The sequence below is a fragment of the Motacilla alba genome, chromosome 14 (assembly GCF_015832195.1).
Source record: "Motacilla alba alba isolate MOTALB_02 chromosome 14, Motacilla_alba_V1.0_pri, whole genome shotgun sequence".
In the NCBI taxonomy this organism is placed as follows: Eukaryota; Metazoa; Chordata; class Aves; order Passeriformes; family Motacillidae; genus Motacilla; species Motacilla alba.
In genome coordinates this window covers 1,139,182-1,200,129 of record NC_052029.1, presented here as the reverse complement: position 1 = coordinate 1,200,129, position 60,948 = coordinate 1,139,182, and the positions used below count along the sequence as shown (strand labels likewise).

Genomic DNA, 60,948 nt, shown 5'->3' with positions numbered 1-60,948 from the left:
TCCTCTTTTTCTGAGTCCTTCCAGGGTTCTTCCAATGACTTCTAAATATTTTCTGGTATTCTAAATATTCTGGTAGCTTCTTCTCCTTGCAAATAGTCTCCTGTGCTATAGGGTGTTAACAAGAATGGCAGTCCAAACATCATTTCATAGGGTGAAATCCCTATGTCAGACCGGGGTCTTGTTCTGATGCGCAAAAGCGCTAGGGGCAAACACTTTAGCCAATTCATTTTTGTTTCTTCGATCCATTTAGTCAATACATTTTTGGGAGTTTTGTTCATCCGCTCCACCCTCCCAGAACTCTGGGGGTGCCACGGAGTATGTAATCTCAATTTGATTCCTAAAGCTTTGATTATATTTTGCAATGTTCGGGCCACAAAATGTGGCTCTCAGTCTGAGTCTATGGTGTTCACCATTCCGTATCTGGGGATAATGTTCTCCAAGATCACTCCTGCCACGACCTGGGCTGTTTCCCTTTCAGTTGGGAAGGCTTCCACCCAATGGGTGAGATGATCTACTATAATCAGTAGATATTTGTATCCCTGCACTGGGGGCATCACAGTGAAATCTATCTGTATGCCCTGGAAAGGTCTTAGAGCTAATTCCCTCCCTCCGGGTGTTACCTTTCTCATAACCTTCTGGTTTACTTTTTGGCAAATTAAACACCCTTTTGTAATTGCTTTTGCTAGGTCATATACACCTATGCACGGGTCATTTCTTAAGAAATGATCACACAGTCCTTGGACTCCCCAGTGGGTTAATTTATGTAATTCTGTTAGCACTGTCCCAGCAAGTGCTTTGTTTAAAAACACCCGTCCATCTGAGGTTAACCACTCCCCTCATTGCCCTTGGTGTAACTTTAAATCTTTTATAGCCTTTAATTCTTTTTCACTAAATATGGTTCCTCTCTTCTTTCTCCCTCCTCAGGTGTGGCTTCTGCTTTAAAACCTTTCACTGGATCCCCTGGTTCTAAAGCTGCTTCCTTTGCTGTCTCATCATCCACTCGGTTTCCTCTAACTTCAAGGCTGTCTCCTTTTTGGTGCCCTTTTGTATGGACCACTGCTATTTCTGTTGGTTTCTGTAGAGATTCTAATACGGACTTGACCAGGTTCTCATGGGCTAAGCTTTTTCCTTTTGAGCTTAGATATCCACGCTCCTCCCATATTTTCCCAAATGTGTGAACTATCCCAAATGCATATTGGGAATCTGTATAAATGGTTCCCTGGTCTCCCTCCAGTAAATCTAATCTTCTCTTCAGGGCATATATTTCATAACTTTGGGCTGACCAGTTTGGGGGTAGTTTCTCTTCTTCACCAATTTGTAAAGTTTCTCCATCTATGATGGCATAACCTGAAGCTCTTTTTCCATCTACTACCCTCGAAGAGCCATCTATGAACAAGATTCTTCCAGCTGCTAGAGGCTGATCTTCTAAATGCTCTCTTACTTTTGTTTGGAGGTTAATCAATTCAAGGTAATCATGTTCTAAATTCTCCATAGGCTCTCCCATAAGGAATTGTGCTGGATTGAGGGCATTTGATGTGATGAATTCTAAATCATCTGTGTTCATTAGTATTATTTCATACTTTAATATTCTTGGATTGGTTAGCCACTGCCGAGCCCTCTGGCTCAGCACTGTTTTAAGATCGTGAGGAGCATGTACTTTAATTTTTCCTTGTAAGATCAATTTTTGTGTCTCCTCTATCAGGATAGCAGTAGCTGCTACTGCTTGTATACAAACTGGCCAGCCTCTAGCCACTGGATCAAACAATTTGGAGATGTAAGCCACGGGTTTCCTGCAGCCTCCCCACTCGAGTTAGTACACCATAGGCTATAGCCCCTTCAGCACTCACAAAAAGATCAAGCCCTTCCTGAGGTCTGGTAAGCTTAGGACCGGGGCAGAAGACAACTTGTCTTTAAGGCTCTCCAGTTGTTGATTGTCTTCTGCTGTCCAAATTGTGGGATCTGGAGCTACTAACTTATTGTATAAGAATTTTACACTTTGTGTGTATTGATCCAACCATAACTTGCAATATCTGAGCAAGCCCAGGAGCTTTCTCGCATCCCTTTTTGTTTTTGGAGCTGGGAGAGATAAAATACCTGAGATTCTGTCAGGGCTTAACTTCTTATATCCCTCTCCTATTATGTGCCCAAAGTATGTTACTTCTGATTGCACAAACTGTAGCTTCTCTTGGGAAACCTTTAGTCCTTTCTCCCCCAGAAAATTCAAAAGCTTAATGCTAGTTGTTCTGACTTGCTAGTTGTTCTTTTCCCTTTCCTGACACCATCAGGTCATCAACGTACTGCAGGATCTGTGTGTCCCCTTCAGGAACAAACTGCTCTAACAAACCCTCCAGGGCTTGTCCAAAGAGGTTGGGAGATTCAGTGAACCCTTGTGGTAATTGGGTCCATCTTAGCTGTTGTTTCCTTTTGGTACTTGGGTCCTCCCATTCAGAGGCAAACCAATCTCTACATTCCGTTGCCAGGGGACACGCCCAGAAAGCCTCCTTCAAGTCTATAATAGTGAACCAAGCATGTTCTTTTGGAATTCAGCTTAGAAGACTATATGGGTTGTGCACAACTGGATGTCTAGCAATGGTCCTTTTGTTGACCTCCCTCAGGTCTTGTAGCAGCCTACATTTCCCTTCAGCTTTCTTAGCTGCCAGTATAGGGGTATGAGCATTAACGTGGACTTGCTGCAGGTCAGCAGCTGTATCCGGTGGTAAGAGGTTACCAGGTAAGGAGGCCTTTGTGTCCCAATTAGGAGGAGGTGAAGGAACAGCAGTAGGAGCGGGAGAAGAGCCTGAGTGTGTGTTAAGTGGAGCTGGAGAAGGGGTGGAGAGTGCAACAGGTGGAGTGGGCACTCGTGGTGGTGCAGAAGCAACTGGAGGAGCCGAAGGGGATGGTGAGGGAATGGCCACCAGGGGAGATACCGGGTCTACCATAGAGGAAGCCAAAGAGGTAGAAGAAGGAACTAGAGGAGGCGGTAATGGGATGGCAGCCGGGGGAAGAGCCGGATCTGCCATTTGAGGTGCCCAAGGGAGAGGATGATAAGTTGGAGGGGCATCAGGAGGCAAGTAGCTCAGGGGGTCCCACCTTTTACTAGTCTCTTTAACTCCAGCATTCCCTCCTTCATTCCCCTCTTTCTTCCTCCGCACCTTACAGATTCGCACACCTTCATCCCCGATGGCACTCTTCAACCAACAAGCTGCAGATAATAGTTGCTCGGGATCGGTATCCTCTCGAGCTGTCAGACAGTGACTCAGTTGTTGACACATCCACTTGTCTTTTGTCCCACACCACGGCCATTCTCCTTGCACATCTAACTCTGGCCAGACTTCTAAACAGTAGTGACTCACCTTCACTCTATAGAATCCCATCTCTCTAGCAGTTCACCTAAGGGACCATGGGGGGATATTCCTCAGTCTCTTGCCTCTCTTCTTACTGTTACATCCTCACATTTTTTTTGGGCCTCAGTAAAAAATCACAAAGGTGCCTCTACTCGAAAAGAAATGTGCTGATAGACAACTCAAAAGAAATGCTATTTGAGAAGTCCCGGCCTCCTCCACTGAAACTCAAATTTGCCTGACCCCTTTTTCAGGACTTTAAAAGAAAAGAACTGCCTGATTTCTCACTTGCCTGGCCTCCCTCGTCAGGACTTGTGTATCAGGACTTTTAAAAACTCGAGACCCCGACCTCCTTCACCGTGACTCCTTCACCGTGACTCGTGCCTGACCTCCTTTGTCAGGACTTAAAACAAAAACTGCCGGATTTCTTAAATTGCCTAACTTCCCCCGTCAGGACTTAACCTATCAGGACAAGTCGTCGAGACCTCGGCCTCCTTTGCCGAGACTCGTGCCTGACCTCCTTTGTCAGGACTTAATTTGCCTGCAGGACTTGTGGATTTGCCTGAATCCTTTTCAGGACTTGCGACTTGCCTGACCTCCCTTGTCAGGACTTATGTATCAGGACTTTTGGGTTGTGTGCCACTCACACACTATTTCCTCCGCACGCCCGAAGGAGGGTGCCTCAACCACCAATCCCACTCACTTCCCCCCATTCCCAGCTGGCCCCCTCTCGGGAGTCCAAAACCGTGGTACTAAGGGCTCCTCACTCCCAGGGCCAGGCCCTTGCCTCGGTCCAGGGTGGGCGGCCGTCTCAGTCCCGGTGTCCTCTTCAGGTGTGGCTATCCCGGACAAGTCCCCAGTTGAACTAAATTGGGCAGCAGATCTTTCTCCTTTTTACTGCCTTTATTAAAAAATCAGCTCGGGTGGGGAGAATCGGCAGGTCATGCACACACCGCTGCTGCTCCTAGGAGGGGCACGGAAGAGGAGGAAGACTGGAGCTGCATCCGCTAGTAAGCAGGCAGAGCTGGAGCTTCCATCCTTACAAGGGAATCAGTTCATTCCAGTTCTTTGCTTTGACATTCGAGCTCCTCTTTCTAGCTGACATCCTTAGGTTAGGGTGAAAGGTAAAAAGGATCTTAGCAGACACTGGATTCAGTTCCTCGCCTCTAGACATCACTTAGATCTCTTAATTTCATTTGGGCTCCTTGTTTTAGGGGTTTTTCCTGCTAGATTTGGTGGGATGTTTCCACACTCGCATACCAGCTCCGATGTCCCCTCCTCCTCACAGTCTCGTGTGCCGTTTTCCAGGAAGCAGCAGGCTGATACCCGACGAAGAGGGATTTCTAACCACCAACAACAGGTAATTAAAGAAAAACTATTAACAACAGGTGATTACAACATGAAATTATTAACAACAAATACTTAAAACTTCGACTTAGCAGCAATTGATTTAACCTGTTACCTCTGCAACTTTAAAAAAAAATGGACAACTTTTCTACTCATAACAGACTGAAAGTGCCCGTGCAGGTCCCCTCCGAGTTTCCCGTGACTCCCGTGTCCCCTGCGCCTGAGCCATCTTGTGTCCTACGTGCCTGCTGTGCCCTCTCCCCTACTTCAGCCCCGCATGGTCCAATGTCCTTTCTTTGCATTCTGTGTGTCCTGTGCGAGTCCTACGTCTCCCACATGTCCCCTTGGTGTCCTATCAAAGTCCCCACATGTGCTCCCAGCACATGCCCTGCTCATCTCCAGCGTGTGTTCCTGCATCCCGCGTGTCCCCATAAATCTACACGCGCGCCTCCGATGTATCCCGTGCGTGTCCCCTATGTGTCCCCACAACCCAGACATGTCTCTTGCACGGCACACACGTGTCGCGTGTGTCCCCGCACTCCTCCCACGTGTCCCCCGACCTGTCCCGCGCGTGTCCCCCGCGCCCCCCGGGCGGCTGGGCGCTGTCTCCGCGTCCCGCTCGCTCCCCGCGCGTTCCCCTTTAAGCGCGGAGGCGTGTCGGAGCCGGGCGGGGGGGGCCGCCCGGCCCTGCCCGCTTAAGGCCCCGGCGAGGGGCACCTGCGGCACTCGCAAGGGGCGGCGGGGCCGTGGGCCGGGGCCCGCAGGATGTACACGCTGACGCGCGGCCCCAGCAAGCTCGCCACGCAGCGCCGCACAGGTACCGGGGGGCGCGGGGCCGGGGGGCGCGGGGGCTCCGTCCCGCCCTCGCCGCCCCCCTGACGCCCCGCGCTCCCCGCAGGTCCCACGCAGCAGGCGGTGGAGAGCAGCAAACTGGGCGAGTATCGGGGGCGACCGCAGCCCGGCCCGTGGCCCCCCGCCAGGTGAGCCCCGCGCGCCGCCGTGACCTTGGGACCGGCACCGGGGCGGCCGGGCGTGACCTTGGCGAGGGGAACGGGACGGCCGGGCCGCCTGCCGGGACGCGGGAGGGGGACCCGGGTTCTCCGCTCGGTGCCGCTCGCCCCGGGGGTCTCGGCGGCGCTTGTGCCCGCACGCGTCCCGCGGAGCTCTGCACGCGTGCCGTGGGCCGCCCTCCTCGGGGGCGCGCCGGAGTGGCCGCCCCTCCTCCTTCTCGCGGGCCATCCCCAAAAATCGCGGGGAGCGGGACCGGTGGGGTCACGCCAAGGAGGCGGCGCGGGGGGGTCCCGGTGCGGGGCAGAGCCGGGGCCGGGGCCGGGCTTGTCCAGCCCCTCCGCGGACGGCCCCGATTGCACGAACCGGGCGGCGGGGCCGGCGCCGGTCCCGCCCGCCTTGGCCGCGCCGCGCACCCACGGGGGCCGCGGGGCCCACGCGGAACTGGCGTTCCCCTCTGCCCCAAAAGCCGGGGTGACACTTTCCGGTGAATTCCGGTGTCCCGCAGCGATAGCTGGAGCTGTTGGCAGGGTGCTGTGGGGTATTCCGGTGGCTGGAAGGCGGTGATGGGATCCCTAAGGAGACCCTTTCCCGACTGGAGGGGTGGAGTCGCACTCAGACAGGGTAGTGGGACCCCGCTGGTTCTGCACGTCCTCTCCAGCTCCAAGAAATGAGCTCCCCCCCTACCCCTGCAGTTCCTCTCCTTCTCAGGATCCCCGGAACTCACTGGAGTGGCTTCTGCCACACTTGCCCTCCTCCTGCCTGCTCAGTGCCCCTGACTGTGGGGGCTTGAGGGTTGCTGCCCTCCCCAGCCCCTGCCTGCAGATCTGCAGGAGCTGCCTGCCCCCAGTCTCTCCTGCCCTCCAAACCCACTCCTAGGGCCCCTTAGACTTTGCCCCGTGAGGAACATGGCTGTTGCAAACGTGTCCTGCCTTAGAGCTGGGCAGAAAAGCCGAAATACTGGAGTTTGCATTGAACACGCTCCCAGGTCTCATCCCAAGTCTTGCCTTTAGCTCTGGTGGGTGTTGCTGCATCCAGGCAGGGAGTGGTTGAAGTGCCCCTCACCAGAGGGGATCCCAGCTCTGAGGAAGCCTGACCTGCTCCCGCTTTTCAGAGTGTAACATCCCAGTCCTGGGCACCTTGCTTGCATCATGCTGGGGCCAGAGCTGTTCCAGTGAACCTGGGTGCTTGATCTGCAGAGGATGGCACATCCCCTGTCCAGTACCTGACTGGATTTCACTTAAATTTCCTGATATTCCTGCAATTTTGGTGGCAGATTCTTTATCTTAGGGACTGCACCTGGTGCTGGATTGGAGGATGGGTGGGAGATGGGCAGCTGGTGCTTTTCCCCAGGGAGCTCCCCTTGCAGCCCTCCTGTGTCAGAATCCCCTGTCCCTGGGGGCTAGGTGCCTTTCTGTCCCAGTCCTTAGGGATGGGGCTGGGTGACTGCAGCTGTGGGCAAGTGTGTGCACCGTGGGGCAGCCCAGGACACCTGAACCACCCCAGTCCTTGCTGGGGTGGGCAGAGCTGCCTGTGCCCTCATCCCCTCCTTGCTTCCCTCCCTCCACAGCCCAGCGCAGAAACTCGTCTTCAACAGAGTGAACGGCAAGAGGCCCCCACTGCTGCTGCAGCAGATCTCAGCCCCTGAAGAATGTTACACCCTGGCCCACGAGGAGAACGTCCGCTTTGTCTATGAAGGTGAGGGCGGAGGGTCCCTGGGGCAGCACCCAGGGGAGCTGGAGCAGATGGAGCCCCTCTCCAGCACCTACACCGTGCTGGGGACATCGGTGGCAGGCACGGAGTCCCCAAGGTGGGGACTTGCCCTCCTTTGCTCCGCCTCCTGCTCCTGTCCCGCAGCCCCCCCGCACTGGGAGCCCCGTCCCAAACCCACCCAGCACTCGTTCCCCCTCCCCAGCCTGGCAGCAGGTAGAGCAGCAGCTGGACAGCAGCCGGAGCGGGGAGAGCACCTGCGGCCCCGTGCAGTACGTGGAGAAAACCCCCAACCCCGGACTCAAAAGTAAGTGGGCAGTGGTTGTGGCCCTTTGGGGTGCATCAGGCTCGGGGTGCAGTGAGTGGCTGTGGGCTCAGCCTGTACCTGAACAGGGCTGTAGTGGAAGGAGGAGGATTCCAGTGCTGGATGTGCCAGAGGGGCTGGTTGGGTCGGTCCTGCTAGTGCTGAGGTCACTCTGGGGGTGCTGGGGGGAGACAGCTGTCCCCAAGCACTGTGGTGGGGATGTCCCACTGCATCCCTTGGATGTTCCACTGTGTTGCCTACTCCTCTGGGATTCAGGCCTTCTCCTGCCACCAAGGGGTTCAGCATCATGCTGGAGAGAGAGGAGCTGCCTGTGGGAACCCGCTTCTCCTGGGGCCGGCAGGACCAACTGGGCTTGGGGACAACACTTGTCTGGTGGCACCTGGAGTCAGGAGCCTTCAGGCTCTCACAGTGGCTGAGAGCTCCCCAAGGAAGAGAATGTCCCTGTAGACCCAGTCTAGCCTTTTGGGGACATGGCACAGGATGGAGGAGACCTGGGGGTGTCATTAGATTGGAGATCAGGAAAGGTTCTTTCCCCAGACGGTGCTTGGCCCTGCCCAGGCTCCCCAGGGACTGGGCACAGCCCGAGGCTGCCAGAGCTCCAGGAGTGCTTGGACAGCGCTGCCAGGGATGCCCAGGGTGGGAATGTTGGGGTGTTTCTGCAGGGCCAGGAGCTGGACTGGATGATCCCTGTGGATCCCTTCCAACTGAGGATATTCTGTGATTCCGTGGTTATTTTTTCTGGGGTTTGGAAGGGAGCACCCAGAGCTCCTGCTCCAGCTGTTCCCCTCTCTCCCTCCCCTCTTTTTCAGACTTCGTTCCCATCGACCTGGAGGATTGGTGGGCACAGCAATTTCTGGCCAAAATCGAGAACAGCTCATAAAAGGGAAGAAAAGGTTGCATTTGGTTTCTTTATAAGAGAAACGAAGCTGTGAGCACCTGGTGCCAGCCCAGCATCGGTGGCGTTTTTGAACCACGTTTTTCAAAGATGCCCGAAGGGGAGCGAGCCAGCCCAGAGGCACCGGACCACAGCCATGCCCGGCCCCGCGCCCTCCCTGCGCCCAGCGGAGGAGCGGCGTGCAGCCCCAGCCAGGATTCCTCAAGTGCCAGTTCTCGGACTGCTGCAGCTCCTGCAGCCTCCAGCTCCAGGGACACTGCGGTGCCACACTGGGGACAGGGAGCGGCTCCCCCCTGCAGCCTCGGGAGGCCAGGGGGCTGCTGTAGCAGGACCGCCAGACAATAAAGCGCTGAAACTGCCCGTGGAGATGCGCTTGTGGCATGGGGAAGAGGGGAAGCAGGGGCTGCAGCATCATGTCCCCTGGAGAGGGAATGCTCCCAGCTGACTGGAGGCTCAGTGGGAGCCTGGCTTCTGTGAATTCAAGGGCTTGGAGCTCCTCTTCCTTGCAGCTGCATCCTTGCCCCAGTGCTGCCTCATCTCCTGGGGCTCAGCCAGGGGCTGGTGCTCTTGGGTGATGTTTGGTATTGGGGGGGCATATGGGCATCTGCAAGGGGGGCTGAGCACCCTGGCTGTGCTCCAGAGGTGGGCTGCCACATGTAGGTGGGCAAAGCTGCAGGAATGGGAGTGCCAAGGCCAGCTGCCCACTGCCATGGAGGTCAAAAGGCTTGAGGTCTCCCCCTCACCTGTGGCTGTTTGGGAGAGCTGAGAGAGGATAGCTGTGGCTACCTGAAGTAAAAAGAATGGGGACCCCAACTTCTGCTTCTACAAAAAAACTCCTCAGCTGAGGGCAGTTCAAGCCCGACTAAGCTCTTCCAGTTCTGGTTTTGTAGGACACCCCTCTACCCCCATGTCCTTCTCCCCAAGCAGAGAGCAGGAGGCCAGCACAGGCTGAATAGAGTCTGAATCCAAAGGAGGCCAGCAAACACCCACTGGAAAAAAAATCCTCTTTATTATTCCTATGATGGGAACAACAACCACACTGCAGCCAGGGGGGAGTAGAAGCCGGCCAGGAGCTGTGTTGCTTCTCCCACCTGGGAGGCCAGAGCACTGCCAGCAGCACCTGTGCTCCTGGCAGCTGCCCATGGAGCACTCCTGGTCCTGCTCCCAGCCCCAGGCTGGCACACCTGGCACTGCGGCTGTGACTGTAATCAGGAGCAGCACCACGCACAGCCCACAGTGCCTGCCTCGCTGACAGGCAGGGTGGTACAGCCCCCCGGGACAGGGAAATGCTGCTTCCATAACACCTCCTTCATTTAGGCCAGGGTGGCTGGCCCTAGAGTGATGGAGGGTTGGGGCCGGGGGATGTCATCCTTGCCATGGATTCTGCGACTAGCTCTGCCATGGCATCATGGGCAGTGTGCAGGTTAAGCTGCCTTCATGTCCCCACCCAGCCCCAAGCCTTGCAGGGGGCACCAGAGCCAGTAGGACATGGACTGTTACTGCTGTGCTCAGGGCACTGCCAGCCTGTGGCAATTTTGCATCTCACCCCCTGAAACCTCCACATTCCCACTGTTCCCCATCGCAGGAAAAGCCTGTGAGAATCTACTACATCCTGCTGTACTTCCCTTTCCAGAAAACAGTTACTGGGAGTTTCAGCACTTCAGCCACCCTCCCAGCAAAAAGCATTCCCCCTTTTTCTTCCCTCCCTGGGAAAGACACTGCTGCTGAGATTCCCCTCTGCATGGTGCCCTGGCAGTGGCTGGCTCTGCTGCCCACCACTATGTTCCCAGGGTGCAATCCCTCCCTGCCAGCAACTCCAAAGGACTCTAAGCAGGCCATTCACCTGCTGGCTGCTGACTAATAAAAAACACACATCTTTAAAGATCTGGGGAAATTCTTAGTAACATGATGCACCATTGTTCTGAACAACAACATTAGGCAAAGGGAAGAAATGGAACAGGAATAAATGAATCAGTCACAAGGAAAAAAAAATGAAAACCCAACCAAAAAATATAACCCAACCCCTGACAATGCAATCATTGGGAGGGAATTAGCCCCCCCTTGCCATTAATATTAATTATGTGCAATTGTGTGTAGTACTATAGTGCAAATAGCTCTGCATTGATCATGGGGCAGCTCCCAAGGGGCTGCCCCAGGTGACAGAGGGACTAGTTAAGGACAGACAAGAATCAACACAGATTTCCAACAAACAAACAAAAAAACCCAACCCAGTCACTGGGAAACTCCAAAAAGCCTCCTCCAACTGGGCCCAGGCAAGGCTGGGCAATGCTGGTGCCCAGCAGCATCCTGGAGCCAGGCAGGGGCAGGACAGGGCCTTTGCTCCCTGCCTGCAGCTGGCACAGCCTGGTCGGGGCAGAGGGGATGAGGAGGAGGATGCAGGACAGATACGGTCAGGTAGGAGCTGTGTGGAGGGTAAAGAGGTGAGCTCAGCAGGACATGGGCACAGCGAGGGCATCGCTGGCTTCAAACTGGTCCTGTGGCTGCACTGCACAGTGTGGGGCAGTGCTGCTGGCAGAACCTTTGCATGGGCACAACAGTGAGGCCAGCAGCATCCCTGGGCACCCTGTGACACTTCATACTTATCCTACAGAGCACAGCCAAGACCCTGCAGCACCTCTCAATCAACCCACAGCATCCCCAGGGAACTTGTGGCACCTCTCACCCGCCTCTGCAGCGTCCCTGGGCACCCCTCACTGCCTCCAGCTCTGGCTCCCCAGCCATGCCCATCACGTGCTGTTCCTGGGGCTGAGCTCTGGGCATCGCTCCATTGCTACCTCTCACCCAGTGCCAGTTCCTGGCACCACAGCTCCCCTTGCACAGCTGGGGCCAGAGCCAGCTCCTCGAGCCAGGCTTGGCAAGCAGGCGGGAGGAGACCATTTTCCCTAGCACTTAAAGGAGACAGAGCCTCCTCTTTCCCATGCCAGGCATGGAGCAAACAGGAGCTGAGCTGTCCCCCCCTGGCTGGACACAAAGTGCTCCCAGGGGCAATCCCAGCACATCCTGCTGCCCCAAGGACGGTTTGGATCTGAGCTGTGTGACAGCCTCCTGCTAAACCACGAGCAACCACCAAACAACACAGGGACATGCGGGTGAGGAGCACGGGGCAGCGTCCCGCTGGGTGTGAGCGATGGGCAGGGAGGAGGGGAGCAGAGGGGATCCCGCTCCTCCTCTGCCATCTTAAGTCCAATGCCGCTCTCCACCCATCCAGGCTGTCCCGGTTTTTTGGGTGGATTTTTTTTTGCCGTATGGATGGAAGAAGGCTGGAGAGTGGCAGTGGCACACGCGCACACACACACACACACCCATGAACGCCCGGAGCCGCTGCAGCGGCAGGAGTGCTGCCATCCTCTCACCCCTCGGTGGAAAGGTTTACATTGATACAGTATTTAAGACACGCCGATATATAAATTACTGTCTCTATATATACTATGTATAGGCTGAGGGCCAGTCCGTGAGGAAGGGCACCAGGGGGCTCATTTCCCTCTGTCCTCTGTGTAGTGCTGGAAGCGAGTGAAGCTCATGAAGACCTGCTCCAGGGAGATCTGGCTCACCGAGTAGTCCTCCAAGCGATATTTCTCTTTGGCTTTCTCCAGGGCCCCAAAGACCTGCAAGGGAGGGCAGGGACAGGAGGCAGCGTGACTCAGTGTGGGGGGGACTCCCAGGACCACAGGGGGAGCCCCAGGCTGTGACAGGGAACACCACACTGTGATAGGGAAACTCCTGGCAGTGGCAGCAAAAGCAGAGAAAGCTTTTTTCTCCAGGGAGACCCAGGAAAATGACACCTTCCCTGGCAGGAGAGTGGGGGGAAGCTAGGAGTATCTGAAACCATTTAAAAACATATGCTATGGATATGATTGTTTTACACATTTATATGTGATAAATGCATATATATATATACACACACGTGTATATATGTATTTATATATATACACACACATATCTGTATTTGAATCCCTGCCCAAGGTTTCTGCTAACACATTATATATACAAAATATTTATATAATATAGAAATAACACTTAGGATACTATATACACTATACATAACTATCTATATCTAGCATACACATCATTTTTATATTGAGCTTCATACGATATACATATTTGTAAACTCACTCTCTAGTTTTTATATAATCCTCTACATAGTTTTAATATAATCTGTATACTATGTACTCTCTCTATATATACTCTATAGACTATACTACATACTTGATATAAAGAGTATATACTCCAGAGTATATAATCTTATAGAGTATTACCTATACCATATTGAGTATATATTATATATTGTATAAATACAATATACAGTATATGATATACACTACAGCCAGTGCATGTAATATACAGATATATATACTTAGATACTGCGTATGAAAACTATCTGTATACTGTGAATATCTCTACAGTATACATATCTATATGTATTTACATATAGATAATGTACATGTAGACAGTATATACGGAGAGATATACTAGGTATACTCTATACATAACTCTATATACTGTATGCAGAGGGTTACATACTGTAACTGTACTGTGGGGTTTTATGGGTGTCCCTGGGCTAGGACTCCTCAGGATCAGCGGCTGGGGAAAGCCACCGCCCACAGCCCCAGTGGGACCGTGCTGAAGCACTGCCAGGGGCTTCCTGGGGCTGAGGGGCAGGAGCAGAGAGGTGTCAGCATGGGGAAGTCGTGCCCACCCGTGCCACGTTTCCATAGCGTAATGCAGCGTGGGGAGGATGCACCACTGCAAAGCACCAAGGACAGGGGAAGGGGCAGTAGAAGGGTTCCCAGTGCCCCCTTACCTGTGCCCAGCTGAGGTTCTTGTTGGTCAAGTGGTAATGCACCATGCCCTGGTGCTCATGCTTCAGGACACTGCCTGGGGAATCAAGCAGGGAGAGGCTCTATGTTAGGGAAGGCGCTGAATTTCACACCCAGCACCCTGCCCCTGCTCCAGGGGCAACCACTCCAGCAGCTCACGGTACCTGGGAAAGTCTTCTCCACGAAGGCCTTGAAGGCCTGCAGCTCACCCTCCTCCTCACTCCGGGTTTTGGCCAGCAAGGTGTATCCACTGCCAAACTTGCTTTTGAGGTGCTGGGGGCTGCCCAAGCACTTGAACTGCCCATTCACCATGATGGCCAATCGTGTGCACAGTGCCTCGCACTCCTCCATGCTGCAGGAAGGAGAGGACTTGTTCAGAGAATCCCAGGAGGGTTTGGGTGGGAAGGAACCCTAAAGCTCATCTCCTTCACCCCCTGCCATGGGCAGGGACAACTTCCACTAGAACAGGCTGCTCCAAACCCAGTCCAGCATGCTCCTAGAGATGGGGCAGCCACAGCTTCTTCTGTAAGCACCAGGACACAAGCAGAAGCTTCTGGGAAGCGGCTGCAGGTGTGTTCCCTTCTCTCTGGACTCTTTGAGGAAGGAGATTTGGGTAAAGCCAGCCAGTGGCTGCAGGCAGTGTATACCCACCCACCGGGCCCTGGAGGTGTGTCCCATCCCTTGGATCCCACCACTCTCCTGATCTCTCATGCCAAGCCCTGCCCAGCCAAGTGTCACCTGTGGGAGGTGAAGATGATGGATTTGCCACACTCCCGTGTCCGTGTCACTGCGTCCCAGAGCAAGCGCCGGGCCACGGGGTCCATGCCAGTGGAGGGCTCGTCCAGGAAGATCACAGGGGGGCCACCAATGAGGGCAATGCCAGCGCTCAGCTTCCGCTTGTTCCCACCACTGCAGAGGAATCACAGAATCATTAAGGCTGGAAACGACCTGCGAGATCACCAAGTTCAACCTTCAGCTGAAAACGGGAGTGAGGAATGGGGACAGAGACCCAGTATGAGCACAGGGAGCACCACACAAGAGGAGGGACAGCGGTTTGCCCATGCCTGCTCTCACCTGTAGGTCCTGACGAGCTTGTCGGCGTGCGGCTCCAGGAGCAGCCCCCGCAGCATGTTCTCCACGCAGCTGCCGATGTAGCGCTCGGGGATGCCGCGCAGCCGCGCGTACATGCTCAGCGTCTCACGCCCTGTCATGTGCTCCAGGAGGGCGTCGAACTGCGGGCAGTACCCGATCCGCTGCTGCACCTTGGGCCGAGAGGAGCGCGCAGCAATCAGCCCACGGGCAGGTCTCTGAGCCAGAGGTGCCTGGGCACCCACAGGCCTTGCTGCTCCTCTCTGAGGTTTTGCTCAGGGTGATGGGAACTGAGCCACAGCTCTGAAACCATGGGTGGAACGAGAGGGAAATGCCCCCTGGAGCAGCTGGGCTGACAGGGATGGACAGATGTGTCTCTGGACAGCAAATGAGTAGGCTCACAATGCCTCTGCCAAGCTGGTTCCTCACTGTGAGGGACCATTTTGGGGTGCCCAGGCTCTCAGAAGAAGGAAAGTGCTGGAGGGCTGGTAACTGCCCCCATGTCCTGCTCACTTCCAGGAACAAGAGCATGACAGGAGGCAGTTTCAGGGAAGGAAGCAGTTTGGGGCATGCTCTCAAGGAATGTTCTTCATGTCTGACCTTGTCTGGGACCCGATTCACTTAAGAGTTGGACTTGATGGTCCTTGTGAGTCCCTTCCAAATCAGAATATTCTATGAAGACTGGGACAGTGGTAGAGGAAGGACTGGACCAAAAGCCTAACCCCTGCTCATCTCTTCCTCTTCCAAAGGAACTGGGCAATTCCCAGCAAGGACACCCCTAGCAGAGGTCTGGAAAGGTTTGATATACTCATTTTAGAGACCATCCTCCAAAATTTTCCACATTTCCAGCTATGGAGCTAAAACCCTTGGATGAAGGGTTTGCTACCCTCACCAGGTTTGGCCTCCATTTGTATCACATCTGTAATCCCAGTGGAGAAGAAACTGCTTCCACACGGCCAGAAAATGGAGAGCCGAGCCAGCCAAGGACACAATGTCCCTGGGATATTTATTGTCTCTGCCTCTGGAACTGCAACCATGTCCTCTTGGAGGCACCTACAAGGTGGCTCAGCCCAGCCAAACACAGAATGGTCTGCAACACCACCCTCACCCCCACAGCCTTGGGTACCTTCTTGATGTTGGCCAGAATGCTGTGGCCATCCACAAAGGCGTCCCCTGAGGTGATGCTCTCGTCACCTGTCAGCATCTTGAAGGTGGTGGTTTTGCCCGCTCCGTTAAAGCCAAGGAGACCAAAGCATTCCCCTTTGCTGACGGCCAAGGAGATCCTGTCCACGGCCAGCAGGGACTCCCGGCTGTCGTAGACCTGGAGGAGACCACACATGGGCCATGTGTCACTGCCCGATGGCACGGCAAGGCAGGCGGTGGCTTTGTCAGCCCCGAGAGGACACGGCTCAGATGGCAGCAGGATGCTCAGGTCACCTCGCCTCACCTTGGTGAGCTCCTTGATGACCAGTGGGCTGCTGAGAGACGACAGCAGTTCTGGCGGCGATTCCAAAACCTTCTTCCTCTCATCTGCCACGTCCCTGTCCTCTGGCAGCACAGACACCCTGTTCAGCAGGGCCACCTGAACACAGGGGGAAGACACACTCTGTGTCACCCGGCTGCTGGGGGATGAACGGGTTCCTCCAGTGTCCCCAACCCTGGCAGGATCCATCCCTTCCATCGGCTGCCTCTGCAGATGCCTCACTCCCTCTGCCAATCCATACACTTAACAGGACTGGCTCCTCCAAGCTCCAAGGATGCTCCCCGGGAAGAGGATTTAGGTGATGGGGCCCATCTCCAGCTCACAGGGACTCCTGGGCTGGGCTTGGAGGGCACAGCTTCCTCCCACATGCCTCACTCACCCACTTCCGCCGCCTGCAGATGCCACAGACCAGAGTTCTCAATCTCCAGAGGAGGTTTGTCTCAATGAGGAAGAGGAGGAAGAGGAAGGAGAAACCCTGGATGGCCAAGGAGGTCAGGTATCGCCCAATCCCAGGGCTCTCCCAGGAAAAGTAGTTCATCTGGTAACTGATATCTGAGGAAAGATGGAACAAATCAACTTCAGGATACTTTGGGAAGGGGCAGATAAACTCCAGGGAAGCTGTGAGCCCAAAGCTTTGCCTGGCTTATCTTCATCCCACACTGGCTCCCTGCCCACAGCTCTTTCCAACGCTTCCCACAGGAGGATTTGAGTCTGGAGGGGATCTGGCAGAAGACACCCAATGGATGCAGGCAGAGGACATCAATCTTGGGATTGGGATTTCTCTACTCATCTGTGAAACTTCCCCTAGCCCACATTTTTCCTCCAAATCATGAGTAAGGTGATCCAGTTAAGGAACTTTTTCCTATTTATGTCCTAATATGCTGCCCAGTTTTTGCTGTAAAATGGTACCTGCAGCTACTGCCCAGGCAGAGGCCCCATGACACTGCCCAGTTCCACCATCCACCCCACACAACCTCCCAGTGATGCTGTGGAGGTTGGCCAGGTGAGGATGTAGAGACTCACTGAAGGCCTTGCAGATGAAGATGGCTTCAACAGAGGAGGTGCAGAACTGAATGAACTCATAGTTCTGGTAGAAGTCACTGATGCACTGGCCCAAGCAGTAATTAGGTAAGATGAGAAAAACTTTATCCAGGGTTTTGGAGAGGTCCACCAAGCCCAGCTCTGAAAGAGAACAGGTGGATCAATGAATTAGAGACTGCTGGTTTGGGAGAAAAAACCCTGATATCTGAAAAACCCTGAAATTTAGAGGGAAACCAAACATATTTTGTCACATTTAATGGGTGAGACTGGACTGTTGTAGTGTTTTATGGCTATTGTGGGACCAGCCCTGGGGTCAGAGAGCCCCCCTGGGGGCTGGACCTTGTTGGTGATGGCTGGGCAGGTACAGAGGGCAGTGACCCACCTGGGATGCTCATGATGGTGACGGCGAGGAAGGTGGCGGTGCCAGAGAGGATGTTGAAGATGGTCAGACGGGTGTAGGCCGTGGCTGCCACCGAGAAGAAGAAGCTGAGGAGGTACATGAGGGGGATGATGGCCCAGCCATAAAGGAGGAAGATCAGCATCACATCAACGAGGTGGCTGTCTTGGGTGAAGGCTTGCACGTTGAAGGCTTGGAATATCACCTGGGGCACAGCAATGTGGGGAGAAGGCACATTTGGCTTGACCTCAGGTGACGTCTCCTTGTCCCAGTGGCCCAGGGTAATATCAGCACTGCACTGACCCAGACAGCCCCTCATGGATGGGTCCTACAGCGGCCCATGGCTGTCCCCAGGGGAGTCCCATTCTGCAGATTGGTATGCAGAAGGGCAGGTCTGAGGCATTCCTCTCCAAGATCCCATGGATTTAACATTTTCTAGTCCCAACAGCAAAGTGTTCAGCTGCCAGAGGACACTGCCCCAGCTGATTGGCCTTGGTCCAGCTTTCAGCAGGACCAAGGGACAGCTTTCTTGCTGGCCCTTTTTACAGAGACATTGCCAGTGGCCTTGTCCTTCTCCCTGCACCCACACACATCCCAGAGGAGCAGCGCTCAGCACTTCCACCAACAGGGAGGGCACTGGGGTCCCAGGGGTGACTCACCAACATCAGAGCACAAGGGATGAGGAAGTTGATGATGTCCCAGAGCAGGGCAGAAAGCCAGAAGTTGACCACGTAAACGCCGCTGACGAACTGGACGTGCTTGGCCTTGATGGCGCGTTCGCTGACCAGCAGCAGCGCGAAGGTGCTGGCGAGCGAGGCCATCCCATACAGCAGGTTGATAGCAATGGCAAACCCAGTCTGGCCTCTATGGGGACAGGGGGATACATTAGGGCAGGGACACCTCAGCAAACCAATGCTGAGGCTACACAGGGACAGCATAGAATCATAGAATAGTCTCAGACGGGACCACAGGGATCATCCAGCCCAGCTCCTGGCCCTGCACAGACACCCCAACAATCCCACCCTGGGCACCCCTGAGAGTGTTGTCCAAATGCTCCTGGAGCAATGGCAGCCTTGAGACCATGACCATACCCTGGGGAGCCTCATCAGTGTCCCAGCAACCTCTGGGGGAAGAACCTTTTCTTGATTTCCAGCCTAACCCTCCCCTGACACATCTTCAGCCATTCCATCAGGTCCTGTCTCTGGTCACAGAGAGCAGAGATCAGCACCTGCCCCTCTGCTGCCACTCTGGATAAAGCTGTGGCCAGCACACCCACACCGGGCTTCTTGAAGAGGCTACAATTTGCAAACATGCTGAAGAAACACTCAAGGGAGACAATCATCCCCCAGGCACAGCCCACCCTGCACACCACAAACCTCCATGCTGATGAGGTCCCAGACATGACCCCTCTGGTCTAGGTAAGGTTCAGAGGCCCTGGATATGGCGTTTTGTGAAGAGCATGGCCACATGGCCTCCACTACTAAGAGCACCCAGGAAAAATAACCCCAGCCAATATCTCGAGGGGAACAGCCAATCTTTGGGATGTGCGCGGGGTGACGTGGCTGCCAGACTCAGCAGGGAAGTCATCTCCACAGCTTTGCTCCCCTGACCTCCTGAGTGCAATCACAGCTACATTTGGGTCTGAGAAGCTCCAGCCTGGCTTCTTCACTGACTCCAGCACAACCAAGCCAACCTGCACCCACGGGAGCCCTAGCAGGAAAGTGAGCCCTGTGCCATCACCACACATACTCCATGAGCTGGTCCTTGGCCTTCTCGGTGATGTTGCGGGGCTGGGGGTAGTTGGTGATGGTGATGGAGGCGTTGGGGCCTGCCAGCACCCTGAGGACGGCGTTGTCGGCCAGCATGAGGGCGGTGGCCGGGGAGTGGTAGGCCTGGTTGTTGAAGAGCGCCGTGACCAGCGTGCGGTTCCCCATGCCCTCGAAGGAGGCGGCTGCAATGTAGTGCTCGTTGAAGGCTCCTCCTTCCTCGGAGGCTCGGGAGATGAGGAACTCCTCCAGCCCACCTGCCAAACACCACTGCTGTTACGGGCGGGCTTCATCACACCACTGCTAACTGAGGCCAACTGGAAAAGACCCCAAGCAGACTCAGTCCCGGTGGCCCACCCTAGTCCTGAACACAGAAGCACAGATCCATAGAATCTCCTGAGTTGGAAAGGACCCACAAGGATCATAGAGTCCAACTTCTGTCCCTGCACAGGACACCCCAACAATGCCACCATGTGCCTGAGAGTGTTGTCCAAAGCTCCTTGAGCTCTGGCAGCACTGGGGCCGTGACCATTCCCTGGGGAGCCTGTTCCAGCGGCCACAAACATGGGGTTGTGGAGAAGACAGCTCTGCTCAGATGAGGAGAGGTCCTGCCAATGACGTGACACTCCCACACAGGAAAGCAAAGCATCAGATACACCACCCACACCAGTGGCCCTTGGACACCCCCGCCAGGCACCACCTGCTCCAGGGGTGCTCCCTGAGCCCTCACCCAGCACCTCCAGTGACGACTGACGCTGGGCATCCAGCAGCTCCATGTACTGGTCCGCCAGCCTCTGCGGCAGCCCCATGGCCCCCGACACCGAGAAAGGCACGATGGTCTGGCCGTAGGGCTCCAGTGTCAGCCGCAGCTGGGATGAGTCTCGGGGGCCGGGGAAAGTCTTGGCCACGATGAGGGCAAAGGCAGTGAAGATCAGAGGCACGAGGAACTGCGCCGCCACCATCTTCCAGTTGCGCCAGCTGTACATGGCCCGCTTCATGAACATGGAGTAGAACTGCTGGCAGCACAGGTAGAACTGCGAGGGGAGAGGCCGGGTCACGGTGAGCCCTGCCAGCTGCAGACACGTCACCCCATGCAGCTGATGCACAAGATGACCCCAAACCACCGCCATCCTTTATGCACCTGCCAGCCTGCAGCAGAGCCTGCTCTCAGCTAAGCCTATAAAGGGATTAGCAGGGCAGCTGCCCAGCTCCAGCTCATCCAGCTCCATGGCTTCTGAACGAGTCAGTCACTTTGAGATCTCAGGTGTTAAAAGCAGCTTTAGCCATGACCTTTACCTTCCTCCACCTCCCAGCAGCTGAGGCTCCCAAACAGGATTACTGCAGGGCAGGTGTTGGTCAGAGCAACCAGGTGAGCACCTGTGAGTGCCCAACCCAGCCCCTGTGAACACCTTCTACGCTTTTCAAACCCAGCAACATCCTCCTCCCCCTCTGCCTCTGAGACGTGCCCTTGAGAAGACAAGGGATATGATCACAGGCGCTGAGGCAGCGGGGCATGAAGGGCTGCCAGGGAACTGGAACACGAGCCTAGCAAGGGAAGGAAGATGGATTTTCTCATCTTCCTTCTGGAAAATCCCAATGATGGAACAACGGCAGGTGGAAAACCACATTAGATCACCTTGAAGAGCAACTCGGATCCCAAGATTAATATGAAGAGTAACCCTACCAACCCTAAAAATCATTTGTCCTAACAATGCAGATTCCAACTTGAACTTTCAATTTGATTGTGGTTCCAAACCACATGCAACAAGAGCAACAGTGGGGGAGGCTCCATCTGGTAACCCTACTTAAAGCCCCTCCCTTCACATGTCGCCTCCCCATTCCTGCTGCACCCACCCCCCACACTCACCCCGGTGTTGAGCTTGATGCTGGAGCAGTCCTCAGTAATGAGCGCCCCGCTGTCATCCGTCATGTCCGTCATGCCGCTCAGGCTGCTGGAGTCATCCATGGCCCAGTCGTTGGAGCGTCTCTCATGCTGGTACTGCAGAGCAGGCAGCTGGATGGCCTGGATATCCATGCTGGAGTCGACAAGCTTCCCAACCCTGTGCCAGGAGGGAAAGTGGGTGATGAAACAGATCCAGGCAGGATACAGCTGTTCTGAGCTGGGGAAGCCAAAGCCAAGAGACCAAAGCCAACAAGTGCCCCAGAGGGCTGTGCTGGCCATCACCAAAGCACACTGGTCACCCCTCCACCTACCTGAGGAACACCTCCTCCATGGTGGTGACCGAGGCGCCGTAGCTGGCGATGCCCAGCTCCTCCCGCCTCTGCTCCAGCTCTGTGAACAGGGCCTCAAACCTGAGCAGAGAAGGGAGACATCAGACAATGACACTCGTGGGAGGGGGCACTCAGGGGTAAAGATCCTCTGGGCATCAGTCCTGCAGCTGGCTGGAGTCTTGCATCCAACCCCAGGGTGACCTGTGGCATTGAGCACACCCCTGTCTCCAAGGGCAGATTTTGGGCTCCACCAGCTGTTTGTTCTTGCCTCAGCTATCACAGAATCATGGAAACACAAAAGGGTTTGAGTTTGGAAAGGACGTTACTGACCACCTCATTCCACCCCCTGCCATGTCCAGGAACACCTTCCACTATTACAGGGTGCTCCAAACCCCATCCAGTTTGGCTTTGGACACTGCCAGGGATCCAGGGGCAGCCCCAGCTGCTCTGGGCACCCTGTGCCAGGGCCAGCACCCTCCCAGGGAACAATTCCTTCCCAATATCCCATCCATCCCTGCCTCCTGGCAGTGGGAAGCCATTCCCTGTGTCCTGTCCCTCCATCCCTTGTCCCCAGTCCCTCTGTAGCTCTCCTGGAGCCCCTTTAAGCCCTGGAAGGGGCTCTGAGGTGTCCCTGGAGCCTTCTTTTCTTCAGATGAGCACCCCTAGCTCTCCCAGCCTGGCTCCAAAACAGAGAGGCTCCAGTCCTTGGAGCATCTCTGTGGCCTCCCTGGACTTGTTCCAGGAGCTCCACATCCTCCTGATGGTGCCTCCAGACAGGGAGGAAGCACTGCAGGAGGGGTCTCACGAGAACAGAGCAGAAGGACACAATCAGCTCTTCTGACCTCCTGGGTCTATAGATCTGATTCCAGAGCCAGAACATCTTGCCTCATGTGTGCCACCCTCAGCACTACAAGAGGAACTGAATCCCATTTTCCATGACCAGTGCTGATGCAGGGAGCAGCTCCCCTTTCCAACAAGCCTGCGAGTCAGTGTGTGAAGGGGAGCCCCCAGGGAGGGGCAGCAGAGGACAATACCATTACCTGTGTGTGCTCTCCTTGGGCAGGATGAAGGACAGCTCTGCCCCGGCATTGCTCTCCATGGTGGCATTGGGCACGTACTGGCAGATGAGGCGGGAGATCTCTCCCAGGTTGCAGTAGGGCTCCTTCACCATCACCATGTGATATCCAGCCCCTGGGGGGAGCCACGAGAGAAGGGAGAGGAGGGTCAATCCCAGCCCAGCCCAGGCAGGGGGCTGGAACAGGGAGGGATGCACCGGCACTGCTTCGCACTGGACACGGACACAATGCAAGAGCAAATGTGGGAATGGGCCCCAGGAGAGGCTGAATAGCAGGATGGGGAGCAACCAGCCATCAGGCAAGGAGCAATGGATCTCCTCCCTGCTCTCTATACCCCTCCTGCTCCTCCCTGGCCAGGGGAGGACACAGAGCACAGCCTGCTCTGCTGCCATACCGTATTTGCGCTTGAGGAAGAGCGAGGAGCCGCAGCACTGCAGCTCGCCCTTGGCCATGATGGCTATGCGGTCCCCCAGCAGGTCTGCCTCGTCCATGAAGTGAGTGGTCAGCAGGATGGTTCTGTTGCTCCTCTGCTGCTGCAGAAGATCCCACGTGGCTCTGCGGGAGGCGGGGTCCATCCCCGACGTCGGCTCATCCAGCATCACCACCTGCACTCAGGAGATGGGAGCAGGTCAGAAAGGGCTGGGGGAGGCCCAGCAGCACAGGAGGGGACAACCTCAGGGCCCAGGAAAAGACTTGGCCCCACAGCAATGATCTTGGGGAGCAGCTACCAGACAGCAGAGCCTCAGGGCACGACCCTCAGAGTGGGGGTGCTCCTGTCCGCTCCCCGCTCTCCCACTGGCTCACCGCAGATGAGGAACAGCCTCACAGCCACCCCAAGGACCTGCACTGGCCCAAGGGGCGAGGTGAGCCCAGCAAAGCCACCTGCCTTGGAGTCCCCGATGAGGGCAATGCCGATGGACAGCTTGCGCTTCATGCCCCCAGAGAGAGCCTTGGTCAGGGAGCGGCGCTTGTCCTCCAGGCTGAGGATCCTCAGGATGTGGTTGATCTCCTCAGGACACTTGGAGGCTGGGTATCCCTTCAGCTGCCAGACAGGGGAAGGGAGGGATGAACCCAACTGTAGGGCTGCCAAACCCCACCACACTCCCTGCTCCACACTCAGACAGGAAAGTGGGGAAGCAGAGATGTACTCCTGCCCACCCCTGCAGGAGCTGGCACAGCTGGCAGAGGTGGTTCCATGGAGTTGTGCTGTCTGAGACTCTCCTCTCCTCCACCAGCCTGCAGATGAGGTGGGAAGAGGATGCAAGAGCTGTTCTGCTTATCATGGAATCACGGAATAGTTTGGGTTGGAAGGGTCCTTTAAGATCATTTAGGCCAACTGCCCTGCCTTGGGCAGGGACACCTTCCACTATCCCAGGCTGCTCCAAGCCCCATCCAGCCTGGCCTTGGACACTTCAGGGATCCAGGGACAGCCACAGCTTCTCCAGGTAACCTGTGCCAGGGCCTCATCACCCTCACAGGAAGAATTTCTTCTGCATATCCCATTTAACCCTGCCCTCTCTCAGTGCGAAACCATTCCCCGTTGTCTTGTCATTCCAGGCCCTTGTCCAAAATCCCTCTCCTGAAACCCCTGTAGTCACTGCAAGAGGCTCCAAGGTCACTCTGGAGCCTTCTCTTCTCCAGGTGAGCACCCCCAGCTCTCCCAGCCTGGCTCCAGAGCAGAGGTGTTCCACCCTCTGACCATTTTTTGATCCACTTGATATATCTCACCACATTTCCCCACCTCCAGGAGCCCAGGTGCCTCCCCAAGGGCTGTCCCCCTGCTCAGTGCCAGGCTCACCCCTGCATAGAAGTGGAGGTGCTCTTCCACTGTCATGTTGTCGAAGAGGACGTCGTGCTGGGGACACAGCCCCAGGCTGCGGCGGATCAGGACCATGTCCTGGGAGATCTCATAGCCGTTGATGTAGGCCTGCCCGCCCGTCGGGGAGTGCAGACCTGTGGGGAGCGGGACACAGCAGCTCAGGGTGACCCCAGTGGCAAAGAGACAGTGGAAATGTGGAGGGTCCTGCTGAGCATCCCCCCCCACCAGCTTTCTGCCAAAAAACAGAGCAAGTGTGTCTCGTGCTCAGGCTGGAGTACAACAGCTTACTCCTGCCTGCAGGACAGGCTGCAGGGCACCCACAGGTGGGAACTAGGCCACCAGTGCAGAAAGGAGGGGAACAGGCAGGTCAAACACAGCTCTGAGCCATGCAGGGAGCCAGGCAGGGCCAGGGCACAGTTCCAGGAAGGTCCCGTGAGCCCCCTGAGTTGCCAGGAGCAGCTCAGAGCAATAGAGAACAGCAGAGGACCATCAAAGGTCATTGTGTCCATTGTGCCAAAATAGGTATCCTGGAGCCCAGCAAATCAAGAATGACAAACACCAGTTCCACCTTATCTGTGTTATCATGACAAAGCCTACAGAGAGCAATCCTACAGCAGGTCCAGTCTCTTCTCACAGCTCTCCAGCACAAAACCTGGCTGTCATTTCACCCACTGGCTGATCCCACTCTTGTGGAGGGCTGAGCAGGGACGCCCCAAGCTCCTTACATCTCCCACTCACTACCCTGGCACTTCTAGCCAATGGCTCAGGAAACAGAAGGTGCTCCAAGGAGATCAAAAACCCCTTCCCGCCCTCAGAGACAGGATCTGGCTGGTCTTTCTTCAAGGGTAAAGCCATCAGTTCCTGCAGCAGGAGACTCCTACCTGTGAGCATGGACAGAGTGGTGGTCTTCCCAGCACCGTTGTGTCCCAACAGGACAGTGATCTGCCCCTCGTACATGTTCACTGTCAAGTCCTTCACTGCCTCTTTTGTCTTGTTTCCCACTTTGAAGACCTGTGGAGATCAAGTCCACGAGTTGGTGCTGTGCTTCAGGCAAGTGCCTCAGCTCCACTCAGCAGGCAAAGCCTAGGATGCTCACAGGGTTACCAGGAGACAACAGGTCTAATTCAGGTTAAATTCAGATGTCAACAAGTTAAATACAGATGTCATTGCACCTCTAAGTATGCAGCACTTCATCCCACCACAAAATGCAGCCAGCTCTGGGGAAGAGCCATACTCAGCCCCAGGGCAGCACAAGGATACAGAAGCTGCCTGCAGGCAACAGATTTTACAAAACCAACATTAAGGTTGTTTTGTGCCCTGCTGGGCAATCAATACCTTGGACAGGTGCTTTATTTTGATGCCTGACACGAGGTCAGCTGGCTCCTCCTCAATGTACTGACTCTTCAGGGCTTTCTCGGGGTCCTCCTCCTCCTCTTTCTCTTTCCCCACAACAGTCCTGGGCTGCCCACACCAGTACGAGGGCTGATGGAGGAAGGGAGAGACAGAAATCAGGCACAGGCAGAGCCCATCCCTTCATCCCAGTCTTGGCCACTCTCCTCCTCCCACAGACACCTGCCAAGGATCTCCCAGACCGCTCTCCTTGGCCTGGGAATTACCAACCAGAACATCTTCAGCAGGCAGGGCTGACACGATGGAATAGCTCCTTCTGCCTTCCCTGCCTTCCCCCATCTCTCCCTTACAGCAGGACTGCCTGTGCTTACACAGAAGCTTTTCCCCATCTTCATCTCCATGGAAAAAATTCCACTGAGAAGTAAAATCACTCAGGCAGAATCATCCTGCCCAGGAAAGCCCATAGATGACCACCCCCATCAAAACCCCTGAGAAACACTAAATTCGGCCTGGGGTCCAGCTGCTGCAGTTACAGCTCCTTTTTTTTTGACGTGGCTCTCAAGGAATGAAACCATGTGTTTGGGACCTTAACTCCCAGTGGGAATAACAATTCAATAACTCCTGTATGCAAAATCAGCTTTTGTCAATGCCTGCATTTCTGTTTCTCCAGTCTGACTGCAAGAGGGAGTGAGATGCTGGAGTGAAACCACTCTAGGATGAGGAATTTGGAAGGGAGAAAGAAAAGTCTCTCTATCAAATAACAAAGCATCCATCTCCAGTATCCAAATAGAACATATTCTCCCTGCAGCCATGCAGTTGCAGTGCCCACTGCAGCTGCTGAGGGTGATGGCAAGTGTTTGGCTTGGCAGAGCGAGGGTGGCTCAGCTGACGGGGTGACACCCACCCCCGGCACGCGGCACCTGGCAGCGGGACACAGCTCACCCATGCCCGCCTGCATGGCAGTGCTCAGAGGTATCAAACAGCTGGATCTGGTTGCTCCCACCTGGGGTTTCTCTCCAATGCCTTTGCTTGGGCCTGGAGACATTTAAGAACACCCTGCAGGCCAGGAAGTGCTGGGAGAGAGCTTTAAAGCCAAGACGACCTTCATCCACAGTAAAAATCTACAGCTGCATCAGCCTTTAGCGAGGACACTAAAGCTGCAGGCCCTGTGATTTTGGAGGCCAGATGGTGCCACCCTCGCCCATCTGTCTGGCCTACTGCATGGCACAAAAGTGGTGACTGTCCCAAGTGACGCTCTTCAAGCCCGGGGAGGAGTGTAAGCAGTGCTCACCGTGAGGAAGAAGTACCAGGGCTGTGGCACACCGTACTCCCCGGGGAACACAGCCTCCACGTACCAGGCCACCACACCATACAACACCGAGTCCAGGAGCAGCATCCCCAGCACCTGGGCCAAGGTGAAGTTGTCATCCACGCTGACAGGCTTCATGAGGTCCCTCCACTGGATGCCAGTCCCTGCAAGGCACATGGGACACTGCTACCTCTGCATCCCCAGGAGGACCATCTTCTCCAGAACTAGCAGAGAGCCGCCCCTCTGCCACCTCACTGCTCCCTAACCAGGAGCACCTTCACAGCTCTTTGATCCTCTGCAGATGGAGGGAAAAGAGGCACTGATCCCTCGAGGCTCCCCACCCCACCCTGCTCCTTCCATGGCATTCTCTGCCACTGCCTGGGAAGAAATGATCCCTTCTCCAGTATCACCCCTCCAATCACGACAGCCACTGAGCCACTGCCACACCTAGTAAATGCATGGCTCTGCATGGAACCAACAACAGACTCTTTTAAATTAAAGAAATTAAGGATATATATTGTGAAGGAGGAAATGCAATGGTTCCCATCCATGAGAACAGAATTCCTCTGGTAATCAAAATGAGGATGGTTCTTTGCACAGCCATGGGGCACAGGCACAAATTCAGAGAGCCCTGGTATGGGAGCAATCAGCTCTAGTAAAAAGGAAATTGCTTCTTCTCTCCAATGTCTCTCCACCAAGCCAGTGCCACCCCACCACAAAATCAGGCTGACAAGAAGGGGATGTTCCTCTCCCCAGGAACAGATGGCCCTGCTCACCTTTTCCTTCAAACATGCCAATGAGCTGCGCCCCCATGGCCATTGCCACGTTGGAGATGAGGCAGGATGCCAGCTTCTGGCTGTGGGACATCAGGTCGTAGCGGGGCGAGATGAAGAAGTAGGGGATGTAGGAAAAGAAGTAGAGGAAGCCGCCAGCGGCAGCTGCAACGTTTGCTGCCAGCACAGGGAAAAGCAGGACAGAAAACATCAGGGTGATGCCACCCAGCACCCCTCCCCAGCTTCCCATCCAGGGACGTTGCAGATTTGAGCACAAAGCATGGTTATGCAGGGGCAGGACAAAAACACACCCCCACCCCAGCAAGGCAGGAGCCTGACCCCAACCCCAACCCCATGGTGGGCAGCTGCAGAAGCCTCCTGCCCATCCCAGAGCAGAATCGGGGGCCAAGCCAGCCAGATGAGGCCCTAAGACAGGAGCTGGTCATACCACCAGGGAATGGTCTGGGTTGGAAGGGGCATTAAAGACCACCTTGTCCCACCCCCTGCCATGGGAAGGACACCTCCCACTATCCCAGGTTGCTCCAAACCCCATCCAGCCTGGTTTTGAACAGTGCCGGGGATCCAGGGGCAGCCACAGCTGCTCTGGGCACCCTGTGCTAGGGCCTGCCCACCCTCCCAGGGAACAATTCCTAATTCCCAATATCCCATCCATCCCTGCCCTCTGGCAGTGCAAAGCCATGCCCCCTTGTCCTGTACTTCCAGGCCCTTGTCCCAAGTCCTTCTCCAGCTCTCCTGGAGCCCCTTTAGGCCCTGGCAGGGGCTCTGAGGTGTCCCTGGAGCCTCCTTTTCTCTGGGTAAACACCCCCTGCTCTCTCAGCCTGGCTCCAGAGTAGAGAGGCTCCAGCCCTTGGACCTGCTCTAGTTTGGGAAGCAACAGTACCCACATCCCCTTCCACACACTGTGTGGAAAATGCAGCCAAAAATGGGAAGAAATGCCCCCTCCACAAGTCAAAGTGGTCAGTAACAAAAGGAGGTGGCGCAGGTGTACTCACCTCGTGAGAAGAAGGTGCTCACCATGAAATTGAAGGAGATGGAAGAGATGGAGAAGATGGTGAGGAAGGTGAACACCAGGGTGGGGTCACTGTTGGTGAGCACCGCTCCCTGTTCGCTCACCTGCCAAGAAAATCTTGTGAAGCCCAGAGCTGCTGGAGCCAGCCGTGGCTTTAGCAGCACAGACCTGATGTTCTCCAAGTGCTGGAGACAAACTCAGATGGGTGAGGACACCCAGAAACTCCCAGACCACTCCAGAGGGAGGAAATACAGATTGTCCTCATGTGATGCAGGGTCTACAGGGCAGGGGACACCCTGGCCAACACCCAGAGAACCCCTCCTGCTTCCCCTGGTGTGGGTACATGCAGAGGGGAGAGCCCAAGGAGCTCCAGAGACTGTGGGAGCAGGGTGGTCCTGCTCTGCATGCAGTGTTCCCGGAGCTCCAATCCCCACCTCCCTCTGTGGGGAGTCAGCCCTGCCATGAATGCAACTGTGGGCAGCACTGCTCATTTCAGTCCGGGAAACCCAAACTCCAGTCTTTGCAGGAGCCCTGGGACACCAGGACACTCCCATGGCAGAGTGGCCCTGTCATCCCTGAGCCTTGCCAGCACAGAGTTTGTGGCCTGGGGACAGACGCTCACCTTGACACAGAAGAGCACAGTGACGAAGAACACGGACACCAGGAGGAAGAGGAAGAACATGAGGAACCAGGCACTCCAGTGCAACCAGTTGCTGAGGCCCATCATGTGCATGTACTCCTGTGGGAGGTCACAGTGTCACCCACAGCTGCACCCACACTCCCCGGGCACAGCTGGGGCAAGGCACAGGTGGCTTTCCCTCGTGGCACAAGCAAAGGGGTGGCAGCCCCAGGTACCAGCAGAGTGGTCCTGCACAGCCACCAGCACGGCACAGTGTCCCCCACCTCCCCAGACAAGGGCTGCCACCACTGCAGGACTTCCCAGAGAGCTGAGCTGAGCCCAAACCCAGAGCAGGGTGCCAGTGGTGCCACTGGGGCCACCCAGCACAAGGCAGGACAGCCAACACCTGGGGGAAGCCAAGCCCTGCTGTTGTAACCATGTGGCCGAGCTCCAGCCGCCCCCACAGCACATGCACAACAGGTCTCTACATGCAAAAGGCAAAAACCTTCCTTCAAACAGGCTGAACTCTTGAATCCACAAACTCTGGAACCCAGACATCTTGCCCTCTCTCCCAGCCCAGGAGAAACACCATCCCTGTGGTCCAGCACCCTGGGTTGCACAGCAAGGAGAGCCCAGCCTCCTCATGGCAGCAGGATTAGCAACATTCTTCCCCGGGGCTCGCTAATCCGCTGTCATCCCCCTCTCCTGCTCACTGGCTCTACACCCAGCAGGGATTTTGTTCCTAATCTAAAGACATCATCCATTAGAAAAGCTGCAGAGGGAGGGGAGTACATCCCAGCTCTCACCTTCAGCTTCTTCTCCTTCTCATGGACGACGGCACGGACGATGTTGAGCGAGGTGTAGGTGAAGCTGAGCATGAGCAGCAGGGGCAGCTGGTTCTGGATGGCCAGGAGGAAGAGGTCGTTGACGTAGGCCGGGAAGGGGAAGCGCTGCACCACCACAGTGATGTTCTCCAGCAGGCTGGCAGAGCTGCCACCGGCATGGTACTGCATGATAGCCCTGTCCACCGCATGCTGCACCGCCAGGAATCCCTCCCGGAGATAACCTGCACAGCAAGAACCACACCAGGAATAGAGACGAGGCTGGGGTTTGGAGGGACCAACAGCCTTTGTGGGAAGGATTGCAGGGGAAGGGGAACAGGGACTAAAACTGGAGTGCAGAGGAAAAGCGATATAAGCATCACTGTGACACGGGGGACCGGTGAAGGATTGATACCACAGCAAATTCACGGAATCGCTGGTTTGGCGAGGAAGGGACTTTAAGCTTATCTTGTTCCACATCCTGCCATGGGCAGGGTAACCTTCCACTAGACCAAACCAGGGTCTTGCACAATCATCATTTAGAAGGAGCTGCCAGGAAAACTCCGTTCATGACTGCTGTCCTGCAGTATGGCTGTGACTTTGTAATGGGGAGATCCTCTGTCACCATCAATCACCACAAGTCACTGCGCTTGTGTTTCTCCCCTTTTTCTTTGTAAACCAGAAGAATAAACAATACTACACAGGTTGCAGTCAGAAGTATATCCTGTGAGTCACACATGTGGTGTAAACTTTTGTGCATTAGAAAACACAGCAAATATTTTAATTTCCCAACAGCATCTCCCAAGGGGGAAGGGACCCACAAGGATCATGAGTCCAGCTCCTGGCCCTGCACAGACACCCAACAATCCCCCCTGGGCAGCCCTGCAGTGCTGTCCAAGCTCTCCTGGAGCTCTGGCAGCCTCGGGGCTCTGCCCATTCCCTGGGGAGCCTGGGCAGGGCCAAGCACCCTCTGGGGGAAGAGCTTTTCCCTAATATCCAATCTAAACCTCTCTTGACACAGCTTTAGATAACAAAATCAACTTGAAATAGTTTATTTTTAAGTGGAATTGCTGCCAAATGTTACCTGAACAGGAACTTAAATTCTCTTACAAAACCCCAAATGAACATTTTGAAAGTCAGTTGGCTAAAATGACCCACAGAGAGAGACGATAACAGAGGAATTATGAGATTGGGAACTTTGTTTGATATTAACTCATGTACTGAGCAAACACTCTGGGGCTCTGCTTTATTTACACACTGTGAGCAAAACCTGTTTGCCCACTTCTTCACCCTCACTCTCCCTGGACACTGCAGTCGAATACAGAGGGAGAAATCCCACTGAGGGAAATATTCCCTTTGCCACCACAGGAGGAGTTCCCAAAAATCCAGTCTTAAGCCAGCACCAGCTCCAACAATGTCCCTGCTGGCTCATGCTCTGCCAGTGGTTTGGCTGCCCTTAAACACCGCAAACCATAGAACTGCTCTATTTACTTTTCAAGTACTTAAGCAGTACAATAAACACGGGGCAATTTGGATAGTGATATAAAATTTCCATTAAAAACTGAAATGGGAAAAAAATTACATTTTAAAATGATTCATGCACAATAAAATTTATTCTTATCCAACCCTGCTCAGCAGAGGTGTCCAGAGGCCAAGCAGTGCCCATGAAGTCACACGATAAAATTTAAATAAAGGATAGCTATAATGAATACAACAAATTTGTAAATATAGTCCAATTACATCTAAGTAGTGAATAATGATTCAACAAAATAAAGACATATTAATAGATAAAAATAATTATTTATAATTGATACGTAAATAAATATTAAGCTCTATAGTAAATAATTAATTAATATTTAAATATTAATTTTAAATTGTGTCATTATTTGATGAATTGTTTATATATGCACAAAACTGAATATAAACATCTATAGAAAAGCATAACCATTTAACCATTTATATCCATAAAGACTGATATGTAAATTTTAGCATTTTAATATATATAAACATTTAATTGCTTGTATTTATATAAAATAAATATATGCTTATAACAAACAAATATTTAAATGTTCACCTTATACAGATATTAATTTAATGCTGGTATAAATATAAATCACTACCTCATTACATTTAACTAAATTTAATAATTTCTTTTAAATGAACCTATTTCTTAAAAAGCTCAGAGCCTGCCACGTGCTGCAGGAAGGTGACCCCACGTCCTCGGCCATGCTCACCTGGTGTGCCCCCATCAGCAAACTTGGCCTCGCGGGGCCCGGGCAGCTGGAAGAGTGGGAAGAGGTAGCTGGTGTGCCAGTCCCGGTCCAGGTTGGGGTTCAGCCCCGTCTGCTCGCTCCGCGGGGCGTTCCTCGGGCTGTACTTGAAGCGCAGCTCATACTCCACCTGCAGGGAGGGTCGGAGGTGGGTGGGACAGACGGCGGTGACACCCGGGTAACACCTGGGTGGGGGATGCTGTCCCACCTTCCCCTGGCTCACCTGGAGGGGCAGCGGGGCCGAGCTGTGCGGGAAGGGGTGCCGGAACACGACGGCGGCCAGGACGCTGCCCGAGCGGTTGTCCAGCCTGACGTACTCCTCGAAGTCCCGCTCCGAGGGGAAGCCCTGAGCTGTGGGGGACAAACAGGGAGATGCAGGGACAGGGCACAGCAAAGCACCATGCACTGCTGCTCAGCCATCCCCAGGAGCATTGTTGGGTCCAGGACGGAAGGGATGCGCCGTGCCTGCTGTCAGACACGGGGGAGTTACACAGGATGCTGCCCTGTATCCTGGGCATGCAGACATTCCTCCTCCTTGAGAGCAGGAGTCAGCTTTCCCACAGAAAATTCTAACAGCTTGGAACACCAAGTGCTAAAATTTTCTTTGCCAAAAGATTTCCAAAAATACTCTTTCATAGGGAAGTGCTGCCACCTTCTTTAACTGTTGTAGGGTGATATTTTTCTAGATGGAAACTGCAATAAAATGAGACCAAAAAGCAACCCCAAATCCTGTCATTTTACTGAAAAAAACCCAAAACCCATCAAACTGTAGCCTTGAAGTTCAGAAAAAAATGGTGTTCCAGGAGCATGAGGATTCAGAATCAATCACAGAATGGTTTGGGCTGGAAGGGACATGAAAGACCGTCCAGTTCCAAGACCCTGCCATGGACAGGGACACCTTCCACTGGACTAGGCTGCCTAGAGTAAAGACTCACACCAATTTCTGGGGTGGAAGGAGCAGCCCCAGCTCTGCTCACCTCTGATGTTGATGGGCAGAGCTCTCTCCACCGCCTCGGCGATGCTCCGGACGGCGCTGCTGTTGGAGGGGACATAGGCCAGCTCCCAGGGGTTGGGGGCATGCTGCGAGGAGAAGAAGCTGGGCAGGTCATCCACAGACTGGCTGGGGTAGAGGGTGGCGTTGGGGTGGCTGACGGAGTGCACGCGGTGCCGCAGCGCAATCAGGATGGCGGCGAAGAGCAGCGGCAGGCACACCTCGATCAGCGTCACCAGGATCTGCCGCTTCTGCAGGCCAGGCAAAGATACAAACATGGGGTAAGGATATAAAATATGTTGTGTATTTGTACATACACAGACATCTAGATATCTACCGTAAGTATGTATCTATACACAGATACCTATAGTACACTCTCTCTCTTCTCTCTCTCTCAAGAGATAAAAAAGAAGATGCAAACACAGAAAGTAGATGAGCACAGTCACAAGGTTCAGTGCATGAGAACACCCAGGAGCAATAGCATTCTTGCATTCCACAAGGTTTCACAACCAGGGCTTTTCCAGAGGCCAGGAATGACACTGCTGGTTCCCATATCCTTCAGGACTCTCCAGCCAAGGGGTCCCCCACCCTAAGCATTGCTCCAGCTCAATGCAGCCTCCACCAGAGCCTTCCTCACCACACTGCTGGGTTGAATGACCCAGGCTTGTGCTTTGCTCCTTCCCGGTGCCCTGGGGCTCTGCCGTGCAGCAGCACTGCTGGAACCAGTGCAACTTTTCCTGCTGGAGCTGAGTTGCTCCAGGCAGATGGACTTGGATCTGCATCCCAGGATGGGGCCTAGCAGAGCCTCTGGCTACAGCAGGAGGACTACAGCATGGCAAGCACACCCATGGGCATACCCAAGCCACTACTGCACTACACACAGCGGCTCTTTTTTTTTTTTTTTTTTAATTGAGATTCAAGCAACTGGACAATGAACTCAAGGGTGCACTCTTCATCCATCAATTCCCCCAGGGCTACCTCTCCTGCACATTGCCTCCCAGCTAGTAACACCCCCCACCAACAACCAACACACGTTCATTAGCATGCAACCCAGGTCAATTAGCATTTCAAACTGGTGTCCCAGCAACCCAATCCAAACCATTCTGGGATTCTGTGACTTCCTCCTCCAAACCGAGCTGCCTTCACCCCAGGCCAGGCTCAAGAGCAGCGCAGCACACTCAGCCTCAGCCACAGCAGTGACAGCTCAGAGATGTCCCTGGCCACAGGGGTTCATGGCTGCTCAGAGCATGTGCCTGGAGCAGCAGCAGCAGCAGCATTAACCTTTTCTGAGGCCTCTGGCTAATTTGGGCTTCACAAGACATGGGGATTTTGCACCCTTCCCTTTTGCCAGGCCGGAAAGAGGAGCACCAAGAGTTTAAGCCTCACAACTTTGCTGTCTCAGCAACTGGATTTTATGCAGCAGCCAGTGGGCAGGCTCAGGTGGACAGAGTCTTCAGTGGGGCAGCAGGTAGGGAGCTTTGAGTGCAGCCTGGGAAGGGAGACAGTCCTGCAGGAGCCACAGTGAAAGGGATCTTGGACAGTTTGTCAGGAGATGGTAAGGGGACCACCATTACCCTGGCTCTCAGCACCCACTGTAAAAGCCCAAAACACCTCTTGGGGCTTCCCCTGGGAGGAACAGTCTGCTCCAGCCACAGCCAGCCCCAGCAGCATAGGCAGGAAGCAGAAGCTTCGGGCAGGCAGGGAAAAAGGAGCTTTCCCAAAGACACGCTCATAAAAGGAAAGGCTGCAGATGTCTGATGGGTTTATAATGCAGCCCTGGCAGCCCAGCTGCCTCCCACTGATTTACTATCGTACTAAACCTCTCCCTGTCTCCTGGGCTGCCTTCAGAACAGCTCTGCCTCCCTGAACTTGCAGGCTCACACACATTCACCAGCTCTGCAGCAGAAGTCATTCAAGCGCTGTGTTCCAGAAGTGACAGGGATACTCATCCATAATCACCACCTCTGCCTGGCCCAAGCAGCTCTGGAGAGCCACATGTGCCAGCATCCGTCCTCTCAGCGGGCTGGGGGTGACTTGGGAGCTCTATTTCTTTATCAGAAACAAGATTTTTAGCTGTATCCTGGCACAGTAGACCTGAGTCAGCTTGTGGCCTTGGAAAACACGCTGAGATGTATCCCCACCCTGAAGCACACCCAGAAAACAACGCTTTTCCCCTGCAGAGGGGATGGGGCATGCTCCTGGCTGCAAATCAGCCCTGCTGCCAGTCCCTTTTGTCCCCTCAAAGCCCAGTTCCCTGTTCTGTGCCTGTCGGAAAGCTGGGTGTAGTCAGCACTTCCCTCTTCCTTTGGGTTATTTTTACAGCAACGCTGTGCCGAGCTGCAGATGGGTAATTGAAAGTGTAAAGCCAGGCTGCAGCCATCCCTGCTCCCTCCTCTTCCCCCACACTCTGCCAGGGCTGGCTCCTGAGTGGAGCCACAGAACACCCCCCCAGAACACTTAAAGGGGCTGTGGCCTGGGCCAGCACCAGGCAGGACCTGCCAGCCCTTCGGTCCCCAAATCCCTCGGTGCCACCCAGCTGCCATGGTGGGAGGTGGGCTGGCAGTGGGTGCCAGTGGTTTAATATTTTTAAGACCCCGAAAAACTGCTCCTGAAAGTGGTAGAAAGCAATGGAGGAAAAGAACCCCAGGGCTCCAGCGGGTTTTGGAGGCACTGGGACTTCCAGAGGAGGTTGTGCAATGAGACAGCTCAAAAAACTCCACTGTCACACGGATGGGGTGTGGGTTACCCGGTCCCAGGAGAAGGCAGCTGAGCTCATTGGCAGAGGGCAGGCTGGGGAGGCCAGGGACAAGGAAACTGAGTACAGAGCACAGCCCATAACTTCACACAGCCCAGCACAAAAGACACCACGTGCACAAATAACCCAGTTTTCCCCCTAGAGATGCCCTGTGTCCACAGGGGAGGTTTCCTGACGAAGCCAGAGGCTGGGCAAGCTCTCAAGTACCCCCATTTAGCGGTGCCAGAAGCAGCCCCTGGCTGCAGTGCCAGCCTACCTGCAGGATGTAGTTCTTCCAGAGCAGCAGCCTAAACTGCCTGAGCACAACCATCCTCCCATCAGAAGAGGCCCAGCGCTGCCACCGCTCCGCAGGACCCTGGAGGAGAGAGAGGAGAGAGCCGTGAATGCCAACTGCTGGTGGAGCCGGGCAGCAGGAGGGCAGCATCCCACATCCCAGGGCAGCTCTCTGCTCCCAGCCTGGAGCCGCAGCAGCTGGCTTGACCCCAAAAATAACCATCGTGCTCCCTCTCCTAAGAGTAAGTGCCCCTGGTTTCTGGCATGGCTGCTCCCAGAGATGGAAGCTGCCGTTTCAGTACCCAACCTGGGTTCTTCCCAGCAGCAGGGAGCAACAGCTTTCCTCAAGCTGCAGGAACACAGGGTTACAGAACCACAAACACTGGCCCCAGGAAGGCCGTCAAACTCCTGGCAGCCTATTATTTTGGGATGGGTGGAGATTCTAAGTTGTGTCTTCACCTTCTGCCGCGTGAAGGGTTGGTTCTGCAACACTGGGTGCTTTCCCAGCAGAAACTCTGCTGGGAGAGGCAAGGATGAGAAAAGGGCAAGGGAAGCACAAGGGAAGGTCGGTGCTTAAGAATGATTCCCCTCTGCCTCCTCCCCCTCTCGGGAAGCATCCGCCAGCCATCCCTTCAAGTTGTTTGAGTCTCCATTTGCAGTGGCATTTCCTGACGGAGCACTCTATCCCAGTGGCTGAGATTTTGGGGTTGCAGAGGGGCACAGAGAAGGAAGGGGCAGCCCTGGTACCAGCAGAGGCTCTTTCCTGCACTGCCAGACTCTGGGCAGCCCCCACTGAGAAGTGCCAGCCTCTGAGCACAGCAAATCCTGACAGGATCCCAGTGGGCAGCTGCAGGGTCAGCTCCAAGACGGTGCTCCAAAGCCTGGCAGCACTGAAAGCTGCCACAGGGACACAAACAGGCATATAAGCCACGAGAACGCCCTGGCAGATGCCCCGCAACACGTTCTCCAGCCCTGGTTGGGATGGGATCAGCTCCCTGGATGCAGCTGGTACCCAGCAAGCTCAGCAGGGGTTTCAGGGTGCCCTAGTGAGAGGAGGGAGGTTGCTGACCCACCCTGCCAAACTTGGCTCCCGGGCCAGTGAACACAACCGCGAGCACAGCTCGGTGGCAAGAGAGCTGCAGCAACAGCACCCCGAGACACACTCAGGGCACAGCAACAACACCCACCTGCCTCACCTGCTCTCTGCCACCAGCCTCTTGAGCTCTCCAGGAGCCTTCTCCAGCCTTGGCAGACACCTTCCAGCCCCAATCCTAAACCCAGGAGCCTTCTCCTGTCCTGGCACACACCTTCCCAGGCTCAACCCTAAACCAGGAGCCTTCTCCTGGCTTTGCAAGCACCTTCCCAGCCCCAATGCTAAACTCAGATGTGTTCTCAGAGCACAAAAAACCCACCAGCTCTTTGCCACTCCATGCACAGAAGACAGATTCCCATAACAGCAGGGACATCTGTGTTCAAGGATCTTTCTCTAGGCAGGAAAAAGCAGAAGAGATCTTATGCTTCAGCCCCAAAAAGTCCATCAGAACCCCGCCCAGAGCAAGCAGGAAAGGAATAGCAATGGCAACTTGGCAAAGGCACCTTCAAGCGCCTCACGAAGCGTCATGTCTCCAGCTGACCTCTGGTCCACATGTGGCCAGGCAGAACAGTCCATGCTGCGCCACAGGATCCTTTGGCAGGTCCCCAGGCTCACACACACATACCCCACACAGCAGCATCTGAAGCGCCCCCAAAATAGCCCCCCCACCTCAAGCAGAAACCTTTGTTATGCACCCCCTTGACGGAATCCAGAGCAAACCAAGGGAATCCAAGTTGTGGCTCACTTTAAAGGACGAATGCTGCAGGTCAGGCAGGAGCAGCTGCTGCCCTCGCAGAGATCCTAAATCCTGCTTGCCTGCCGCACCCTTGAACTCAAGCTGTCCCCCCCGGGTCTTAGAGCTGCTGCCGGGAAAATGTCAAGCAGCTCTTGGGTAACACAAACACTATACAAAGACTGAAAACTCCATTATTGCCAATAAATATTTTCCAAGTTTTTAAGTGTTCCAAGAAAACTCGTTCTGGACCTTTTGCTTGCTGGAGATGAGAGGAGGAAGAAGCTAAGTTACCAAAGTTCTTACTGGATTTGAGAGCAAAAATGGTTTTCCAGGCTCTGGTATCCAAAGCACGAGTTTTGTTTTTTTTGCAACCCAAGAGAGAAAACCTCTTGGTTTTGGGAGGTGCTGCCTGTGATGTCCGTGATCAGAAGACAGGACAGGGCCCAGGTCCATGTCTGGGCCCACCTTCAGCAGTAAGGGAGGGCTGAGTGCCACAGGTGGATGATGACCTTGGAGACAACAAGGTGCCTTGCTGGGCAGCACATTGGGCTGTCCCCACCGGAGATGCTCCCACCTGACCTCAAGCACTGCAAGATAAGACTGAATTTCCCACCAAGAGGCAGGGCCAAAGATCTGGGAGGAGAGAGAGGCGACCACCACCAGCTTCTGGGAGAGCAACCCAGGTCCTCTCCCTGCTCTCTGACCACAGCAGGAGGAAGGATCTCCTGAATACGTGAGTGTGGACACACCCTGGCCATCCTCAGGGAGGTCAGTGAGGAAGGAGACACTCCTGCCTGCCCACAGCCTGCATGAGTGGATACGAGACTGGTCCTCACCACCAGCCCCTGCCGCAGTACCAAGCTGCGCCGGATAACGTGGCTGCACCAACTGCCAGCCTGGACCGGAGCCGTTCTGCCAGTGGATTTAGATGAGGACAGGCTGAGGATCGGCAGGGATCAAGGCCACAGCATCCCACCTCCTGACCCACTTCCACAACACCTCGTCGCTGGGAAGTGGCTGTGCCCGGCCACTGCCTCAGTGGAAAGGGCCAAGCAAAGGCCACGTGCTCCCAGGAGCTTGCAGTTATTTTAAAGCACACACCGCATTTCTGCTCTTCTGATGTCCTGTTCCCATAGAAACCAGCCCTGCAAATGGCAGACGTTGCCTTTTTTAATATAAAGCCGGTGTTTCTTCCTGCTGGTTGACAGAGACACCGTGTCACCCCTACAAGATGAGCTGCCAGGTGCCTGCACCTCCGCAGCTGTGCCCAGGGTGGTGGCATCACACACCTGGCGAGGGCTGTCAGTCCCTGGGTACTTTCCGCACTGTCACTGGAGCAGGAAATTCCTCTCTGCTCCCTACAGCGTCTGTGTTGGAAATTAATCAGCCATAGCAGGGCAAGGACTTTTTATGGCCACCGTTTACAGGAAGAGCGAGTGATTTCCGAGGCGGGTGCATCCAGAAAGTCCCAGGTCCTGCAAAGAGCAACCAGGGCCAGCAGCCACCAGCCAAGGCATGAGTGTTCAGTGAAACACAGCTCTCGTTGCTGGGGTGTTTTCATCTTCTCAGTGTTCACAGAGATCTGGGAGTCATAACAGAGCGAGACCATAAAAACCTCACCTTGGTTGTGCAAACAGTAATAAAACTTTCTAAGAGGCTGTAAGGCTGGTGGGGTGCTGGGTGCAGCAGGGACCAATGACCTCACAGCCCTCTACAAACCCAACACCCAGCACCCGACAGATACGTGAGTCCGGGTTTGACCCAGAGAGGAACTTCAGGCCTTGAAATAAAGAAGAAAGCTGGGGCTAGATCCTGTTTGCAGAATGAGGGGTTGGCTTGTGCCCAGCTGCTGCCCTGCCGAGGGAGTGGGTCGGTGGGCATAGGGAGCCTGATGGGCTCCATGGTTGCATCTGTAACTGCCTTTGTGCTGGGGCAGCAGCAGGAGAGGGAGGACAAAACTGCTGCAAGAGCTGGTCAACTCCATTGCCTTAAAAATAACACCACTGGTTTGCCCAGTGAGTTTGCAGTTGCTCATAAAAAGACAAACTCTGCAAACTCACTGGCCTCATGAATTTAGCAAGAACAAGGTCTGGAGCCCAACACATGGGCTTCTCACGGACCCTTGTACAACCCTGCATCTGCCCTGCAGTTCTCAGTGGCTGGGCAGGACAGGCCACCCGGGAAGCTGTGAGCAGAGGAAAGGGAGATCCCTTCTACTTCTACTTGGTTTTGAACATTTCCAGGGATGGGGACTCCACCACTGTCCTGGGCAGCCTGTTCCAGTGTCTGACCACCGTGAAGAAATTTTCCCAATATCCAACCTAAACTTGCCGTGGCACAACCCGAAGCTGTTTTCTCTTGTTCCATCACTTGTTCCCATGGAGCAGAGTCCGACCCCCACCTGGCTGCACCCTCCCGTCAGGGAGTTGTGGACTGAGAACATCTGTCCTGAGCCTTCTTTTCTTCCTTCTCTTCTCCCCCAGCTGCTCCTCATTAGACTTGCGCTCCAGACCCTTCCCCAGATCCTTTCCCTTCCCCCGAGACGCTCCAGCCCATCAAGGTCTGCCTCGGCGTAAGAGACTTTGTCATACCGAGCCAAGGCCCGGGGCGCAGAGGGGCCGGCAGATGCCCCCTCGTTCCCCGCAGCGCCGTGTCCGTTCCCCGGCAGGGAGGGGCGGCCCGAGCTCCGCCGGGATGCCGGCAGGTCCCAGCCGGGCGCAGCCCCCCGAGCATCCCCGGCGGAGCCCGCGCGGCGCCGCCTCCATCCCGCACCTCCATCCGCCGCAGCCTACGGGGGACGCGACCCTTGCGGGCCCGCGCAGGAGCCACCGCCGGCATCGAGCCCGAGCCGCGCCGGAGCGCGGAGGCGGCAGCGGGAGGAGCCGGCCAAGGGCCCCGGAGTTGCCGCAGCTCCGGGCGGGGCCGCCCCGCCGAGTGGACAAGAGGCCGCGGCCCCACGCATCCCCCGCCCGGCCCGACCCCCCCGCTACTGCTACCATCGCCCCCCCGACGCTCATCACCTCCCGGCGCCGACCACCCCCGTGCTGGTGTCGGTTCCGGCACGCATCGCCCCCCGCTCACTCACCGGGCCGGGCGGCTCCGGCTGCGGCTCCGGCTCCGTTCGGCCCCGCCCGCGCCCGCCGCGGGCCCGCGGCACCGCGCACGCGCCGGGGGCGGGACCGGAGCGGGGAGGGACCGTGAGAGGGTGAGGAAGAGAGCGTGTGTGCCGCTGTTTGCGGTCCTTCGTGTGTGTCCGTGTGTGCATGCCCGTGTGCTCATCCTGTGTGTGCATGGCATGTGTGTAGTACTCTGAACCTGTCTGTGGGGTGTGTGTGCACATCCCTCTGGGTGTGAGCTCTCAGTGTGTCCCCACATCCCGCTGGGCATTACATGCACCAGTGTGTGTGTGTGTGCGCCTGTGTGTGCCCCAGGCATTGCACGTGTGCCAGGTGTGGGACACGACACAAATTCACATGTGCCCACTTAGACACCCGAGTGTTTGCAAGTGGCCGTGTGTGTAGGCACTGTATGTGTGTATAGGGCTGTGTGTGTGCGTGGGGGGGTGCTGTATGTGTGTATAGGGCTGTGTGTGTAGGTGCTGTATATGTGTGTAGGGGGTGTGTGTAGGGCTCTCTGTGTGTGTGTAGGTGCTGTGTGTGTGTGTAGGGCTCTGTGTGTGTGTGTAGGTGCTGTATGTGTGTGTAGGGGCTGTGTGTAGGGCTCTGTGTGTGGGAGGGGGCTGTGTGTGTGTAGGGGGTGTGTGTAGGGCTCTGTGTGTGTGTGTAGGTGCTGTATGTGTGTGTAGGGGGTGTGTGTAGGGCTCTGTGTGTGTGTAGGTGCTGTATGTGTGTGTAGGGGGTGTGTGTAGGGCTCTGTGTGTGTGTGTAGGTGCTGTATGTGTGTGTAGGGGGTGTGTGTAGGGCTCTGTGTGTGTGTGTAGGTGCTGTATGTGTGTGTAGGGGGTGTGTGTAGGGCTCTGTGTGTGGGAGGGGGCTGTGTAGGGGGTGTGTGTAGGGCTCTGTGTGTGTGTGTAGGTGCTGTATGTGTGTGTAGGGGGTGTGTGTAGGGCTCTGTGTGTGTGTAGGTGCTGTATGTGTGTGTAGGGGGTGTGTGTAGGGCTCTGTGTGTGTGTGTAGGTGCTGTATGTGTGTGTAGGGGGTGTGTGTAGGGCTCTGTGTGTGGGAGGGGGCTGTGTGTGTGTAGGGGGTGTGTGTAGGGCTCTGTGTGTGTGTGTAGGTGCTGTATGTGTGTGTAGGGGGTGTGTGTAGGTGCTGTATGTGTGTGTAGGGGGTGTGTGTGTGTGTGTAGGGGGTGTGTGTAGGGCTCTGTGTGTGTGGGTAGGTGCTGTATGTGTGTGTAGGTGCTGTGTGTGTGTGTAGGGGGTGTGTGTAGGGCTCTGTGTGTGTGTAGGTGCTGTGTGTGTGTGTAGGGGGTGTGTGTAGGGCTCTGTGTGTGGGGGGGGCTGTGTGTGTGTAGGTGCTGTGTGTGTGTGTAGGGGGTGTGTGTAGGGCTCTGTGTGTGTGTAGGTGCTGTATGTGTGTGTAGGGGGTGTGTGTAGGGCTCTGTGTGTGGGGGGGGCTGTGTGTGTGTAGGTGCTGTGTGTGTGTGTAGGGGGTGTGTGTAGGGCTCTGTGTGTGTGTGTAGGTGCTGTATGTGTGTGTAGGGGGTGTGTGTAGGGCTCTGTGTGTGTGTAGGTGCTGTGTGTGTGTGTAGGGGGTGTGTGTAGGGCTCTGTGTGTGTGTAGGTGCTGTGTGTGTGTGTAGGGGGTGTGTGTAGGGCTCTGTGTGTGGGGGGGGCTGTGTGTGTGTAGGTGCTGTGTGTGTGTGTAGGGGGTGTGTGTAGGGCTCTGTGTGTGTGTGTAGGTGCTGTATGTGTGTGTAGGGCTCTGTGTGTGTGTAGGTGCTGTGTGTGTGTGTAGGGGGTGTGTGTAGGGCTCTGTGTGTGTGCAAGGGGCCGTGCGTGTATGTGACAGGAGCTCACGCACTATGGGGGGCAGTGGCTGTGAGCAGCTCTGGTGGTTCCAGGTGCGGGGTCAGTCCATCCCTGCATGGGCATGGTCAGTCTGCCATGTCCGTCTGTCTGTCCACGCTGCTCCTGAACAGCAGCACTCCACACCGGGCCCGGTCCCGGTGCCCTGGTTTTTAGAAGCAGGTGCCAGCTCCCGTGCGTGGGAATGTGGCACTCCCGGGCCACTCCAGGGGTCAGGTGGAATGCTTCAGATAAGGATGAAAGTGCCGGTGCTGGAGTGTGGTCACAGTTGCTGGTGTCTGGCTGCCCTGCCCGTCCTGCCCGCTGGCTGCCAAGCTGGCAGGAGAAGGTGCTGCTGGTGCTGAGAACACCAAAGTGGGGAAAGTTTGCACAGTGTGGGCAGAGGGAGGAGGAAGAGAAGGGTGGGGAAAGGGGACTGCGGTGGGGACAAGGACAGCCATGGTTTGAGGCAGCTCTACTGAACAAGGGACATGGGGTAGCTTGGGTGCTGTGACTGCTGGGGGGGTTTGGGGTGCCCCCAGTGAACCCAATCTGCCCCAGGCTATGACAGGCAGGAAGCAGGGCAGCCCCCAGCCACTGTTTTTTTCCACATGATTACGAGAAGGAATTTAGGCATCAGAACAGGCTGCTGAGAGAAGCGTGGAGTCCCTGGAAGTGTTCAAAAATCATGTAGATGTGGCACTTGGGGACATGTTTTAGTGGTGTCCTTGGCAGTGCTGGAGGAACAGGTGGACTTGATCTTAGAGAGCTTTTTCAACCTAAATGATTCTGTAATTCTATGGTGCTATAATTTTTGGGGTCTCCATGTAGCTGAATGCCACAGTGATGGCTTTGAGTATGACTGCTTTGGAAACCTGTGTTCCTCTCTGATCTTGGGGATTTGTAGCCACTTTCTGGACCCTGGCTAGCCCTTGAACGAGGAGGAAATGAACTGAGAACCAGGGCAAGGGTGAAGGTGTCTGGGTATAGCAGCAGGAATCAGCAGCATTGTTGTTAAGATGAGGCCAAACAGAGAGTGGCACTCGTGACTGAAGTGCCCTGAGCTGGGAGACCCCACTCTCCATCTTGGTGCCTTTGATCTTGGCGATGGCCAAAGCTGAATTTTGGCTCCCCAGGGCACCTGGAGCATGTCACAGCTGTGGGTCTGCTCCCAGATGGGGTGCTTGCAATTGAAGTTCTGACTGTCTGGCCTGTGCCCAGATCCCATCTCCTGCTGGGCTGCACTGGGAGAGACCTGGACCCAGTGCCCATCTTCAGAGCTGCAGCTGGGAGCCCTGTTCCTGCCCTCCCCCAGCTGGTTCCACAGACACCAGAGGAACTGAAGGTGTCTCCATGGGTGACTGAGCATCCACCAGACCACAGCAAAGCTTCCTTGCTCACACTCACGTCCTTAGCAGCACACAGCAAAGCTCATTACAGTGCTCAGAGGCAGGAAGAGGCTGTCTGGCTCAGAGTCGTTATCCCTCAGCAGAGTGACACGAGTGTTTTGAGATGATGCAGACTGGCGAGGCGTGGGGATGGCACGTGCCTTCCCTCCAAGCATGGCCTGGCCAAGGGCTCGTCCTCTCCCTGTTTGCTTTCCACCATCATGTGTCACCCTTCTGCATGGCATCCTGCTGTGGCCACCTCGGAAATGGTGTGGTCTTGCCCAGCATCTTCGTCATCACAGGGCCACTGGCCCTGTCTCAGGCGATGCCAGCAGCCAGCTGAGTAGTCACAGGTAACTGTGGGCCTGGAGAGGATCTGGGACAGTCATTGCCTGCAGTGACATGCCGGAGCCTCATGCTAGGCCGGGCTGAGCCACCTGTCCACACCCCTGCTCAAGCCTGGGTTTGATCCTCCCCAATTACAGCTGCCTCAGTTCTCCCCGTGACCTTCCCTGTTGCCTCATGCAGTGCCTCTCACTGCCTGCCTTTGAAGGAAGCTGAGCCATTAGATCAAAACAAAAATCTTGCCAAAGAAAGTATTTACAGGCTCCTCATGGAGCCTAGAACAGAAGACAGAGAGATGTTGCAATGAGGTGCAGTGGCATTGCAGTGACTCAGCTCACACCCAAGGCTGGGAGGGTGCAGGAGACTCAGCAGGAACACGGGAGAAACCCAGAAAAAGGCAGGATCAGGCAGAGAGGAGGCAGCAGGGACAGCAGGGATTAGGCAGTGGGGAAGCGCTTGCCTGGGGGATGTCCCTGTCTGACCTCTCTCATGAGCCCCTGGAAGGAAGAACCAGCCCCTGCGCCAAACTTGTCAACCCTGCTCCTGCTGCTGGCACCTGTGTCCCTGAGATCATGGCTCAAGCTGTTCTCCACCACCCTTCCTTGTTGGCTGTTGTCACCCCCATCTCCCATGGTGTTATTCCCAAGGGGCAGCCACAGGGGCCATCCTGTCAGCAGCAGTGGAGACATCCATCCTGCCATTTCAGACCATCTGAGTTCAGAAAACCCCAGCCCTGCTCACACCACACATGGTTTCAGGGTTTAATCTGTGTCAAAGGTGCTGGTTGGCTCATGAAACCATCTTATCTCTGTCCATCAAGGACATCAAGGACCTTCCCTTCCCCGTCCAAACAACACCCAAAATGCAGGACAGGTTGGGGGGAGGGTGTGTGCTGGTGAGTCCCCAGGGCAGCCATGCCAGCGTGGGCCTGGCACACGGTGCTCTGGCCCCTCATCTCTCAGCCAAATGCAGATGTTGGGAAGAAGAACTTGGTTAAGTAATTCCTCTTTCAGTTCCTCTGCGATCCCCATGGCCCTGCCACCCTGGGCAGTATCCAGGCAAGAGATTCACTAGTGCTGTCCTTGTGTGACCACATCTGCATTGCTCCTTGCTCTCCATCCCAGCCTCCTGCTGCTCCCTGCAAGGGAGGAAGGAGCATGAGCAGGGCACACAACCCATGATGCCCAGTGGCACCTTCCTCCAGAGCAGCTGGTGGCTCAGGGACATGCAGCAAGGGCTTCCCTAGACACATCCCGGGAGTTGTGGTGCAGGGACAGACACACTGACTTCTGTTAAGAGCATCTTGTCCTCATTTCTTCCCATCCTTAACTTTGCTGCACTGCTGCATGGTGCAGCCCTGAGACTGGCACTTTTTACCCTGGAGTGCCATTGCCCAAGAGTAAAATGCCAGGATGGTGGTTCTGATTAAAGAGGGTGAGTGGATCCAACACCTTCTCTTGGTCCCCCCACACTTGCCAAGGACCAGATGTCTTGGGCTTCTTTTCCCCAGGGTGGGGCCCCTATTCCCTTTCACCCCAAGGCATGCCAGCTTGCAGCCCTCCAGTCTTGGCTGCCAGGTTGGAGTCTCTTGGTGTGTCGCTTTGCCCTTTAAGTGCTGAGAAGATGCACAGTGAAACAGACTCCCCTTGGAGTGCTCAGACACAGGAAAATCTCCATGGGCTGGGAAGGATGACACAGGAGGAAGCTTTCCAGAATACCTGCTGCTCTTCCCAATCCCTCTTCTCCTCAAGTGTGATTTCCCTGGCAGTGTTCTGCAGGGAGCTGGCATAGTCTCTACCCACACCAGCCTCCAGCAAAGTGACCCCAGGGTATCCCTGTGTCCCTGCTGGGGGTTACAGAGCTCCAAGTCCTTGACAGACCCTGGAGCACCACCAGCACAGGAGGAGACATGGCTGGGAATTCCAGTAACCATTGCTCCTCTGTGCCGGGGTAAGCGTCCCGTTGTGGTGGGAGCTGGAGAGGCAGCACGGCCTGGGACACATGGGCAGGCTCTGCCTGCACTGCCCAAAGGCAGCCTGGTTTCCCTTCAGCCCAGAGAGGCAGCTGGTGTCCCCAAGGCCACTTCCCACAGATGTGCCAACAGCCAAGACCTCTTAAAGCTGCTGGATTGGACCTGGCAATTTTGAGCTGAAAGGGTTCCAAGGCCTCTCCCAGGACTCCAGCATGGCTTCTCAAGAGCCATCACTTTAGGATCCAAGAGGTGTGTAAATGAAAAGGAACAGCCTCATTTCATTAAGAGGTTGAAGAACTGGCAGCTTTGGGCATTCTGTCAAGCTCAAAGATCTCTGCCAGCACCTAAATCCGATAAATCACGTGGTTGGGCTGCTGGCAATGTGCTGGGAAGCCAAGGGTGAGATAAGGGAGACATAACTGAGCTGGCACCAAGGAAACTCCTGCAGGGGGGAGACAGGGATCTTTCTGCTGCCACCCCAGTTGTCTGCACTTTCCCAGAGGGCATAGCAGCACAGACTTGCAGTTGGACTCAGTGACCCTCGTGGGTCCCTTTCAACTCAGGATATTCTGTGACTGTCAGACCATCCTCAACGCACAAAGGCCACAGGAAGACAGGTCTTCTCCTAAAAATCTATACTATTCCCTCTTCCGAGAGCAAGGGAGAGTTAAAAATTCACCTAACCCACTGCTTTCGAGGAAGCTGGAACAGGGCAGGCAGTGCTGCAGGTTGCTGTATGTGGGGGTGGAATTTCAGCTTACAGATAAACCAGAGAAACTTGGAGGATAGAGGAAGCATCTCCATGAGAGATGAGCTCTGGCTAAAGGAGAACAAAACTGGGGTGCAAACCCTTGAAATGAAACCCTGGGAGGGGTTTTAAATGATAGGTAATGGATGAGATGGGTGGGCAGTGCAACAGGGAATCATCCAGAGGTAAATCTTTCCCTGTGAGGGTGGTGAGGCCCTGGCACCTCACCCGAGGACTTGAGAGCTGAAACTTTCAAAGAACCAAAGCTTGACCTCGAGATCTGCTCTGTCCTGCTCTCTAGAGGCCCTCCAGACTGCGCATAATCCGGACGGTTTTCAATGCCCCAGGTAGGAAAGAGGGAGCAAATGCCTGCTGAGACCAGGCAAAAGGTGCAATGCTGCAGACACAATCCCCTATGGAGTGACTGCAGGCACCCAGATTGCCCTGTTGTTGTAAATTGCCAGTTATGAATTGGAGAAATTTGTTAATTATTTCTCTTTTCATCTATTTATTATGGATTTCTTTTTTATTGCTAATTATTACTTTCAATACAGCCCTAAGTAGGATGGAGGTTTCTCTTCTCTGATGCTGGCTTGGTGGCTCTTGAAATAAATCTTAAAGAATTGCCTTTTCCCACTGTTTTCTGTCTGCCTTTCCCTATCACTCTGTTTTCTCAGTTTTTCTTGTGTTTTTGAGGTCTGACTTTTTAAAGCACCCTGTATTTCTGTTTACTGCATGGATTCTTCTCTCCCCAAACTGAATGTATTCAGGTCGTGATCACTGTTCCCTAGGCAACAACCAATGGAATTATAGAATGATCAAGAATTAACAGCTTAAGTTTAAAAAATTAAAATGGTAATTGGAAGACTTCATAAATCTGCTGAACTAAGGCACTCCCACCTGATCCACTGGTTACTGTGGAGGGCCTGGGGACAATGATCTTGGTTCAGGAATTAGGGAGAAAAAATCCACCACTCACCAGCTTGTAAAGGTAAATTCAAACAAATCTGATGAAGGGCTGCTTCTTTTCTGTCAAAATTCTGAGGGGATGCTTCAGTTAATAAAGGAATTGAGGCTGTACTTGTATGGGATGTAGGAAGAGCTGGAACTGAAGTGGTTTTGCAGGGGGCTGGCAGTGGAGGTGAGGCAATTCAATGTTCTGCTGCTGCCTGCAATGCCAGGGGAAATAACAGAGTGATTGTGGAGCGCAGTGTCCTGATGGCCAAGGTGGCAGGAATGGAAGAAACCCTCCAGCCTGCCCTGTCATTCCTGACAGTGTCCAGGTACTTCAAAAAAATCCCAGCAACCAGCTGCAGAAACCGATTCAAGCACATGCCAAGCTTCCCAGAGTCATTTTGCAGAGTTCTGGCTTTGCTGGGACTTTTTGTGGGCTTAGTGAATATTAGGAACACACCCTGGCATTTGGAGCGATTGAGAAGGGGTGACCAGCCCGTGGCAGAATGAGGTCTGTGCAGGACACCCTATCTGGAGATGCTTCTTCCAAGCCCTGCATGCAGCCCCATGGTGGGCTCAGTCAGGGGGTTCATAACCCAAGGGTTATTTCATGCTGCCTTCCATCACTGCTCCACCTTCCACCAATGGCACGTGGAGCTCACTCCTGTGTCACACTAAGCTTTTGTGGGAACAGCTGCTCCACTCAGCTCTTCATGCAATGAGCAGTTGCCTCCCAAGTTCAATTTGCTCCTGCTTGCGCCCAGTGGCTGGTGTTCCACGGCTCACTGGGATGGACTCTGAAAAACATCTTAACATGTGAGATGTTCTGCGGGACAAGAACCAGGTCCCTACTGCCCCCACCTCACCCGCCTCTGCTACCCCTTGCTGTGGGGGCTCAGGGGCCAGGCACCTTCTCCAGGCAAACCTTGGCCTCAGCCCACCTGATGGGAAAGGTTTAAGTCCACCTACACCTCTTTTATGGAAGCAGTGCCTGCTTGAGGTGTAGGATGTACACAAGAGATGGGATACACAGGTGCATATGCTGAATACACAGCCCTGTGCCACACATTAACTCCTGCACTCATTAGCCTGTGAGTGCCTGTTCCACAGTCCCAGGGCCCTTTCTGAGTAGTTCTCTGGTGTCTTTTATGAAGTAATGTGAAAACACTCGGCCCCAGAAGCAGTGCTGGTAGCACAGCCTGAAGGGATCCCGAGGCTCCGCCGGCCCACACCGGGGCGGCCTGACCACCCGTGTCCCTGCCCGGCTGGCCCACGGGAGCCCACGGGACAGCGGGATCTTCGTGAGCCCTGCTGCCCCTCACATCCCCGGTGTTCCCTCACAAGCGCGGTGTTCCCTCAGAAGCCCGCGTGCCCGCTCAGAAGCCCCCACGTTCCCTCACATCCCCAGTGTTTCCTCACAGCCCTCGTACTCCTTCAGATCCCGACGTCCCCCACAGGCCCCCGATCGTCCTCCAATGCCCCGCCGCCCGCCCGGCCGAGGCGCGGCCCGGGGGCGCCTGCGCCGTGGCGGTGGCGGCGCGGCGGGCGGGCCCGAGCTGCTCCGGCGGGGCCATGTCGGGCAGGAGGGTGCGCGGGCGGCGCGGGACACGGACACGGACCCCGGAGCGGCCGCGGGCGGAGCTGTCCGGCGGCTCCCCTAGGTGCTGGGGGCGGCGGGAGCGGGGCGGTGGAAGCGGGGCGGCGGACGGGCTCTGACGCTGTCCGTGTCCCGCAGGCCTGGCCGGTTCTGCCCGCAGTGCGGGCTCGCCGTGGAGCCCGCGTTCCGCTTCTGCCCGGCCTGCGGCGGGAGGCTGCCCGCGCCCCCCGAGGAGCACACCGAGCCCGCAGCGCGGGCCCCGAGCCCGCCGCCAGCCCCCAGCCCCGCCGCCTCCCTCTCCCCGCGGGCGTCCGCGGCCCGGCTGGGGCCCTGCTCGCCCCGCAAGCCCCGACCCGGCCCGGCCGCGCCGCTCCCGGCGGACACGGTGCTGACGGACCAGGGAGGCCGGCGGTGGAAGCTGGTGCGGCTTCTGGAACAGGGCGGCTGTGGGCTGGTGTACGAAGGTACCGTGGGGGCCCGCGGCGGGCAGAGGGGGCCGACAGACGAGGGGCGCGGGGTCACCGGCTCTGGCTTCGGCGACAGCTGCCGGGACATCCCGAAACCCCCAGACGCCGCGGAGTGGGTGACACTGTGGTGTCCGCCGGGCTGCGGGTGACCCGCAGGCTTGCAGGATCCGTCATTCATATAATATTATGAGCTGGAAGAGACCCACAAGCACCCGGGAGCCCAGCTCCTGGCCCTGCACAGACACCCCAACATTCCCACCCTGGGCATCCCTGGCAGCGCTGTCCAAGCACTCCTGGAGCTCTGGCAGCCTCGGGGCTGTGCCCATTCCCTGGGGAGCCTGGGCAGGGCCAAGCACCCTCTGGGGGAAGAATCTTTCCTGATCTCCAACCTAAACCTGCCCTGGCTCAGCTCCAGCTGTTCCTCACTGGGCATCTGCCTGTTAGCCACTCTGCCACCAGCATAATGTCAAGCCGAGGCCACGCTGCTCTGTTACTATGGAATGTCCATTGTTGGGGCCACACTTCCTCTTTCTCTTCTTTTAGATCCAAAAACTATTTGCTGGCACTGTACAGGAGTTCCTGTGCTGTAAGTGGTGTCAATACTCACTAAATGTCAATTCTTGGCATATTTTGGGGCCAAAGAAAGCAACTACACCACATAGGCTGCTTCTCAGCCATTTAGTAAGTAAGTGATGATCTTTTCAGTCTAGTTGTAAACTTCCAAAGGGGAGTTTTTGATCTTCTCTCGTTAATTTGGAAACTATCCAGGAGGAGTTTCTTCATTACCGAGTTTTGCCTGATATTTGGCTTTGCTTTCTTGTTCATTATTCAAGCTGTTTCATAACAAAGTCTGAGCATCCATCTAAGTTTTTTGAAAATATATGATATAAAGGAAAATCAATAGTGGAGTGTGCTTTTATAGAAGTAGGTTTTAGGTGATAAGCAGCAGATGACCTGTGGATAGCACTTGGTCTAAGAGCATGAGAAGAGGAACTGCCCTGAGCCAAGTCATGGGTGCAAATCCTTTTGGAGAACGGAAGCCACACATACAACTCTAACATCCATACAGAGCAGAGGGACTTGGCATCCCTTACAGTCTTGTCAAACCATGGAGTGAGCTGGAAGGAGTGCTCAGCAAATGAATTTGGGGATGCCTTTGTGATTCTACTAATGATCTATTCTTTACATACTCCTCAAAGACCCCCCATACTGTAGCCCTGCCCAGATGCTTTTGTGACTTAATCAGAACTGCACTGCATGTCAGGGTGCTGAGCTACTGGAGCAAGGTAAGAATTATTTTGTAGTGATCTGGGAAGGCGCTGTCACAGAGGTTGCTTTGCAGAGCTCAAGGGATAGAAGCAGAGGATTAGTTAATCCAGCTGCACAGGCTGCATTTAATGATGCATAACCTCTTTTCCATGCTCCTGTAACCACATCTGTTCCATCCTTCCACAGCGCAGTCAGCATCTGGAACCTGTCCTCAAAAGCAAAGCTACTCCCTCAAACTTGTGAGTTTTGATCTGTTTGGATAAGGAATAGTGCACAGAGTACTGGGTCCTGACCTGTTTGGCTGAGAGTATCTGAGAAATTGGGAGAGAGTAGTCAGAGAGGCCCCTGCTAAATTAGAAGATGGATCTAACCTCCTGAGGGTCTTGTGCTGGGATTTCAGTTGGCTTTTCTGCTAAAGGTGTGAAGAAAATGGATATGAGGATTAAAAAAAACCCTGAAGGCTTAATAACAGAAGGCTGCTGCTTTGATTGACCAAGCTCAGGAACCTGCAGAACTGAACTTGGTGGTGTGAGGTGGAGATCTTGATTCGGGAATGTCAGACTGTCTTGGTTTCGAAAGACAGGTGTCTGCTAAGGAAGGCAGGAGCCTCCTCTGAAATGGAAAATGTAAACCCCCTCCCTCCGAACTGCTATAAATTTTAAATTAAGGGGTCTCTCAGGCAAAAAATATGGGAGCAGGAATAACAGTGCTTTACTAGGGAAGAAAATAAAAAGATAAAATAAACAATGCAGTAAACTAAAACAACGCTGACAGAGTCAGAACACAACCTGACACCCTGGGTCAGGGTGTTGGTAGCAGTCCGGTTGGAATTGTGGCTGCAGTCTTTCTGGAGTGTCAGGTGTGGTTCTATTGGAGCAGGGATCCTGTAGAAGGGTGGAGTCTTCCCCTGAAGATCCAGTGGAAGAGGCAACTGTTCCTCTGGGAAATCCAGTAGAGAAGCTGTGCTGGTATTCCAGAATCTCCAGATTATATCTGGGTAGAATGCTTGGCTCTTCCTTCTGGGCGGAGCATCTCCCAATGGGATGCTGTAGTTCTTATCAGTCATGCAGTGACATTCAATAATCTATTATCAGCAGATGTCTCCCTGGAGGGAGGAGTGGTTGTGGAAGAGATAAGGAAAACTGCCCACTTAACAGAAGACAACTGCCATACAGATGGCAAATAGAATACAATTTACTTGACAATCCAGGACACAGACCAACTTTTCTCATCTATGGCAGGCGTGCACACACCCTGCTGAAGTCTGGGGAAACTGGAGAGGTTGGAATTTGGTGCTGTGCTGAGGCTGTGTGAGAGCCAGCATGGATACACTATGTAAAGCCAGAGCACACTTTGAAATCAAATAGGAATTATAGTTGGAGTTCCAAGCCAGCTTTCCAGGTACTTGTCAATATCTTGGGCTCTCCAGAAATGTGTTATTTCCACTAACATCTGTTCTGTCGTGGAAATTCAGTAGATTGATTTTCAGTAGCTCACGAACCACAGCTGAAAGACTGTTTTCTTGTCTACGGTGGCTCTTGCTGGTCTGTAGGAGGGCCAGTGCTGACTGATGGCTCTGTGGGGCTCTTGCATGCACTTGGATAATCTCTCTGCCTTTTGTCAGAGGAGACATGTAAGAGGATGGAGAAGGAATACAGTGTGGATGAGAAAAATCTGCTAAGTGCCGCAAAACTAGAATCAGTTGGTGGAAAACTGTAATCACTTCTGTAGGCAACACTCCCAACTTCTCTTTTTCTTTTGGCTGCTTGGTGGTCTGCTGAGCACTGTGGAGTGTGATATGGCACATGAGAACATTTTTGCTCTGGGGTTTGGTAACCCACATGGGCTCACAGGCAAGATGCAGAGTGAAATACCCTCTGGGACATGGTCTGTGCTGTCTGCAGCCTGCTGTTCCTCCAGCTTTGATACCAGTTTTGTATCAAACCAGGCAGACTAGAACACTGCTGCTTTCTCCCATGCAGGATAGCAGCTGTCCTGAGTTAGTGTTGAGTAGATAGGTGTGTGTAGGCAAACAAAGACATTCTGAGTGGGAACCAATTGCAGTTGAGGTAACTCGATGACAGCAACCTCAAATGTTACTAAGACAGACTTTCCTGTCTCACTTTCCTGTCTCAGTTTCTGACAGCTAGAATAAATGTTACAGCTCTCCGTAGAGTCTTGCATGTTTGTAGAAATGCCCTCATCCCTGCTGTGGCTAAGAAGGTCACCTCTGGCTTCTGTTAACGTAACAGCTGTGGGACCACAGCTCTCTCCATGCTGTGCCTGGGCTGCACTGCCTGGCTGTTGTTAATCCTCAGACAGCTGTAAATGGGCTGCTGGAAAGGCCCAACCTGGCATGGCCCCTCTCCTATTCTGTGCTGATACTCAAGAGTTGATGTTGTTGGGGCAGCATTAAATTGGGAACAAAGACACCTGAGCTCTGCTCTCAGCTCAGTTAGTTGATCTTTGCTTTCTTTAAAATGAGTAGTTAAGGTTTTAAAGCAATCACCCAAGTTTCCCTTTCCAGCAGGATGTATGTGGCTGAAGTAACACTCCTCCCTGTTCCCTTTAGGATGCCAAAGATGGGAGGATCTACAATGAACAGAATTTCTTCCAGCGAGCTGCGAAGGCAGGCACAGGTTGGTGCTTCTTGTGAGGGCAAGGACTGAGGATGACTGGCATTTCCCTCTCATCAGTTATGTGAATCTCTTGGAAGGCCACGCTAGGATAAATTAATCCCCTGCTTGGTTAGTGCCCGAGTGCTGAGGAGTTCGGTCAATGCCAGTTCTCCCAGCAGTCTGTGTGCTGTAGGACAGTGCAGTATGAGCACAGCTTTCTTGTGCTCCTCACTCTGTCTTGATGTGTCTGGGAGCTGTCCAGCCCTGCAGCCTGTCTCACAGTGGCTCACTCTCCTGTCCCTCTTCCATGGGTGGTTCTGTCAGCAGCTCTCTGGTATCAACTCTATCGATCCCAAAACTTGAGCAAGAACAAAGCTGCCCAGAGGATGTAGGCAGGGGGGATGGAAGAATTTATATCAAATCTACATGTCTGGGAGAAGTGTAAAAATCTGCTTGTCCCTCACCCTCTCTCTCTCCTGGTCTTCCTGGCCCTGTAGCAATCCCATGCCATAGCACGCTCTGGTATTCCCAGAATCTTCCCTGCTCCATTCTTGCTCTACAGTGCTATATTCATTGACATGCCAGTGCACACATCAGACTGGAATTCTGGGGACAGAGTCAGGATGAGAGGCCACTCTCAGCTCTCCAGGGCAGAGCAGACCTTCAGAGGAGGAGCATCACTAACTCCTTCCTCCTGGAGCTGCTCAGGAGCATCTGCTGCACTATCCTCTTTTGTAGTGGAGAAGTGGAAGAAGTGGCATTCCGTGCCGCTGCTGGGCATCCCCAACTGTGTTGGCTTTGGACTGCATGCAGACAGCTACAGGTGAGGTGACCGAGCTCTTGGGCTGTCTGAGCATCTGTGGCTTTCCCTCTCCTCTGCTTGCTGTCCACTAGTCCTTTTGTCATTGCCCCCTGGGCTCCTGACCTTATGCACTGCTACTATCGTGTCTTAAATGGTTTGCCTCTCGTTGCTTTGTTTCCTTCAGTTTTTGTGTTGCTGGTGAAGTTACTGCTTTTGCTGCTGCTGCCCTTCAGGCCAGGGGACACCTTATTTTGGTCCTTGATGCTTAACACAAAGGGGAGATTCAGGCTGTGTGTTTGCAACACATGATGAGCACACCTGTCTCCTTTATAATAAGTTTCCTCTTATCAAAAGTCAAGAAATGTTTGCCCAGGTCAGCTTGGGTTGAAGTAGGGTCCAATGGATCACTTGGCAAGTGTCTGTTGCAGGGTCTCCAAACCAGGTAGGTACTGCAATGTGCAAAGCTCTTTTCTCCTGCAGGTTTTTGGTGTTCTCTGATTTGGGGCGGTCTCTTCAGTCGGTCCTGAGCGATGGCCTGCACCTGCTGAAGGAGAAGGCAGCTTTTCAGATTGCAGTTCGTGTGGTATGTGGAGAATCAATCCTTCCCAAGGGACTTTTTCAGAAAAGACTTCTAACTTCCTTCTGGATATCCCAGAGGTGTTTTAAAGCTGCTTCAGAGGCTTGGGTGGGGTCTCTAAACCTGCTGTCAACTTCAGTAGCATCTTTTGAGCACTGTCTCACCTCGAAGAAATTTGGGATAAGAACAGTGAGAAAAACCTGACCTTTGAACTTGAAGGCTGTGAGACGTGGTGTTTTTAGTGCTCATCCACACGGCTGCAGGGAGCTGGGGAAGGTCCAGCTCAGTGACAGCCAGGGTGCTGCAGGAGCCTGCATGGATCTGATATGCTCCCCCTGTTTATTCCCAGCTAGACTGCCTGGAGTACATTCATGATAATGAGTATGTGCATGGGGACATCACTGCTGAGAACATCTACTTGAACCCAGCAGACCTCACACAGGTAGGGAGCAGGAGCAGTGCTGCCAGGAAAGGGCACTGCAGGTGGGATTGTGACTTGGGATAAGGCAGCCTCCAGGTCCCTGCCTTGGGCAGGGCAGCAGAGCAGGATGGACAGTGCTCAAGCAGGAGCTGTGGGGCAGCCCTGGGGGCTGCTCTGCACTCGGGTGTTCTGTGCTGCCCCGCAGGTGACCCTCGCTGGCTATGGCTTCGCGTTCCGCTACTGCCCCGGGGGGAAGCACGTGGCTCGGCGCGAGGGTAGCAGGACCCCTCACGAGGGCACGGTGGAGTTCATCAGCCTGGACAGCCACAAGGGCTCAGGTGGGTCTGGGTTTGTGACACATGCTGGGGCTCCTGCTGTGGTGGTGCTCCCTGGAGCTCAGGGCTCCCTGCTGGCGGTGCTGGCACTGCTGCTTTCCAGGCATTCACATGCACCAGGAACTGGATTCCTCTTTGGGCTGTTCACTCCTGCCTCCTGATGGCCGCTGTGTTGGGACTTACCAGGTCATTCAGTGATTGCAGCAGGGATGTTCCTGCTCCATCTGGAGCCTTGGCTGCTGCAGGCATTTGGGGAATAGAAAACAGGGCCCTTCGTGCTGGCTTAGCAGGGATCTTTTTCAAGCCAGATGGGATCCCTGCCCAAAACAGATTTGCAGCAGGCTGTGCTCTGACCTTGAAGCAATGAGAGCTGGAAAGGCATTTAAATTATAGAATCACTTTTGTTGGAAAAGACCTTTAAGATCATTGAGTCCAGCTGTAAACCCAGCACTGCCAAGGTCACCACTAACCCAAGTTTCCAAGTGCCACATCTACATGACTTCTAAATCCCTCCAGGGATGGAGACTCCATGCTATCCTGGGCAGCCTGTGCAAAATTCTGTCCTCCTCCTGGTTGGGATGTGACTGCTCTTTGACAGTGTCCAGGAAATCTTCCTCCAGACGCTGGGAGGTGATACCTGAACTATGTTAGCAGGCTCCCAGGAGTATTGATACCCCAGAGCACATCCTCATGAAGCTCCTGAATTTCTTTACTTCTGCCCCTTCATGAGTGATGTGTGAACGTCTCGTATTTCCCATCAGGACCATCTCGACGGAGTGACTTGGAATCTCTGGGCTACTGTCTTCTGAAATGGCTCTGTGGCATTTTGCCTTGGTCTGATGAGCTGGACAAAGTAAAAGCTGTGGTGGAACAGAAAGAAAGGTAGGAGAAATCATCTATTCTTCTGGGAAATGCTCAGCAGAAAAGCAGTGAGGGGGGTTTGTGACTGAAATCCCCAGGCCACAATACACTGTTGAGATGTTGCAATTCCCACAGCTAAGGCTCAGCCTGGCCCCAGGGTGTTTGGTGAACCTGGGGTTCATCAGGTCCTGCTTCATCCAGGACACGGCCAGCTGAATTCTGCTTTTTGGGGATTTTTTTTTGTCCCTGTTTTCAAAGCCAGGTGCTCAGGTGCCTGCTCCATTGCTTCTCCTTCTGACAGGACTCTGTGCTGACTATTCCAGGTACAGAAAGGATGTGAGATGCCTTCTCCAACTGTGTTTCAGACAGAGATCCATTCCAGGTATGGTCTTGCTCTCAGTGGCAATGGGACTCAGGGATGAAGGATTGACTGTATCTGAAGCCAGAACTTTCTCTGTGCTGGAGTGCTGGTTCAGAATGGCTTCCAGTGGTCATGGTGACCAAGCATTGCATGAACTGTCTGGCAGGCTGGGAACAAATCCCTTGTTTTCTGTACAGAATGAGGGCTGCTTTCCATGATCTGCTTTAATGAACCTTGCTGAAGGGACAGCTGTGCTGGTGGGTTTAGAAATGAAATATCTGAGGCTAGAGGACACCTCCCCATCCCATTTTGTTGCCCAGAGAAACTGTGGCTGTCCCATGCCTTAAAAGTATTCAGGGGATGGAAGGAGATGGACTTCAATGTCCCTTCCAACCCAAACCAGTTGGTGATTCTGTTTTATTGTATAATTTAGTGATTCTTTGAGCTTTGTATTAGCCTTGGTTTGGTTTTCCTCTCTGCAGCTGCCTGAGGAGGTGGGTGAGCTGGCTATAGGACAAGCAGCCTGAAACGACCATTTGGCAGCTGGAGTTTCTGTGCTGCTCCAATATGAGTCCCTTTCCTTGCAGATGCCCTGCAGAACTACCTGGAGCAGGTGATGGCACTGGAGTACGAGGAGAAGCCTGACTACGCGGCCTTGCGGCAGCTCTTCGGGAAGCCACTGGAAAAGATGAAAGCTTCAGCTTATGACTCTGTGGATGTCCAAGTGGTTCCCTGAGGTGAGTGCTGGCACCTCCTGCGTGTGCCCTGTGCTGCCACAAGTGAGGACAGAGCAGGCTGTGACGTCTCTCCAGCTGAAACCAACCTGCTCCTCCTGACGTGTCATTCCCTATTGATACCGGTCCAGTGCTGCACAAAGCCAGGCTTAGCCTGTATTTCCTCAAGTTTTTCTGGAAACACTTGCCCATTAAGGAATACAACAAGGGTTAATAAAGCAATTGCTGAAGGAGGGCTGTGGAGGTGATAACAAAATGCAGACCCAGGCCATCTGGTAATTTTAATTTTTTTTTTATCTGAAGCTCTGGGCTGTAGTTTCTGCTTTTCTCTCTCAGAAAGCAGCCTGTAGTTCTGGTTTTCGTGCTCAGCTGCTATTTTAGCCATGAGGCACCTGAAAGAGTGAGGCTTGATAAAGCGCCAGATCTGGTTTTAGTGCAAGGCTGCATCAGCCACGGCTCTGTATCCAGCAGCAGGAGCAGAGTCAGCTTTTCACCTAATTTCCTCCTCTCCTGGGAAGGAATTAAAACTGATTCATCTTCTCCTTTTCTGCTTTTATTTTTTTCAGATCAAGGAAGAGTTCAGAGCTTTCTGCAGTGAGGCCTTTTCCCAGATATATTTTCACTTTTACCAGTTTTAGAATGAGAGAGGTTTTTATAAGTGTTTCCTTCCCCTGTTAATGTGACCCAGTGCTGAAGTTTGAGCTGCTGCTGTACCAAATTACTGTGAAGAGACTCCTGCACGGCAGATCAGAGGAAGCAGTAGCTGGAGAACTGCAGTGAAGCCACCATGAGCCAGGAAACTAAATCAGGGATTTTCTCTTTTGAATGAGAGTGGTAGTACATGGTTTTGTAATAAACTTTGTGGACAAGTACCCAAGGCTGCTCTTGGTTATTTGGAAGATTCAAGGCCTCTCTGGAGCTGCTGTTGGGTTGTGAGGGTGATTTGAGCCCTATGCTCCTTGTGAGATTTGTGTAAATAGCCTTCAGGCAGTACCACTGCAACCTAACTATCAGAACTCAGCTCAGAGCTAAACCCTGACCTCATCCCAGCAGTTCTCCAGGCCTCAGGCCAGGGAATGAGGGGAAGGAAGACCAGGATCCGTCTCTACTAAAAACAATTTTATAAAAAAACAGTCAATAAACACTCACTACACTGTGTGTAGCTGAACTGTTGCCAATGCCACAGTAAATTAGCAGTCCTGGAGTCCAGTTCCAGTGTTAGCTTCAGTGACATCTTTTTGAAGTCTTGTACCTTGGTATTCCAATTCCTATGTGTTAAGGCACAGAAGGATTTTTCAGGTGAAGAAAACATGGCAACAAGAGAAGAGGCAAATGGAGTTTAAACCATGTGAGAGGTAGGTGAGAGAGCAGCTCAGACCTGCAGTGAGCCTTCATTTACCTCTGGGGTTTTTCAATAAAAACCTTGTGTCAGTGCAGCAAATGCCATAGATAAGAAGAGGGGAGCTGAAGGAGACCTGGACAGAGTAAAAAGGCAGCACAACCTCAAAATAGGTCTTTCAAGTGGAAGATTCAAGCATAGTGTTACATTCAGAAACTTGAGAACCAATGCCAATTCATTTCATTCATAGTGCCAGGCCTCAGAGAAAGCAAGGGACAGGACAGTTCTTTTCTATCACTAAGAGGGATGATAAAACTGGGCTATGAATTTCATAGAGAGAGAAGAACCTTAGCAGAGGATCAGGTAATAGGGGATACATAAAAAGGCAGCTGTGAATGGAGGAAATAGCCCAGCTGTACAAGACAGACAAGGTTGAAGGGAAGGTATTTTGGAGGTATTTACAATTATTCTCTATCATCCCTGTATGACTGCAACAGAAATACGGTTTTCAGAAATCCTGGTAAAGTTAAAAGCATGAAGAAATCAGAGGCTTAAGAAGGCCAAGTTCAGCCTTTCTTCAGTGTGTTCTGCCATGTTTTTTCTCTTGACTTGCCTCCTGTGCAGGTAATGGGGTTGGCATGGTTCCCTGTTCATGGAATTGACGTGGGGCAGTGCTGAGGTAGATTTGGGAGGAGCTCCAGGGCTGCCTTCAACAGAAGATGTAGGACTGGCAGTGTTGACAGAAGAGTAGCCCGAGCTCCCCTCTGGGTTGGGATTCCTTGGGGTGAGATATGCCCCTGGCAGC

At 54.2% G+C, this 60,948-nt stretch overlaps 4 protein-coding genes and 1 long non-coding RNA gene across 10 annotated transcripts in view; 2 read left to right on the top strand and 3 right to left on the bottom strand.

Annotated features, from left to right (window-relative positions):
- Positions 1-4,225: 4,225 nt before the first annotated feature.
- Positions 4,226-5,361, bottom strand: LOC119706994. The gene is made up of 2 exons (XR_005258642.1): positions 5,249-5,361; positions 4,226-4,684 (listed from the first exon to the last, which is right to left on the bottom strand). It is a non-coding gene; the product is annotated as an uncharacterized LOC119706994 (long non-coding RNA).
- Positions 5,348-8,992, top strand: MCRIP2 (MAPK regulated corepressor interacting protein 2). 2 transcript variants are annotated; one of them, XM_038151336.1, is made up of 5 exons: positions 5,349-5,505; positions 5,587-5,668; positions 7,267-7,394; positions 7,612-7,713; positions 8,541-8,992. In XM_038151336.1, the coding sequence occupies exons 1-5, from the start codon at positions 5,454-5,456 to the stop codon at positions 8,609-8,611; spliced, it is 435 nt and encodes a 144-aa protein (XP_038007264.1). In that variant the 5' UTR covers positions 5,349-5,453; the 3' UTR covers positions 8,612-8,992. The 2 variants fall into 2 exon arrangements, with proteins under 2 accessions (XP_038007265.1, XP_038007264.1); XM_038151337.1 differs by lacking the exon at positions 7,612-7,713 and having other exon boundaries at positions 5,348-5,505.
- Positions 8,993-9,613: 621 nt separating this feature from the next.
- ABCA3 (ATP binding cassette subfamily A member 3) lies at positions 9,614-41,529 on the bottom strand. Of its 5 annotated transcripts, none has more exons than XM_038151332.1 (31): positions 41,473-41,529; positions 36,542-36,640; positions 33,517-33,781; positions 32,763-32,890; positions 32,504-32,669; positions 30,255-30,514; positions 29,452-29,568; positions 28,813-28,933; positions 27,803-27,976; positions 27,009-27,190; positions 25,703-25,849; positions 25,249-25,378; positions 24,347-24,501; positions 23,435-23,590; positions 22,943-23,153; positions 22,513-22,663; positions 21,455-21,553; positions 21,108-21,300; positions 19,971-20,274; positions 19,224-19,497; positions 18,134-18,338; positions 17,460-17,679; positions 17,060-17,218; positions 16,416-16,588; positions 16,001-16,135; positions 15,680-15,874; positions 14,539-14,726; positions 14,203-14,373; positions 13,629-13,816; positions 13,449-13,522; positions 12,121-12,252 (listed from the first exon to the last, which is right to left on the bottom strand). In XM_038151332.1, exons 2-31 carry the CDS (start codon positions 36,593-36,595, stop codon positions 12,121-12,123), a joined length of 5,127 nt encoding a protein of 1,708 aa, XP_038007260.1. In that variant the 5' UTR covers positions 36,596-36,640; positions 41,473-41,529. The 5 variants fall into 5 exon arrangements, with proteins under 5 accessions (XP_038007258.1, XP_038007260.1, XP_038007263.1 ...); XM_038151335.1 differs by lacking the exon at positions 41,473-41,529 and adding an exon at positions 41,408-41,443; XM_038151334.1 differs by lacking the exon at positions 41,473-41,529 and adding an exon at positions 39,677-40,134.
- Positions 41,530-50,074: 8,545 nt separating this feature from the next.
- VRK3 (VRK serine/threonine kinase 3) lies at positions 50,075-59,676 on the top strand. The gene is made up of 12 exons (XM_038151596.1): positions 50,075-50,423; positions 50,498-50,823; positions 52,282-52,334; positions 54,668-54,734; positions 55,452-55,536; positions 55,996-56,098; positions 56,442-56,534; positions 56,719-56,851; positions 57,610-57,730; positions 58,033-58,091; positions 58,658-58,807; positions 59,371-59,676. The coding sequence occupies exons 1-11, from the start codon at positions 50,335-50,337 to the stop codon at positions 58,804-58,806; spliced, it is 1,278 nt and encodes a 425-aa protein (XP_038007524.1). The 5' UTR covers positions 50,075-50,334; the 3' UTR covers position 58,807; positions 59,371-59,676.
- Positions 59,677-59,792: 116 nt separating this feature from the next.
- The window catches only part of CCNF (cyclin F), a 12,600-nt gene continuing 11,444 nt past the window's right edge, over positions 59,793-60,948 (bottom strand). The window contains exon 17 of the mRNA XM_038151594.1: positions 59,793-60,948. This exon is cut by the window's right edge and continues 136 nt beyond it. Within this exon, the coding sequence (XP_038007522.1) occupies positions 60,687-60,948 (262 nt within the window). The 3' untranslated portion in view covers positions 59,793-60,686.

Coding starts and splice junctions, on each gene's coding strand:
- MCRIP2 (XM_038151336.1), top strand. CDS start 5,454: ATGTACACGCTGACGCGCGGCCCCAGCAAGCTCGCCACGCAGCGCCGC. Junction 5,669..7,266: donor GGCCCGTGGCCCCCCGCCAG/GTGAGCCCCGCG, acceptor CTCCCTCCACAG/CCCAGCGCAGAAACTCGTCT. Junction 7,395..7,611: donor CGTCCGCTTTGTCTATGAAG/GTGAGGGCGGAG, acceptor CCCCCTCCCCAG/CCTGGCAGCAGGTAGAGCAG.
- ABCA3 (XM_038151332.1), bottom strand. CDS start 36,595: ATGGTTGTGCTCAGGCAGTTTAGGCTGCTGCTCTGGAAGAACTACATC. Junction 32,670..32,762: donor CGGCCCCGCTGCCCCTCCAG/GTGAGCCAGGGG, acceptor CCCTCCCTGCAG/GTGGAGTATGAGCTGCGCTT. Junction 25,379..25,702: donor AAATAAAGCACCTGTCCAAG/GTATTGATTGCC, acceptor TGATCTCCACAG/GTCTTCAAAGTGGGAAACAA.
- VRK3 (XM_038151596.1), top strand. CDS start 50,335: ATGTCGGGCAGGAGGGTGCGCGGGCGGCGCGGGACACGGACACGGACC. Junction 56,099..56,441: donor TTCAGATTGCAGTTCGTGTG/GTATGTGGAGAA, acceptor GTTTATTCCCAG/CTAGACTGCCTGGAGTACAT. Junction 57,731..58,032: donor GTGGTGGAACAGAAAGAAAG/GTAGGAGAAATC, acceptor TGACTATTCCAG/GTACAGAAAGGATGTGAGAT.